The sequence below is a fragment of the Carcharhinus amblyrhynchos genome, chromosome 20 (genome assembly GCF_965287045.1).
Source record: "Carcharhinus amblyrhynchos chromosome 20, sCarAmb.v2.hapA, whole genome shotgun sequence".
Taxonomy (NCBI): Eukaryota; Metazoa; Chordata; class Chondrichthyes; order Carcharhiniformes; family Carcharhinidae; genus Carcharhinus; species Carcharhinus amblyrhynchos.
The window spans coordinates 49,502,121-49,563,068 of NC_137343.1; the positions used below are offsets into that span (position 1 = coordinate 49,502,121).

Consider the following 60,948-nt stretch of genomic DNA (forward strand, 5'->3'; position numbering starts at 1 on the left):
AGTTTGCCTCCACCACCACCGACGGCAGCCATTCACTCACCGCCCTCTGAGTGAAAAACTTACCCCTAACATCTCCTCTGTACCTGCTCCCCAGCACCTTAAATCTGTGTCCTCTCGTAGCGACCATTTCAGCCCTGGGAAATAGCCTCTGAGAATCCACCCTATCTATACCTCTCAACATCTTATCAGGTCGCCTCTCAACGTTCGTCTCTCCAGGGAGAAGAGTCCCAGCTCCCTCAACCTATCCTCATAAGGCATGCCTCCCAATCCAGGCAACATCCTTGTAAATCTCCTCTGCACCCTCTCAATAGCTTCCACATCCTTCCTGTAGTGAGGCGACCAGAACTTCACACAGTACTCCAAGTGGGGTCTGACAAGGGTCATATAAAGACTTCCAGGGATTAATGTTAAGGGGCTTGGCCAGGGGTTAATGTAAGGGTTAATGGAGCTGGGTGATGTATTAGTGACTGTGAACCTCTTCCTCATTCCTAATAAACACACAGATATAATTGGAAAAGACTTGTCTACATTGGATTTCTGCGCTCACACCAATTTCACAGCAAAAAGGGGCAGCGACATTATCAGAATGTTTGGGGTTCCCTGATGCTCACTAGAGGGTTCCGCAGCTCAAAATGTTTGGGAAACCCTGATTTACAGGAAGCCAATGTGGGTTAGTGATCAACGGGATCTGGTGCAAGTTAGGGTAGGGGTGGCCCCTCAAACCCTGCTTCACCATTCAACAAAATCACGGCTGATTTGATTCTGTCCTCAACTTTATTTCATGCCTGTCCCCGTTTTAAGAAGCTTTCAGCTCGGCCTTGAATATATTCGATGACTCCCTCTCCATTGCTCTAAGGTAGGGAATTCCCATGATTAATGACCCTCTGAGAGAAGAAATTCCTCCTCACCTCCATCTTAACGGAAGCCTCCTCATTTTAAGACTCAGTGTAACCGAGCGTTGAGTAGCTGCACCAGAGTTCTGGGCTAGTTATCCAAACCGTTTTTGTAAGGCCAGAAACATGGATATGGGGGTAGGGCCTGGGTGGGATTACCGTCAGTGCAGACTCGATGGGCCGAAGGGCCTCTTTCTGCACTGTAGGGTTCTACGATTCCTTCTGGATCCCATCTCCTCTGGGATTGCCTCATCGTTTTCGAACTGGGCCCTTCAGAATGAAATTCGAAAGCTCTTCTTCATACAGAAAGTTGTGAAATCGAGCTTGCTTCCACAAAAGGTTATGCATGGTGGGACAGTTGGAGCGTTCAGGATTGTGATCTATAGGTTGATGCTGGGCATGATTATTCATAGAAACCCTACAGTGCAGAAACTCGGCCCATCGAGTCTGCACCGAACACAATCCCACCCAGGCCCTATCCCCATATCCCTACATATTATACCCACTAATCCCTCTAACCTACACATCCCTGGATACTAAGGGGCAATTTCTTAGCCCATCAACCTAACCCGCACATCTTTGGACTGTGGGAGGAAACCAGAGTACCCGGAGGAAACCCACGCAGACACGGGGAGAATGTGCAAACTCCACACACAGACAGTGACCCGAGCCGGGAATCGAACCCAGGACCCTGGAGCTGTGAAGCAGCAGTGCTAACCCACTGTGCCACCCGTTATTGATGGAGAAGCAACAATGGCAGGAGAATGGAATTTAGGTTCAGATCAAATAACTGACTTTTGTTCTGTTCAGCCTTTCAAATATACAACAGTAGATAAATGATAAAGGTTTACCTGATAAAATCATAGAGCACAGAGTTCAATCATAGAAACAGGAGTGGGCCAATCATGATTTAGATCATGACTTTTGAATTTTAACATCATCTACCTATTTTGGTTTTGTAACATTCAATACCCTTGCAATCTAATAAATATTTGTCAGTCGCAGTTTGAAATTTTCAATTGACCCAGTCTTAACTGGTCTTTAGGAGAAAGAATTTCATCATCTCCCTGAACACCAAACCCTTGCGACAGACCACCCGACCTCCCACCCAGCCCCCTATGCCAGCCACTTACCTTCTCCCTGGACCTTTCAACCTATCTACACTACGGCAGAAAAAGATGTGGCTTCCCTACCTATGACTCAGCTGTCCTTGAAACAAGGCCTGAGGAACCCACTGCGCTGTTCTTACCTGGCTTGAGTTGGAAGATTGGATATGAAGGGACTGGCCCAAGCAGAAGAGGAGTCATTATTATTGAAATATTATTTTAATTATTATTAAAATGAGGATGGGCAGAATTGTTTGGAATTTTGGTTTAAAGTGTAAGTGGTTACAAGATATAATGTGAAATTAATACAGCATATTTGTTTAGTGGAATGTTATGGTGAGGTTGTATAAGACATTGGTGAGGCCGAATTTAGAGTATTGTGTGCAGTTTTGGTCACCTAATCGCAGGAAGGATATTAATAAGGTTGAAAGAGTGCAGAGAAGGTTTACAAGGATGTTGCCGGGACTTGAGAAACTGAGTTACAGAGAAAGGTTGAATAGATTGGGTGGCACGGTAGCACTGTGGGTTAGCACTGCTGCATCACAGTTCTAGGGTCCTGGGTTCGATTCCTGGCTCAGGTCACTGTCTGTGTGGAGTTTGCACATTCTTCTCATGTCTGTGTGGGTTTCCTCCCACAGTCCAAAGATGTGCGGGTTAGGTTGATTGGCCTTGCTAAGAAATTGCCCCTTAGTGTCCAGGGATGTGTAGGTTAGAGCGATTGGTAGGTATGATATGGAGTTGGGGCCTGGATGGGATTGTGTTTGGTGCAGACTCGATGGGCCTCTTTCAGCACTGTAGGGCTCGATGAGGTTAGGACTTTATTCTCTGGAGCGTAGAAGAATGAGGAGAGATTTGATAGAGGTGTATAAAATTATGATGGGTATAGATAGAATGAATGCAAGCAGACTTTTCCCACTGAGGCTCGGGGAGAAAAAAAACTAGAGGGCATGGGTTAAGGGTGAAAGGAGAAAAGCTTAAAGGGAATATTGGTGGTGGTAGTGGTGGTGCTTCTTCACACAGAGAGTGGTGGGAGTGTGGAATGAGAGGTCACTTTTAACATTTAAGAAAAACTTACATGGATGAGAGGGGTGTGGAGGGATATGGTCCAGGTGCCATAGGCAGAAAAATGGTTTGGCACAGCCAAGAAGGGCCAAAAGGCCTGTTTCTGTGCTGTAATGTTCTATGGTTCTAAGATATCTACTTACAATTGGAAATCGTGCTGCATGGGCTTCTCAGTTAACAACTGGGAATTCAACTTTTGTTTTTAAGGTTACAAGCCTCAACTGTTTGAAACAGAGTCTTGAACCATTGTTCAGTTTTTAAAGTTTGTTTATTAGTGTCACAAGTAAGCTTACATTAACACTGCAATAAAGTCACTGTGAAAAAACACCCAATCTTCATTTTATTCCTTTCTTCATGTTTTTAAACATCCATGTCTTGGGGAAAAAAAAGTCACAACCAACCAAATATTTGTGTTGTCCTTCCTAACATTTGAATGGCCTCATCCTGGTTAAATTCAGGATTGTGTTTAACTTTGAGCTGCTAACCTTGATTTAACCTTTCAGTTTGTTTTTCTGGCACACACAAGTTTTAGTGCTACCTCTTTTTGTTAAGGTTATGTTCCGGTTTCCTCCCACAGTCTGAAAGACACAGCTGGTTAGGTGCATTGATCTGAACAGGCGCCAGAGTGGGCAACTAGGGGAATTTCACAGTAACTTCATTGCAGCGTTAATGTAAGCCTTACCTGTGACTAATAAACAAACTTTAATGTTGCTATTCAACTAAGAATGCTCAGTTCATGCATTTTCTCGATTTTCCTTCCTCCCACAGCAGTCATACTCCATTTAGTTCCAGTCCAGTAAAATTGGGTGGAACAGTGATTAGCACTGCTGCCTCACACTGACAGGGACAAAGAACAAAGAACAACACGGCACGGAAAACAGGCCCTTCGGCCCAACGAGCCCGTGCTGCCATCTTAACAATGTGTTTTCCCTCCTCCACCCTTGACCCATGTCTATGCTTATGGTACCCCCATTGGAAACCACATTAAGGGGAGAATAATTTAGGGACAATTTGTTACACCAATCAGCCTAGGAGCACATCTTTGGGGTGTGGGAGGAAACCAGAGCACCCGGAGGAAACCCACGCAACCACAGGGAGAATGCGCAAACTCCCACAGACATCGGCCCAAACCCATGTATCTGCACAGCTAGCAGTGATAGTCACTGAGCTGTCGTGCTGCCCATCTGCTGGTCCAGTTTTAAGCGTACACAAATGACGCGAAGTACTAGGCCACTCTCGAAACATCTAAGAGCAGCCCACGCACGACCCACCGTGTGCATGCCCCTCGTTAGACAACAAGGTGGACTGACGCACCTGCGGAGTAAAAGATTCATTTCCGACCTCGGGTCACTGCTTATGTGGAGTTTGCACATTCTCCTCGTGTCTGTGTGGGTTTTTGTCTGGGTGTTCCCACTTTCCTCCCACACTCCAAAGACTTGCAGTTTAGGTTGACTGGCCATGCTAAATTGCCCCTTAGGGGGACTAGCAGGGAAAATAGATGGGGTTAAGGGGATAGGGCCTGGGTGGAATTGTAGTCAGTGCAGACTTGATGGGCCAAATGGCCTCCTTCTGTACTGTAGGGATTCTATGATAATTGATCTCTGTTTCGAAGTTTTAATTTACTCTCAATAACACCTATCCTCCCTCACAGCTCTATGGGTCAGTACTGGTCTCCACTTTGGTACTCTCCTTCAAAGCATGTTTTCCATCATTTGCTTTGAATATAACTATTAGCTGCTTTGTCTCATCTTATTCATACTTTTTCTGCATTTTTAATTCAGACGGTTTTACAATTGTCTCCAACTGCCAGTAACTCTTCCTTTTCCTCCAGATGTTCCAATCTCATTTTTAAATTAAAAGGCAGAGTTTCTGACTCTGTAAGCACACCTTTCATTAATTTTAGTAGCAGGCTTACAAAATGTAGTTGCCTCGTTCATGTCACCCGTCTATACAATTTCAGTTTCAACATCCTCAAAAGACTTTGCAGAAACCACCGGAGACAGGGATAGCTTATAAACAAAGAACAAAAACAGCCCGAGAAACAGGCCCCTCGGCCCAACGAGCCCATGCCGTCATTTTAACATTATCAGTCCCCTCCCCTCCACCCATGACCCTTGTCTATTGTTTTATGGCCATCCACATTGAGGGAAACTAATTTAGGGACAATTTATTACCTCCAATCAGCCTAACAGCACATCTTTGGGGTGTGGGAGGAAACCGGAGCACCCGGAGAAAACCCACACAAGCACAGGGAGAATGTGCAAACTCCCACAGACACTGGCCCAAATCCATGTGTTTGCACAGCAAACAGTGATAGTCACTGAGCTGTCGTGTTGCCCAGCATCTGGTCCAGTTTAGGCACACACTAATGACACGAAGTACTAGGCTGTTCTCGAACATTCAAGAGCAGCCCAAGTACAACCCATCGCGTGTGTGCCCCTTGTTGGACAACAAGGCGGACCGACTTAAAACCTGTGAATTAAAAGAGAAAAACAACAAATTTATTTCCTAATCCTCGTTTTTGGTTTGCATTAGTTAAAATGTATTATTTTAAGGTTTTTCTGCCCATGTAACTAATCATGCTGTGTTTTAAAGCTAATTTAAGCTAATTTGGCACACTTTAAAACTCAGCTTGGAATTCTGGGTTTAGAAATCGGCTACGTTTTTTGAAAGTATAATGTAAGGTGAACAGGCTTTCTCATAGCAGGCAGTGTTTCATGGCCACAGCTGCCAGTAGGTTATGCTGCTAGACACAGTTTCACAACACAGGTAAGTGTTTAGTTATATTGTAAAACACAGACTGATGTTTAGTTAGCTCGACCCAGATTATGTTGAGTTTTTTGGCCACCACAAAACTGGCTTTTGTTGCTTTCTCTCTCTTGTTTCACTTTCTGTAAATGCTCATTTCAAATGCTCAATAAAAGGTACCAATTGCCCATGGTCTATCTGGGGCAATGAATGGATCCTAACAAGAAATCTACACCTTCAATGCATGAAGTAGGAATGACACCAACAGTAACTGGAGCAATGACTGAGCCTCAGGTTAAAATAACCTGAGACAAAGGAATGGGTAAACAATTTCCATTGATATCCCCAATCAATAATTATTTATTCAGCAAACACAAGTAAGAGCAGGAGTAGGCCATCTAGCCCTTCGAACCTGCCCCGCCATTCAATAAGATCATGGCTGATCTGAAGTGGATCAGTTCCACTTTCCCGCTTTCTCCCCATAACCCTTAATCCCCTTGCCTACCAAAAACCTATCTACCTGCGTCTTAAAAATATTTAGCGAGGTAGCCTCCGCCTCTTCAACGGGCAGAGAATTCCAGGGATTCACCACCCTTTGAGTGAAGAAGTTCCTCCTCAACTCTGTTCTAAACTACCCCCCCCCCATCTTGAGGTGGTGCCCTCTACTCCTGCTGTCCTTTCTGAGCAGGAAACCTTTTGTGGGTGTCCTAATGTCCCCTGCCAACATCAATGAATGTGCTGATCCTGTACCTCTAAGAACACTAATTGATTTGCCTACTCACTAGATGAATGTGTGGATACTTTACCCTCCAGCAAAAATCTGTACAACTTTCCATCACCTGATTCACCTTCTTAGTGAATGGGGGGAGGGGGGAGATTCCCTATTTATCATAAACTTTACTGGTCAGGACACCATCAGCTGGGAAAACACTCCTTGACTAGACAAACAGTAGGCTTGGCTTTAATTAACTTCAGCCTGCATGTGCTCTTGTGACTAAAGCAGCATGTCAGTCCCCTTGGACTAAACCTGTTTTCCAAACCATCACCAGGCTGATACCGGAGATGAGGGGGTTGGCCTATGAGGAGAGATTGAATAGACTGGGTCTGTACTCGTTAAGAGTTTAGAAGGCTGAGAGGGGATCTTATAGAGATGTATAAGATAATGAAGGGGATGGATAGGGTAGAGGTAGTGAGATTCTTCCCGCTTAGAAAGGATAGCAGAATTAGAGGGCACAGCCTCAAGATAAGGGGGTGGGGTGGGGGGGGGGGGCGCAGTTTAGATCGGAGTTGAGAAGGAACTTCTTCACTCAAAGGGTGGTGAATCTCTGGAATTCTCTGCCTGTTGAAGTGGTGGAGGCTACCTCGCTAAATATATTTAAGACACAGGTAGATAGGTTCCTGATAGACAAGGGAATTAAGGGTTATGGGGAGAAAGCGGGAAAGTAGAACCGATCCACTTCAGATCAGCCATGATCTTATTGAGTGGCGGGGCAGGCTTGAAGGGCTAGGTGGCCTACTCCTGCTCCTATTTCTTATGTTCTTAAACCTTCACTGTTGCAAACCTGAGAACAGTTTGGGTCTTTACCGTTTCCACATTTCTCAGCAGGTGCTGTCTTCTGCTCATGGTCAACCTTCCTCCCATAAAAATAAGCGAAAGACTGAGCTGCTGGAATCTGAAACAAGGAACGGGAGCGCTAGAAAAATTCAGCAGCATGAGTAAAGAGGAAAAAGCAAAGTTAACAATTCGAGTCCTTTGGCTCTTTGTCAGAACTGAAGGTTGGGGTGGGGGGGAGTGTTCAATATTGAAGTGTAACTGTCAGAGATTGCAAAACGTAGCAACTTTTAAGAACAGAAGACAGATGGTCTGGTGTTGGGGTTGCATTAAGGCAATATATGTACAAGATATTTTTAAAAAAAGTATTTTTTCCCAAAAATATACTTTATTCATAAAAATTTCAAATAAACCATTGCGAATCTACATGTCTTTGCATTGCCTACTGTGCAGAATTAAACTTTTTTCCAGTTCTATACAAATTACAGTCATAACATTTCAAACCTGAAAACTATATAGGAAACAGGTCATAACCTAAAGCTGTCACATCTCGAGGGCTGCAACATGCCCAAGATGCTGCTGCTCCATCTTAGGCTGGGCTTCACTGGACATGTGGACACTACAGCGAGTTAAAATGCAAGGTTGGGGTCATGCTTGCGTGTGAACTGAGCAAAGGTGTTCTGCAAAGCAGTCACTCAGCCTGCATTTAGTCTGTGCAACGTAGAGGAGAACCGTGTTGGGAGCAGCGAATAGACCAGTTCTCCCCTACACTGGAGAGACTAAACGCAGACTGAGTGAAACGCTGCTGAACCGGAAAGGAGTGTCTGGGGCCCTGAATGGTGAGAGGGAGGACGCAAAGGGCAGGTATGGCACCTTATCCGATTGCAAGGAAAAGTGCCAGGGGTGAGGGATGGGGAGTTGGGTGCGATAAAGGAGTGGACTTGGATGCCACAGAGGGAGTGATCCCTGCGGAATGCTGGCAGAGGAGGTGAGGGGAAGATGTGTTTCGTGGTAGCATCATAAGAACTAAGAGCAGGCACAGGCTATTCAGCCTCTCGAGCCTGCTCTGCCATTCAATACGATCATTGTTGATCACATCTCATCCTCAAATCCACCTTCCTTCCCACTCCCCATAACCTTTAATCCTGCTAGAAATTAAAAACCTATCTATCTCCTCAAATTTGTTTAGTGTTCAAACATCCACTGCACTATGGGGTAGGGAGTGCCGCAGATTGAAAACCTTTTGAGTGAAGTAATTCCTCATTTCTGTTTTAAATCTGCTACCCCTTAGTTTAAAAGTATGACAGCTCATTCTAAAATGGCCAAAAAGGTAAAACATCCACTCTATATCTTCCCTGTCAATCCCCTTTAGTATCCTATACACCTCAATTAGATCTCCTCTCATTCTTCTCAACTCAAGTGAGTTGGCCTTTATGTCCTTCCTCAATTAAGGGTAGCAAAACTGTGTGAAGTATTCCAAATGCAGTCTCACCAATGCCCTATACAGTTGCAACAGCACTTCCCTACTTTTATACTCTGTTCCATTAGCAATGAATGCCAAAATTCAACTTCCCTTCCTTATTACCTGCTGCACCTGCATACTAACTTTCTGCAATTCATGCACAAGGACACTCAGGTCCCTCTGCATCAAAACACTTTGAAGTTTCACTCCGTTTAAATATTAAGTTGCCTTTTTATTATTCCAACCAAAATGGATAACTTCACATTTATCAACATTAAATTTCATGTCATAATTTTGGCCCATTCACCTAACCTATCCATATCCACTTGTAAATTTATTTTCTAATGGCAACTTGCTTTTCCAACTATTTCAGTGTCCTCTGCAAATCTGGCTTCAGTATATTCTATCCCTGCATCCAAGTCATTAATATAGATTGTCAATCTGCTTCACAGCTCCAGGGACCGGGGTTCGACTCCCGGCTTGGGTCACTGTCTGGGTGGAGTTTGCACATTCTCATGTCTGTGTGGGTTTCTTCTGGGTGCTCCGGTTTCCTCCCACAGTCCAAAGATGTGCGGGTTAGGTTGATTGGTCATGCTAAATTGCCCCTTAGTGTCCTGAGAGGTGTAGGTTAGAGGGATTAGTGGGTAAATATGTAGGGATATGGGGGTAGGGCCTGGGTGGGATTGTGGATAGTGCAGACTCGATGGGCCAAATGGTCTCCTCTTGCACTGTAGAGTTTCTATGAATAGTCTGTGGCAGTCCACTGGTTGCAGCTTGCCAACTGGAAAAAGATCCATTGCTCCAGCATGCTGGAGTTGGTGGAAATGGTGGGACGCTGGTAGGGTGGAACGTGTGGACAAGGGGGACCCTATCATGGTTCTGGGAGAGAGGGGAAGGGATGAGGATAGAAGTGTGAAAAATGGGTTGAACCTGGTTGAGTGTTCTGTCAACCACAGGTGGAGGAAACCCTTGTTAAAGAAAAAGGCAGACATGTCAGAAGCACCAGTTTTGAAGGTGACATTATTAGAACAGATGCTAGAGGTGGAGAAAGGGGATGGAGTCCTTACAGGGAGCGGGGTGTGAGGAATTGCAGTCGAGATAGCTGTGGAAGTAGGTGGGCTTGAAATGAAGATTGGTGGTCAGTCTATCATCAGAAATAGAGACAGAAGGGCCAAGGAAGTTTCCAAAATGGGACCTGTTACTAATCATCTGATGTGTTAAGGATTTTATAGTCTTCCAGATGAGTCCTTAACCTCAAAAGGGACACTAAAAGTCCCTGAATATTTCAAACATTGGCTCTATTCTCTCTCCACAGATGCTGTCAGACCTGCTGAGATTTTCCAGCATTTTTTGGTTTTGTGGCATTTCTCATCACCTCAAGTTTCAGAATCAGAATTCATGCTCCATTGGGTTTTTCATCATCTCTCCCCCATTAATTCCACTTTCATAGATCAATTTGGTTGGCCAGTTGTACTTGATCACTAATGAAACTGGTCCTTTCTTCCCAGAGCCCCAGTTTCTTAGCCAATTCTTTAAGGATCCCATCCATCTTAACTCCTGATCTTCTTTAATCCTACATGCAGTGTTACAACCATCTTTCCACAACTGCTTCAAGTCTCTGACTCAGATATCTCTTTCACCAAAGGCTTGAAGCTTGAAGATACACATGTTGATTTTCCAAAAAAAAGAAAAATATTAAATCTGGTTTCTTTAAACTTATTTCTTGTCAAGTATTTTTTTGAAAACACAACAAAAACTGGTTAATGGAAAAATGTTTTTTTAATGACTGAGGTATCAGGCCCATGTGTTTTGGTTGTGATTACATTAAAAAGAATATGTAATCCAATATATTAAATTTTCATGTATTGATATGAAGGTGTAGTCATGTTGTATTCTGGGAATTTATTAGGGATGGATGGGTAGCATTATGGTTATATTGCCCTCAGTTTTGGCTGCCATCTAAATTAATCTTTTCTAAGTGCAACACATACCAGCTCAGTTGGGAGCAAGCACTCTAGCCACTCCGTCACAGTTCTAGATTTGTGTCCCACTCCAGTCTCGAGCACAAAAATCTCAGCTGACATGTCCAAGGGGCTTTCTTTTGGATAAGATGTTAAACTGAAGCCTCATCGGCCTACCTGAGTGAATATAAAGGATCCTCTCTCTGACAGTGCTTTAACAAAGAGCAGGGTAATGGTATCCAGAGATCTGGCCAATATTTATCCCTCAGTTGAACATCATTTCTTCTCCCCTATGTACTCTATGAATGGTATACTTTGCATCTATAGTGCAGAAGAAACAGAACATTTCACTGTATCCCAATACATGTGGCAATGGTAAATCAAAAACAGATTATCTGGTCATTGTAACATTGCCTCTTATGGTGTACTCAAAACTGGCTGGTGCATTCACGTATTGCAATTTTTCTTCAGTTAAAGGCAATTCGGGGTGGATGTGTAGCATTGTGGTTAACATTACTGCCTCACAGCACCAGGGACCTGGTTTGATCCCTGGCTTAGGTCCCTGTCCGTGCGGAGTCTGCACGTACTCCCCATGTCTGTGTGGGTTTCCTCCCACAGGCTGAAAGATGTGTTGTTTAGGTGGATTGGCCATGCTAAATTCTCCCTCAGTGTACTTGAACAGATGCTAGAGCGTTTGGGCCCTGGGTCCCCAGCACACCGACAGGTCCCCCCTCCGGCCACTGAAGCACTGACAGGCCCCCCGGTGCACCGACAGGCCCTACCACACTGACAGAGCCTCCCGGCAAGCTGACAGGCCGCGGCCCGCTGACAGAGCCCCCGGCCCGCTGACAGGCCCAGGCCCCAGTACACCACAGGCCCCGGCCCCCTGACAGGCCCCCAGCCCTGGCCCCCTGACAGGCCCAGGCCCCGGCCCCCTGACAGGCCCCTGGCCTGCTGACAGGCCGCGGCCCACTGACAGAGCCCCCAGCCCCCTAACAGGCCCAGGCCCCAGTACACCACAGGCCGCGGCCCCTGCCCCCCAGCACACTGACAGGTGCCTGGCCCCCTGACAGACCCAGACCCCACTGGCCCCCCCCATCCCCTTAACAGGCCCAGGCCCCTGGCCCACAGACAGGCCCCGGGCCCCCGTCACCCTGACGGGCTCCGCCGGCTCACGAGCTTTCGGGACGACCGCCAACTGTCACCCGACGGCGCTGGCGTCACGGCCGCCATTTTGTGAGCAGGAGGGAGAGGGAGCGGGAGGCAAAATGGCGGGCGGCGGGCTCCCTGTCACCCGGCTCCGACCCCAAGGCTGACGTGAGGCGATTCCTAGTTTATTAACCCCGCCACGACAAGTTATCTCTCATAACGCGAAAGGTAGGCCTTACTTACTAAATTCTCACGAATAGCTTCGAAGCAGGTCTTACCTCATTCTTTTTGTGATTTAAAATTTAATTGTTATTTCTGTATTTGTCACCCTCCCCCATCCCAGGGCACTTTACATCATTGTTGAGGCAAAAAAAAATTTGCTCATTCATCGCTGATTTTATTGGTTCACTTTGAGGCAAATCCCAGCTGAGACCTTCCTAAATATTCAAATCTCACCACCTCTCCCCTCCTCTTTTCAAACTCCTCCCAATTCTTTAACCCTTTATAAAACAAAACATCCTCCCATTCCCAAACCCATCCTAACCCTTCCCATTGCCAATGCTCCTCCCATTCCCATTCCCCTTCCAATTCCAATCATCTGCTCAATGCCAGATGCAAGGGGTTTAGCTTCCATATATGCCAATGAGAACCCTCCGCCATCTCCTGTGTTGCCCGGTAGACTGTCTAACATGCAAAAAAAACATACAAAATTGTCAAGTCAGGGGTGGCACAATGGTTAGCATTGCTGCCTCACAGTGTTCGGGACCTGGGTTCGATTGGGCCACTGTCTGTGTGGACTCTACACACACGTTCTCCCTGCGTCTTCTGGTGTGGGTTTCCTCCGGGTGCTCTGGTTTCCTCTCATGGTCTGAAAGACGTGCTGGTTACGCGCATTGCCCATGCTAAATTCTCCCTCAGTGTACCCTAACAGGTGCTGAAGTGTGGCGACTTGGGGATTTTCATAATAAAGTAATTGCAGTATTGATTGGAAGCCTACTTGTAACACTGATCATTTGGGCAGCACGGTAGCACAGTTAGCACTCCTCCAAGGAGTGACAAAGTTAGTCCCTTCGTCACCTGAGGTGACGACGGGACTAACCCCGAAAGCTAGTGAGTGTACTATCAAATAAATCGGTTGGACTTAAACCTGGTGTTGTCAGACTTTTTACTGTGTTTACCCCAGTCCAACGCCGGCATATCCACATCATTCCTCCTACAGTCCAAAGATGTGCGGGTTAGGTTGATTGGCCATGCTTAAATTGCCCCTTAGTGTCCTAAGAGGTGTAGATTAGTGGGTAAAATATGTAGGGATATGGGGGTAGGGCCTGGGTGGGATTGTGGTCAGTGCAGACTCGATGGGCAGAATGGCCTCTTTCTGTACTGCAGGGTTTCTAATAAATAAACTTTAAACTATGCAATCATTCCATACTTTTGTGACACCTTTATACATCAGTCAAGACACTCGCAAGTTTCCTGGAACTGCCGAAAAGCTAGAAAACAATCTAAGAACAGGGTTCTTAGGGTTGAAAATCTGGAACATTTCTTTCCAACATTTGCTTTGCTGATCTGAACTATCCAGGAAGCACGTTGACCATGAATGCTATTTGTTGGCATGTGCCACTATGCTACCATGGGCGGCACGGTAGCACAGTGGTTAGCACTGCTGCTTCACAGCCCCAGGGTCCTGGGTTCGATTCTCGGCTTGGGTCACTATCTGTGTGGAGTTTGCACGTACTCCCCATGTCTGCGTGGATTTCCTCCGGGTGCTCCGGTTTCCTCCCACAGTCCAAAGATGTGTGGGTTAGATTGATTGACCATGCTTACATTGCCCCTTAGTGTCCTAAAATGTGTAGATTAGTGGGATTAGCAGGTAAATATGTAGGGATATGGGGATAGGGCCGATTATTGTCGGTGCAGACACGATAGGCCAAATGGCCTCTTTCTGCACTATAGGGTTTCTATGGTTTCTTGTATAGTATGATTTTCACCACAAACAGGATCAAGCTCCACCTTGAAGTCATGCAGTGAATAAGAACTCTGCATAACTTGTCTCACAGGTCTGCTATTTTCTGGGAAGACCACCTAAAATCAAAACCACCGCTGTAAATGTCATAAACATCACCCCTTAGCACTGACTCCATCCACTACTGGGTGAAGCCTTGGTTAATCATGAATGTCGAGTCCTCAAATTCTCAGGCCTTATCACCGTTACAAGATCAGAAAATAATGATGAGGGAAGCTATTTGTCCCATGTGAATTCATCCATTTAGAAAGATATTAAACCTCCCCCCTCCCCACAGTAGTATCTTGACAGATTCCAATATATCTAAATATTGTTTGGTCAATCTATGCGAAAAATAATTTTCTGACAATTTTGATTTGATAAAGATCTGAGGTTTAAATCCCACATCCCATGTGTTATCAAAACTTATTTCCACCTCTGCTTTTACTTCAGCCTCGAAAATGCTGATGTATCCTTGTTTTTGTCACCCATAGCCTCAACCTCTTCATTATCATCTTCTACTTCTTCACTTTCTAGCGATCTCCATGCTTATCCCCACACTCCAGCTTGTCCAGTAATCAGCTGCCCATATCCTATCCCATACTGAACGTGGATTTTCGTGCTGATGGGCAGCAAAAGTGGGAAAATTCCCAGTTCTGGAAATCCATCTCCGTTACGTAGGCCTCTGTTCACTATAGCTTTATTTTGGGAAGGCAAGGTTGGGCAAGCGTAGAAGGCCCATTTCCCTTTAGCGGGAGCTTGGCCCAGTTGTAATCATGAATGTTAAGCCCTCAAATTCTCAGGTCTCATCAACCCCCAGTGGTCCTTATTTTCCCGTTCCCCATCCATACACCCTATGTATACACCTCAAAATCTTCCATTTCCCTCATGCTTTCTCTGTACCCATGCCCATCCCTGCAGTGGAGCTGGCAAGAGTAGGGGTGCTGTGCTCGGATTGCTTTTGCTCATTGGGATGGGAATTCCAGAATTGGGTCCTACCTGCTATTTTTAAAGGCCTCCCAACTTGACCCCCACTCCACAAAAATCTGTACCCAAGTCTCATTTGCTGAATGCAAAATCATTATTGATGCACTCTGATTTGATAGGGTTGATAAGGAGAAACTATTTCCATTTATGGATGAGGTCAGCACAAAGATTGCATAAATATAAATTTTCCATTAACACACCAAATAAAGGGGTGACACGGTGGCACGGGAGTTAGCGCTGCTGCCTCACAGTGCCAGGACCCGGGTTCAATTCCAGCCTCAGGTCACTGACTGTGTGGAGTTTGCACATTCTTCCTGTGTCTGCGTGGGTTTCTTCCGGGTGCTCTGGTTTCTTCCCATAGTCCAAAGATGTATAGGTTAGGTTGATTGGCTACAGTAAATTACTCCTTAATGACAGAGGGACATCAACTATAAATGTGTGGAGTTACAGGGATGGGAAACAGGTGGGATTGTTGTCGGTGCAGGCTTGATGGGCCAAATGGCCGCCTTCTGCACTGTAGATTATATGAAATTTAGGTTGTAAAAACAGAAAATGCTGAACGTAAAGTTAATTTACTATTATCACAAGGAGACTTACATTAACAATGCAGTGAAGTTACTGTAAAAATCTCCTAGTCGCCACACTCTGGTACCTGAGTACTTTGTTCTTTGTTCTTTGTCATATTCACCAAGTCTGGCAGCATCTACAGAGAAACAGAGTTAACAGCTGGAATTTTCCAGCAGTTCACACCGGCAAGGTTCTCTGGTCCCACTGCGGTGAATGGAGATTTGGCTAAGCACCAAATTCTCCATCCTTGCTTGCAGTGGCAGCACGGCATGAAAATTCCAGCCAACATTTAAGGTCAATGATCTTCCTTCAGAGGATTTTCTTTGCACAAAGTGGTGAAAATGTAGAACTTGTGATCACACGGAGTAATTAAGTTTTGATGTATTAAGGGGAGGCTTGATGCATGAAAGTGCAGTGAAGGGAAGAGAAGAGGTAACCAAAGTGTGAGGAGAAATGTGTGGAGTATAAAAACTGATATAGACAAGTAACACAAATAGCCTGTTTCTGTGTTGTAAACCTGATTGCATTTCTTTACATGGCTCCTGTGTTTTTTTTCCCATAGCTTTGTCATGACTAATAGGCAGCAGTATCTCAACTCTCATTCATCTTCAGAAACCGAGATATACGCATCCTGGATGATGAAAGCAACAGTCTTTGGAAGGTCATATGACTGGTACACATGCATTAATCATGTCTGTATAGCTAAATAATATGGGAAACACTGATGTAAGAATAGACCAGATATGGAATACGTTATCTCAAGGATGCCCTCTTGAATTTTAATGCTTCCTCAAACGTTTGGGAAACAAAGCATTTAAAAACAACCATTCAATAGACACTGTGGTGAGCATTTTATACTTGCTGAAATAATTGATCTGTCTTCAGTGCCACTGAAAATTGTGCTTATACCTTCAAAAAGAAAAGTGTGAGAGGTGAAATAAAAACAGAAGGTGCTGGAAATATGCTGAAGATTTGTTAGCATCTTAATAGGATAAGGGACTTCATGTTTCAGGCAGAGACACTGTCAGATCTTGTGCTTTGGTAGGTATGGTTCTAGTTTGTTTTATGTCAATGTGAAAAGTGATGTGGAACTTTCCAAAAGACTTTTCATTTTAAATTTTGGAAGCGGCTCAGTGGTAGCACTGTTACCCCTGAGTCAGAAAATTGTGGGTTCTTGGTCCACTCCCAGGATCTAAATCCCAGCGCTTGAGCACTGTACTGAGAAAGATGCTGTCTTTTGGATAAGACTATAAAAGGTGCTTTTATACAAGTATATTATAAGGATCCAGATTTTTTAAATAGGTCATTAACTTACGAAGATTCAAGGGGCTTAATAGGCTAGATACAGATTGTTTCTGCCCGTTGGGGGATCTATAACATAGGGGTAGAGTCTCAGGATAAGGGACCAATCATTTAGGACTGAGATGAGGAGAAATTACTACATTCAAAGGGTGTGACTCTTTGGAATTGTCTACGCAGAAAGTTGTGGATGCTTTGTTGTTGAATTTAAAACTGGGATAAACAGATTTTTGGTATCAAGGGACACAGGAAGAGGTGGGAAAGTGGAGTTGAAGCCCAAGTTCAGCAGCGTCATGTTGCAGCTGTACACAACTCTGGTGCGGCCGCACTTGGAGTATTGTGTGCAGTTCTGGTCCCCACATTATAGGAAGGATGTGGAGGCTTTGGAGAGGATGCAGAGGAGGTTTACCAGGATGTTGCCTGGTATGGAGGGGAGGTCCTATGAGGAGAGACTGAGGGATTTGGGGTTGCTTTTGCTAGAAAGAAGGCGGCTAAGAGGGGATCTTATTGAAACATATAAGATGATTTTAGAGGTTTAGATAGGGTGGATAGTGATAGCCTTTTTCCTCGGATGGAGAAAGCTAGCACGAGGGGGCATGGCTTTAAATTAAAGGGGGGTATTTATAGGACAGATGTCAGGGGTAGGTTCTTTACCCAGAGGGTGGTGAGGGATTGGAATGCCCTGTCTGCTGCAGTTGTAAATGCGCCTAGTTTGGGGGCGTTTAAGAGATCCATGGATAGGTTTATGGATGAAAAGGGATTGGTTTAGGTTAGAGGGTCATTGTTTTTTAACTGGTCGGCGCAACATTGTGGGCCGAAGGGCCTGTTCTGCGCTGTAATGTTCTATGTTCTATGATCATATTGAATAGGGGAGTAGGCACGGCAGACCATATGATCTACTGCTCCTACTTGTATTACCTAATGAAAAGTGCATTATTGGCACCTGTGTCCTCAGCTACCCAACCCCATGCTCTAGAATTTCCTCCTTGATCCCCCTTCTCCTTTATGACGCTGCTTAAACCCAACTCCTTAGTCAAGCTTTTAGTCACCCCACTTAATAGCTGCTTACACAGTGCCCTTTTTTGTTAGATTACATCTCTGCAATGTTTTTCTATATTAGGGGCTAAATAAATACAGGCTGTTGTTATTAAAAGCCCTTTGAGCAACAGAGTGCACAGTGACAGTGACCCAATGAAGTCCCGCTCTCTTGCCAACTGGGTTCAAAGTTACAATACCAAAGTTATCACCTTATCATATTTAAGCCTGAAAATTACCCTAGAAAATGAATGCTTATTTCATATCTTCAATATTTCTTTGTGACCTTTGCTGGCTGGTGCTTGGTGAGGGTGAGATGGTGGAGATTCATTCTCTATGTAATGAGTGCTCCCCCCCAGAATTGCTCAGTGTACCGACAATGTCCTGGAGAGAAATGGTCAAATTGAACACTGAACTGCAGGAAAGTACTGCAGGTTCTCAGAACCTGTTTGTACAACTTGGTGCACACTGTCATTTGATAACTTTAGATATCTCTTCCCCTCATGTATTAGACTTCATTTTTCCTGTGCGTAAATATCTCATGGTCAACATTCTTAATAACTTTCATCTTAGTTGTACTTCTGTTGGGTGGTCCCTTTCTGTTTAACCTCCACCTGGATTCTCCTGCTGTAGTGTTCTGCTCACTTGGTTGAAAGGTCTTTTAAAGAGCAGTGACTGTTTATAGAAATGATGGCTTTGAAGGACTTTCACCAATAATGTTTCCCAAGTTAACCGAAAAACATTCTTTTGTTCTGATTGATATTTGAGATCTATCTCTTAAGATTCTATTGGTGATAAGTTGGTATAATATCAGTTCAATATATGCAGAGGTAATGGCGACTCTCCAGGTCTGTTTTTCCATTTTCATTATTTTATGGTCATATATGATGGACTTTTTTTTTAAACAAATGTGTTTCTTTTGATAATTAAAAATCATAGAATCATACGGTATAGAAATGGCCATTGTTGGTTTTTTGAAAAAGTTATCCAGAGAGTTCCATTCAGCATTCTCTTTCCCCATGACTCCAAGTGTTTATCCAATGCCCTTTTGAAATTTGTTGAACATGCTGCCTTTTCGGGCAGTGCATTTCAGACCATGATAATATTAGGAACAGGGGGAGGGCATTCAGCCCCTCAGGCCTGCTCTTCCATTCAGTTCGATCATGGCTGATCCATATCTGAGCTCCATTTGCCCACCTTTGCTCTATAATCCATGAAACCCTTTCTTAATAAAGATTATTGTCATGAAATCTTCAGTTGTTCCAGAATCCATCCTTTGGTGGAGTGGATTCTAAAAAAAAATCAATCTATGTAATTGTATATGCTTTTGGTCTAAATTGTTAAAATAAAACAAGTTGGCTCGAGTTTTCCTGTGTTAGCCATTCGGTAGAGTGCAGCAGAAGTAAGCGTTGTCAGATTGACAACTCCCAGCACCATATTTCCTCTTGAGCTCAAAGAAAATAATGTGCATACGTTTGGTTGCAGGCCCACATTGCTTTGTTAGTGCGCTGGAGACTTGGAGCACGAAGGGAGCCTTGGGACGATTCATCCTAAACCTGTAACGCTGCATGGATGATAATTGTAAAATATAAAGATGAAAATTACAAAGAATGTATTTTTCATTTAAGTGTTATTGATACTGTGTTTCTTAAAAAATCTTTGTTCAAAATATGAATGTCATGTCACTTGCACAAGATATAAATGCACCATGTAAGACTTTCCTGGATGCTGCTGGACAGGCCATGCTGATGTGTTCTTCAGGTGCTGAAGTAGCAAAACTGCTTTGGCAGCTGGAGAGGTAGGAGCGCTGGATATTAATGGGCATTCAGCTTATGGTTTGCATCCGGTATTTGAAGATGAACTTGAAGTTCAGGTCAGCTGCCAATTGGCATGTAATTTTCAACCTTATGCCCTCTTCCAGTAAAGATATCAGGGAAGTTTGGGCATAGCCCTGCTCAGTGCAGGAAAGGCACAAAGGATTTACTTCTCTCCTGCACTTCAGCTTACTGAAGACATTTATGTAGGGCCTTTCTCAAGATGTCCCACAGCACATTACGACCAATAAAGTATCTTTGAAATGTAGTCACAGTTGTAAGAATGTGGCAACCAGTTTGCACACAGCAAGCTCCCTCAAACACAATGTGGTAGACTGGATAATCTGTTTTGGTCACGTTAACGTATAGATATTGGTCAGGATATCAGGGAGAACTCCCAGGGTCTTTTACATAATAGGCTGTGGGTTTTTACATTCACCTGAGATGGTAGGTGGGACCTCAGATTAAAGTCTTATCTGAATCTTTGGTAGTGCAGCATTCCCTCAATATTGCACTGAAGTGTCAACCTATAGTATTTGCTCACATTTCTGGGATGGAACTTGAACCCACAACTTTCTGGTTCTGAGGTGAATTTCAACCATTCACCATGCAAATGTTTTTTAGAGTCAAGGAATTTATGGAGAAAGCAGGAAAGTGGAGTTGAGGCCAGGGATCAATGAATAGTGGAAAAGGATCAACTCATGTCTACCCCTTCTCCTCTTTATTATGTTCTTACGAAATCTACAAAGTCTTGTGACAATCCTGGTTGATTTCTTTCTTTATGCAGAGCACTGATGCCAATTGTAGCTTCTTAATTCCTATTCACCTTTCTAGCTTCCTTTCCAACTTTGAGTTATCCCTTAAACCCATGTCTTTGACAAAGATTTGATCAGCTTCGACCCAATACCTCCTGATGAGGCTTGGTGTTGAATCATGCTTAATTATATTCCTGTGAAATGCCTTGGGACATTTTACTATGTTAAAGTTTCTGTAGTAATTGTGGAGATCAGCTAATCCAACATTAACCAGGGAGAGAGTCTGGGAAATTCCTGTGAGACTCAGGCTGGGATTTTCCTGTTCCACCACCATCTACTGGTTCTGCCAAACGTCGGTGGACTTTTAGCTGGCTTTCTGCATCCCCTGTGGCAGCAGAAAATCCCAGTCTCACGATGCTCATGAAGTAACCTCACTACCCAATGTGGAGAGATACTTATGTATATATTGTGTTTGAATTGTTGGTGGATAACCTCTTTTAAGTGTGATACTTAGAGACTGATTACTCTTGAAATCTTAAACCATTATTTGTCCAAGTGGCTTAAATTTGTTTACTGTTTGAGAGAGTAAAAGTGAAACTGTCACTGGGGTGATTATCATACTTAGACCAGTTAGGTGACTTTATGCAAATAAAGATCCTTCTGCATTGTTCTTCCTGTTCTCTGAAGGTCACAGTAGTGTTGCGCTGTATTGCAAAGTGAGATTTGCAACCGTGGTACATTTCTAGAATCACTGCACAAAGCCGGATAGCTTGAGTAAGTTATGTGACTGCTACAATCTATGACTTTGTCTTGATTGCTGAAATAAATACTTGTCTGTCAGAGTTGAGTCTTCATGTTTTAGTATCCTTTACAGTTTATCCATTTTCAATTTTATCATCAATTGTTACAGCACCGAAGGAAACGAATCAACCCATTGTGCCTTTGCTGGCTCTTTGAAAGAGCTGTCCAATTACTCCCATTCCTAGCTCTTTCCCTATAACCTTTTGATTTTCACCTCTTAAGCTCAGATCAAATTTCCTTTTGAAATTTGCTGTCGAACCTGCTTTCACTATCCTTGTTCCTGTGCATTACAGATCGCAGCAACTCGCTGAGTAGCTCGTATATTGTGAGTTTTGGTTTCTCGGAGCAGTCACTGTGAGTAGTGACCTTGGGTTCGGACTGAACTTTTGGTCACCTGTCCTAATATTTCCTTGTGTGGTTTTGTGTCACTTTTTTCTGTTAACAGTATTAGGAAAATGTTCCAAGATGTTTCAGTGCTATATAAGTGCAAGTTGTTAAAATCACAAAGAAACCACGATTATGAAACGGGTAAAACCCAGCATAAGCGTGCAGTCTGCTGGTTACTCTAAAACTGGATCAGCAGGAAAACACTGTTAGCAACCTGCATGCAGGGGGAGGATTATTTTTGGATCAATAATAGTCAATAGCCTTCTCACTTCATGAGTGACAGGAAGATGAAAAAGAGATAAACCAAAGAGAGGTTTTAGAAGCATGTTTAAGCAAGTTGCACATGAAAGGTTATTCTTTCAACGCAGTTATAAAAAGCTTGCGGCACAGCAGGTGACTATTTGGCCCATCATGTATGTGCAGGCTAAAAGAATGAGCCACCCAGCCTAATCCCTTTCTAGCATTTGGCCATCGCCCTGCAGATTATGGTACTTCAGATGCACGTAGAATCCCTGCAGTGTAGAAAGAGGCCATTTGGCCCATTGAGTCTGCACCAACAACAATCAGTCCCACCCAGGGCATAGCCTTGTAACCCTACATATTTACCCTGCTAACCTCCCCCCCCCCCGACTAAGAGGCAATTCAGCATGGCCAATCAACCTAACCCACACACCTAGACACCTTTTAAATGAGATGAGGTTTTATGCCTCTATGGTTTATTCAGGCAGTGAGTTCTGGACACTTGCCACAATCTCAATGAAAACAAATTTCTATCCCCCCTCTAATCCATCCACCAATCACTTTAAACCTATACTCCCTAGTCACGGCCATCTGCTAAAGTAAATAGGCCCTTCTGTTATTTAGGTCTTTCACAGTTTTGAACATCTGAATCAAATCTCTTCTCAGCCTCCTCTGTTCCAAGGAGAACAACTTCAGCCTATATAATCATACCTTATATCTGCAAATGGCAATATCTTTGTACATCTCCTTTGTAGCCTTAGTACAATTACATCCTTATATAACGAGGTGACTAGAACTGCATATAGTATTTGTTGTGGCCATCTTGTGGCCTAACTAATGTTTTATGCATAGAATAGAAGAATCCCTACTCTTCTATTCCATGCCTTGGCTAATAAAGAAAAGAATTCCAGATGCCTTTGCTAATCAAGGAAAGGATTCTACTATTGACCTGTCTTGCTACCAGAAACAGATCCCACAACACCAGCTTAAAGTCCAACAAGTTTATTTGTAGCAAATGCCGCAAGCTTTCGGAACAGGCTGTCCCTTCGTCAGGTGGCTGGGAGTTCCGATACAAACAGGTCACAAAGACACAAACCCAATCCACATGCATACTGATTGGAATGTGAGTGCTTACAGCTAATCAATTCTTAAAGGTACAGACAGTGTGAGTGGAGAGAGCTTTAAGCACAGGTTAAAGAGATGTGTATTGTTTCCTGACAGGAAAGTTAGTGAGATTTTGCAAGTCCAGGTAAGTTGTGGGGGTTACGGATAGAGTGACATGAACTTAAGACCTCGGCCGAGGCCGTTCTCCCGTGTGCACCCCCAACCCCACCCCCAAGCGATCTCAGGTAGAGTGGCAGTGGATCCCCCTTCACTCTTCACTGATTTTAGCGGAATAGCAATGGACCCCTCCTTTCCCCCCTGCTGACCTCAGTCAGAGTGGCATGAGAAGGTCAAGTTTGTCTCCCCTGTAGTTGGGCCATCCACATACTGAATGAGAAATTCCTTTTGAATACACTCGACAAATTTCTTTCCATCCAAGCCTCTAATACTGTGGCTTTCCCAGTCAATGTTGGGAAAGTTAAAATTCCCTATTATTACCACCCTATTTTTGTTAGAGCTATCTGTAATCTCCTTACATATTTGCTCCTCAATTTCCCACTGACTATTTGGGGGCCTATTAAACAACCCTATCAAAGTGATTTCCCTTTTCTTATTTCTCAGTTCTACCCATATAGACTCAGTGGCCGAACCCTCGGAAATATCCTCTCTCAATACTGCCATGATATTTTCCCTAATCAAAAGACCAACTCTTGGAACATTGAGTTGCCATTCCTGTCCCTCCCTTAGTCATGTTTCAGTAATTGTTATAATATCCCAGTCCCATCCATGCCCTAAGTTCATCTGCCTTGCCAGTCAGGCCTCTTGCATTGAAATAAATGCAGTTTAATCTGGATTTCACTTGCTCTCTGCTCTGCTTTTGCCTGATCTGTCTGGTACTAGGATTACTCCACATCTCCATATTATGACAAGGATTTTGACACTGCATTTACTATTTAATGTGCTCTCTTTAACTTCTGTGCTGTCGTCAACCTTCTCTTCTGTCTCCCTATTGCTTTGGGTCCCGGCCAAACTAGTTTAAACTTTCCTGAGTGCTTCTAGCAAATCTCCCCACCAGGATATTAGTCCCGTCAAGTTCAGGTGTAAATCGTCCTTCTTGAACAGGTCACCCTTCCCCAGAAGAGATCCAAAAATCTAAATCCCTATCCCCTGCATCAGCTCTCAAGCCACACATTCATCTGCCTGCTCCTCCTATTCCTACTCTCTCTGCCAGTGACCATAATTCTATTAGTTTTAAGATAGCTTATGGAGAACGACAGGTTTGGCCCAAAAGTTAAAATTCTAAATTGGGGCAAGGCCAATTATGATGGTATCAGGTAGGAACTTTCAAAAATTAATTGGGGGAGTCTATGGGGAGGCAAAGGGACGTCTGGTAAGTGGGAGGCTTTCAAAAGTATGTTAACCAGGGTTTAGGGTAAGCACATTCCTCTTAGAGTGAAGGGCAAGGCTGGTAGAAGTAGGGAACCCTGGATGACTCGGGATATTGAGGCCCTGGTCAAGAAGAAGAAGGAGGCAAATGACATGCACAGGCAGCTGGGATAAGGTGAATCCCTTGAAGAGTATAGGGAGTGTAGTAGAGTTAAGAGAGAAATCAGGAGGGCAAAAAGGGGACTCGAGATTGTTCTGGCAGATAAGACAAAGGAGAATCCAAAGAGCTTCTACAAATACATAAAGGGCAAAAGAATAACTAGGGAGAGAGTAGGGCCTGTTAAGGATCTGCAGGGTCATCTATATGCAGATCCACAAGAGATGGGTGACATCCTAAATGAATATTTCTCGTCAATATTTTCGGTTGAGAAATAGGGAACGTGGGGAAATAATTAGTGATGTCGTGAAGAGTGTATCTTTAGGAGTGTACATATTATGAGAAGAAGTTGCTGGAACTCTTAAATTGCATCAAGGTAGATAAATCCCCAGGATCTGATGAAATGAATCCCAGGACATTGTGGGAGGCCAGGGAGGAAATTGTGGGTCCTCTAGCAGAGATATTTGAATCATCAGATATCTCATAACAGGTGAGGTGCCTGAAGATTGAGGGTGGCAAATGTTGTGCCTTTGTTTAAAAAGGGTTGCAGGGAAAAGCCTGAGAACTACAGGCCGGTGAGCCTCACATCTGTGGTGGGTAAGTTATTGGAAGATATTTTGGGAGACAGGATCTATAGACATTTAGAGACGCAAGGATTAATTAGGGACAGTCACCTTAGCTTTGTGAGTGGAAAATCATGTCTCACAAATTTGATTGAATTTTTTGAAGGAGTAACAAAGAAGGTAGATGAGGACAGTGCGGTTGATGTTGGCTACAAGGACTTTAGCAAGGCCTTTGACAAGGTACCGCATGGTGGGTTGTTGCATAAGGTTAAATCTCACAGGATCCGGGGTGCAGTAGTTAAATGGATACGAAACTGGCTTGATGACAGAACCCAGAGTGTGGTTGTAGAGGGTTGTTTTTCAAACTGGAGACCTGTGACCAATGGTGTGCCTCAGGGATCAGTGCTGGGTTCACTGTTATTTGTCATTTATATTAATGATTTGGATGAGAATATAGAAGGCATGGTTCGTAAGTTTGCAGATGACACCAAGATTGGTGGCATAGTGGACAGTGAAGAAGGTTATCTCTGGCCTGTGACTGTATCACACTATGAGATGAAAAGGATTTATTAAGAGCCATGCTCACATCTTCTGCCTCCAGACATATGGGCCGCATTCTTTACTTGTTATCCTCCAAATGTATTGATAAAACACCTTTGGGTTCACATGGATTTTGTTTGCAAATATTCTTTAGTGTCCTCTTTGCTTTAATTTCACCCCTCTGTTTTCTATATTCCTTTTGGCTTTCTGTAGTATTGAGTTCTCAGTGACTAACGCAAACTTTTCTTTTTTTGTCTTATCTTACCTGCAGATTCGTTGACATCCAGGGGGTTTCTATACTTGGCCATCCTGCTGAGAACTTGTTTATTCTGAATCCCTTGAATCTCCTCTTTGAATCCCTCCGACTGCTCTGACTCTGAGTCACTTTCAAGTAGCTGTTTAGTGTCCACTTTTGCTAAATCACTTCCCAACTTAGCAAAATTGGCCTTACGCACAACTTGGCTTTCTGTTGTTTTTGTCCTTTTCCATAATTATATTAAAACTAACTGCATTATGATCACTCCAGAATGCTACACCCAGCTTGTGTACCTAAAACTAAGTCCAGAATCGTGTCTGTCTTGTTCTGCATGCTACAGTTCTCTTGAACGCACCTTAAGAATTCTATTCCCTTCATTCCTTTCGCTAAAATTATCCCAGTTAATATCAGGATATTTAATATTCCCTGCTCTTATTTTACCACAGAGATATGCTCTTTTAACTCCCCCTGACTGTTTTGGGGGTTAATAGTACACTCCTAGTAGTGTGACTGCCCCTTTTTTGTTTGAACGTCAATCCATATGGCCTCAAATTGATGATCCTTCGAACATTTCATCCCTCCTCACAACAGAAACACCGCCAAATTATTTTTATTCTCTAACTTTTATTTCCTCTGCCATCCAGACTCATTTATTAATTTTCTATATTCCATTTCCAATTTTGCCCCAGCTGAGTCCACCCTCCAAGTTCCCATCCTCCTCCCAACTAGTTCAAACCCTGCCCAACAGCAGTAGCAAGTCTCCTGGCAAGGAGGTCACACCCTTTCTCTATTGCAGTTCAAACCATCAGTTCGTATATGTCCAACCTCCCCCAGAACTGGCTCAAATGCCTCAGGAATCGGAAGCCCTTCCTCCTATTCCATCTCTCCAACCATGCATTCATTAGCTGTAAGCTCCTATTTCTGAATTCACTGGCACATGATATTGGGAGTAACTGAGAGATTACTACTGAGATTCTGCTTTTTAGTGTCCCACCAAATCCCAAAATCTTCTGTCAGGACCTAATCCCTCTTTCTACCTTTGTTGTTGGTAACAATGCCCCCATGGCCTCTGGCTGTCCACCCTCTTATTCAAGAATGTCCTGTCTGTGACATCCTTGACACTGACACAAGAGAAGCAACATACCACATCCTGGAGTCGCATCTACAGTTGTAGAAACATCTGTCTATTACTCTAACTATTGAATCCTCTCAGCATTTCTCTTCCACCCTTCTTCCTTCCCATCTGTGCAGTCCACCCAAAAGCCCCAAACCTGGCTCTTGCTTCACACCCCTGAGGAACCGTTACCCTCACCAGCACCCAAAATAGAAAGCCAGTTTGTGAGCAAGATAGATAGGCATTACCTGCCAGGACCTCCTAGTCTTATGGTAGTCACCCAGTCCCCATGCTCCTAACCTGTGATGTGACCAGCTTCCCAAACACACTGTCCATGTATTCCTCAGCCTTGTGGATGTTATAGTGACCAGTTGAATTCTGAAACCTCATGTTTCTGCAGCTGGTGTCACTTACTGTAGATGTGTTTGTCAAGGCCACATCAGATGTCCATGACTTCCCATACACCACAGGAGGCATATTTCACTCAACTTAGCTGCAATGCCGTATCTTACTTTAAAACTAGTTACTAGTGGAATGTAGAATTACAGATCTGCACTCACCAATCAGCTCCTTCTGTATTTAAGTTTTCTGTTTTTAAGGACTATTTAAAATGTTGTTGTTTTCTTCTATGCAGCACATCCTATTATCCCTTATAGTGGATGCTGATCAATCAGCTTATGAATTCAGTTGCACCCTCTTAGCTTGGAGACAAAACAAAAAAAAATCACCAACTAGCAGAGGATGAAAAACACTCGCTCATGACCTTTATTTATACTATATGAAACTCAAGAGATGAGTCAATCTTTTTGACTAACTGAATAAACTAAATCAAATTAACTGAGGGACAAATTAGGAGGGGCAGCCCCCAGAAAGAAGGGAATCACAAAACAGAGAACGAAGTGGAAAGAAAGCCTAAAAGATCAAACTAAAATGCGATTGAAGGGTTTGATAATACACCCCAGCCCGGGGGGGTGCCCAATGAGAAGAGATAAGTCAATGCTAATACAAAAAAAGATTAAATTATCTACTTAATTAACTAATTACAGCTGCTGTCCAGTAAAGAGTTTTTTTTATCCCTGTTTAAGTGAGACCTTTGAGATCCTCTCACTCAACAAACCCCAACTTCACAATCTGTGCCCAAGTCACATTCCTGAAAATTGGAATAAGCATGTAGGCTATCTTTACAATACTTCAGATAGATTTCCTAATGGTAAAAGCCAGGGCCGTTCTGTGCTTTAACTGATTTAAGTGCTGATACCAGTGCTGTCCCTGGGTTTGGGTTGGGAAGTTCAGAGGGTTTCTAGCTCCTGATTGCTGTGTGGTTGTCCTTGGTGAAAAGTAACTATGTGTGAATATTAAGTGAGGATATTCCCAGTTGCAGTGCCTCCAGTGGTTGAGCAGGCTCACACCTTTATAGTAAGGTAGTGGAGGACAGGTGACAGATGCTTGTGGTCATAAAACTCATTAGGAGTTGAAATCTTCAAGAAAGGAGAGGACAGTAATAAAAATGGTGAGCTTACTGGGGTGATGGAGTTTCCTGTATGTAGCCTAGTTGATCTTATGAAGCCCAAACGGGCTACTGTGAAGTGAAACCTCATACCTGTACTGTTAGTGGACTATAGCAATATTGCACTTGAAAGAAGATCTTCCCAGTGTGCAGTTTAAGGATTAAAATGCTACAGTTTATGATGTTGGAGTGGAAGGGTTCATGATGACTCATTACATTGCAAGGTGCTGTGCTGAACATAAAGCACGGGAGAGTCCCAGATACTTTGTTTTTATTGATCCAATACAATCGTTACAGCAGAGGAAATAACACATTTACCCAGAATATTCACTGAGTATAGACACTCAAGATCAGCTGGACTCTTGCTCTTTCATGGACAAGGAATGTTAGAGTTTTGGGTAAGGACAAGATTGGGCTCATATGGTGGGGTGAAAGAATAGGGGCAAGTTGTCATCAACCAGGTTACTTTGTGATGGAGAGAATCAGGGTAGGAAGTTCAGCTCAGGGTGAGATGTGACATTGATGTTTCAGCCTGAGGTAGTCGCCAGAGAAGAGAATGGAATCAGTGGCAAGGGAATTGAATTTCCACTTGACTTTCACTAACCTCAGCTTTATACCCTTCTCTCTCCCTTGCTTTCCCATTTTATTCTAGAATACCTCTGTCACACAGCTATATTTCGTGTGAGTCTAAAATATTTGGTCATTGAAGGACTGTTTGAGGATACTTGATACAGTCTTCATTAGATGACTATAAGCAGCTATTTTCAGCATGAGTCAAACAATAATGGCTAATTATAGGATCCCTGGTTGCTGCTTATTTTCCCTCCTCACTAAGCCAAGGCCCTAATCCTCCTGGCTACGAGGTAACTAGCGTAGAAAGGACAAATGCAGAGACAATTCTGATCTTTATTTGTGACACTCCAACAATGCGCATCCAGTTTCTTGCCCGCTGAATGATTTTGGGGCATTTTCAATATTTTTCAGAAGAGTCAATGTGGAAAGCTGTCTGTTGGCAAAGCATTTTCCTGAAGGCTGGTTGTCATTGATAGCATTTGCATGACCATGGCAGAAGAGCACGAGGACAAACAGCAAAGTCAGAAAAAAGTGAGCCAGACCTATCAGAGCTCCGCACATTCCCAGTCTCTGCTTGATGGACTAGTTGCACTCCGAAACAGTGCAAGCCTATTTGATGTTACACTGATTGTAGAGGGGAAGCCCATCGAAGCTCACCGCATACTTCTGGCAGCATCATGTGACTATTTTAGGTACTGCCCCTGTCTTGTGTGTGCGCATGTGTTTGTAGTTTTTTTGTGTTTGGGGGTGGATTGTGTGTGTGTGATTGTACGCTTGTGTTTGGGATGTGTGTGTGGATTATGTATGTTTGGGTTTATGTGTGTTTCACCGTGTTTGGAGTTGTGCGTGTATGTGCTTGTAGTCAGGGTTTTATATAAATTCGTGTTTGGGATTATGTGTGGGTTCAGGGGTGTGTATTTGTGGTTGTGAAATATTATACTTATTGTGGGAAAAAGCACGGATACCCATTTATTTATAATCCCTGTGTATTGACAGTTAACAATGTGTTATGCTTGATTCATTTTTTTAATCTCAAATCATATGAACACCATCTAATTATCCCCAACCCCTGACTATCTACAGGGATAGTCTACAGATTAGAAGGCAATTCTTTATTTATGTCACTACCAGCACTGCTTCTGGTCCTGCCACGTTCAGAGGCTTTCAGCTTGTGATGCCCCCATTACCTGAGCTATGAGGAGAGGCTGAATAAACTACGCTTGTACTCGTTAGAGTTTAGAAGAATGAGGGGAGATCTCATTGAGACATATAAGATGATGAATGGGATGGATAGGATAGAGGTGGAGAGACTCTTCCTGCTCAGAAAGGACAGTAGGACTAGGGGGCATAGCCTCAAGATAAAGGGGGGGCGGTTTAGAACGGAGTTGAGGAGGAACTTCTTCACTCAAAGGGTGGTGAATCTCTGGAATTCTCTGCCCATTGAAGTGGTGGAGGCTGCCTCGCTCAATATTTTTAAGACGCGGGTTGATGGGTTTCTGATAGACAAGGGAATTAAGGGTTATGGGGAGAGAGCGGGAAAGTGGAACTGATCCACTTCAGATCAGCCATGATCTTATTGAATGGTGGGGCAGGCTCGAAGGGCTAGATGGCCTACTCCTGCTCCTATTTCTTATGTTCTTATGTTCTTATATTCACTGTGATTCTTACATTGAAAGTTTTGCCGGATCACAACAGTTTTAACCTATTTCATGTGATTCGTTTAGAATGTCATTTTCAACCAGCTGTGTTCTTACTTCAGTGGTACGTTTTGTGGTTTTAGTGTTCAGACTGAAGGTGCTTCTAACATTTTCCCCCACAAGCTAACAAGATCTACCTACCCAGTCAAGACATTTTGCCCTTGAAGATAGGTTGGTTGACTTCATATTTACCTCCCCTTTGCATCAGAATTGGGCCTGAAGTTCAAGTTTCGGTAACAAGCCCAGTCTCTTCAGATCATACAGATCTAGCACGGGACTGAGGAAGTGCTGCACAGTTGAGATAACCTCGTTTGGATGGGCTGGTAAACTGAGGCACTGTCTGCCCTTCAGGGGGAGGCAAAGAATTCCCTGGCATTATTTCAAGGAAGAGCAGTGGAGTAATCCCTGGTAGTCTGGCCAATATTTATCCCATCACAAAAAACAGATTGTCTGGCTGTCATCACATTTGTGGGATCTTGTTCTGCACACATTGACTGTTGTGTTTCTTACTTTACAGTAAGAAGTCTCACAACACCAGGCTAAAGTCCAACAGGTTTATGTGGTAGCAAAATCCACTAGCTTTCGGAGCGCTGCCCCTTTGTCAGGTCAGTTCTATTCACAGGGCATAAAGACACAAACTCTATTTACAAAATAATGGTTGGAATGCGAGTCTTTACTGGTAATCAAGTCTTAAAGTCACAGATAGTGTGAGTGGAGAAAGCGCTAAGCACAGGTTAAAGAGATGTGTACTGTCAGGAGAACAGTGACCACGACACCACACAACCCTGCCACAGCAACCTCTGCAAGACATGCCACATCATCAACACAGATGCCATCATCTCAAGTGAGTACACCATCCACCAGGTACACGGTACATACTCTTGCGACTTGGCCAACGTCGTCTACCTGATACGCTGCAGAAAAGGATGTCCCGAGGCATGGTACATTGGGGAGACCATGCAGACGCTACAACAACAGATGAATGAACACTGCTCAACAATCACCAGGCAAGAGTGTTCTCTTCCTGTTGGGGAACACTTCAGTGGTCACGGGCATTCAGCCTCTGATCTTCAGGTAAGCATTCTCCAAGGCGGTCTTCACGATACACGACAACGCAGTCACTGAGCAGAAACTGATAGCCAAGTTCCGTGCATGAGGACGGCCTCAACTGGGATCTTGGGTTCATGTCACACTATCTGTAACCCCCATAACGACTTGCCTGGACTTAAAAAATCTCACTAACTGTCCTGTGTGGAGACAGTACACATCTCTGTAACCTGTGCTTAACTCTCTCTCTACTCATGTTGCCTGCACCTGTAAAGACTTGCATTCCAATCATTATTTTGTAAATTGAGTTTCTGTCTTTATATGCCGTGTTTGTGAACAGAACTCCCACTCTCTGACAAAGGGGCAGCGCTCCAAAAGCTAAAGGATTTTGCTACCAAGTAAACCTGTTGGATTTTAACCTGGGGTTGTGAGATTTCTTACTGTGTTTACCCTCATCCAACGCTGGCATCTCCACAACATTTCTTACTTTACAACAGTGACTACAGCTCAAATTACTTAATTGGTTGTAAAGCAGTTTGGCCTGAGGTCATGAAAGCTGCAATAGAATGCAGGTCTTTTTTTGGAACCTAAGGCATTATATGGGCTCAGAGATATTTCTCAAAACACAAATGTCATTTGCTCAGAATACCATTTTCAACCAGTTGTGTTCTTATTTCAGTGGTAGGTTTTGTGGTTTTACTGTGAGCTATGTACTATCTTGGTTGGTTAAGAGGAAATTATTAGGAGGTTCTGCTAGAAGATTTAGCTTATACTCTAATACTCCTACAGGACTGTACAAAACTGGGCCATTTCCTGAGTTCTTCAGGGAAAGTGTGCAGGCAAAATTCTGCACTTCCGCCAAAAGTTCTTTCAGTTAGCAATCTGGTTGGGAACAAAAAGTATTGACAGAAATCTTTGACCTGTGGCTAGGGAGGCCTGAACTGTCATTTGTGATTATATATCAGTTTGCAAACTGCTCTGAAGGTGGTGACCCTGGTTCTGGATGCTGTGACTGTGATTCCAGATGTTGTTACTATAGTTCAGGACATTATAAGAGTGGGTCCGAGTGTTGTGATTGTGGTTCCAAGTGATGTGATTGTGGTTCCGGGCATAATGTCTGTGGTTCCGGGCGTTGTGTCCGTGGTTCCGGGTGACGTGTCCGTGGTTCTGTACTTTGTGTCTGTGGGTCTGGGTGTTATGTCTGTGGTTCCGTGCGTTGTGTCCGTGGTTAGAACATAAGAACATAAGAAATAGGAGCAGGAGTAGGCCATCCAGCCCTTCGAGCCTGACCCGTCATTCAATAAGATCATGGCTGATCTGTTGTGGCTCAGTTCCACATTCCCGCCCTCTCCCCATAACCCTTAATCCCCTCGCTTATCAAAAACCCATCAACCCGCGTCTTAAAAATATTTAGCGAGGCAGCCTCCACCACTTCAATGGGCAGAGAATTCCAGAGATTCACCACCCTTTGAGTGAAGAAGTTCCTCCTCAACTCCGTTCTAAACCACCCCACCCCTTTATATTGAGGCTGTGCCCCCTAGTCCTACTGTCCTTTCTGAGTGGGAAGAGTCTCTCCACCTCTATCCTATCCAACCCATTCATCACCTTATACGTCTCAATGAGATCTCCCCTCATTCTTCTAAACTCTAACGAGTACAAGCGTAGTTTATTCAGCCTCTCCTCATAGCTCAACCCCCTCAACTCCGGCATCAGCCTAGTAAACCTCCTCTACACTCCCTCCAAGGCCAAAATATCCTTGCGTAAGTACGGCGCCCAAAACTGCACACAGTACTCCAGCTGCGGCCTCACCAATGCCCTATACAGCCGCAGCAAGACCTCCCTACTCTTATATTCAATCCCCCTCGCTATGAAGGCCAGCATCCCATTTGCCTTCCTGACCACCTGCTGCACCTGCAAGCTGGGTTTTTGCGACTCATGCACAAGGACCCCGAGGTCCCTCTGCACCGTCGCCTGCTGCAGTTTTTCGCCATGTAAGTAATAATCCTTCCTGCCATTATTCCTACCAAAGTGGACCACCTCACACTTGCCAACATTAAATTCCATTTGCCAGTTCCTGGCCCATTCGCCCAGCCTATCTAGATCCTTCTGCAGACTCTCCACACCCTCCGCACAATTTGCCGTTCCACCAATCTTGGTGTCATCAGCAAATTTCGACACCATACACTCGGTTCCCTCCTCCAGATCATCTATATAAATGGTAAATAGCTGAGGCCCCAGCACCGACCCCTGGGGCACTCCACTAGTCACCAACCGCCAATCCGAACAGCACCCATTGACCCCCACTCTCTGCCTCCTATTTGACAACCAATCCTCTATCCATGCTAACACCCTACCCCCAACTCCATGTCCCTTGACCTTCTGCAATAACCTCTTGTGAGGCACCTTGTCAAACGCCTTCTGAAAATCAAGAAAGACCACATCCTCCTCTATCCACCGCCCTAGACACATCCTCATAGAACTCCAGTAAATTTGTCAGACACGACTTCCCCTTAACGAAACCGTGCTGCGTCTGCTCTATCAAGCAATTCCCCTCAAGATGCCTCGCTATTTCCTCCTTGATGACGGATTCTAACATTTTACCTACAACAGACGTTAAACTAACCGGCCTATAATTCCCTGCCTTTTGCCTGGCACCCTTCTTAAACAGTGGCGTAACATTAGCCGCTTTCCAATCTTCCGGCACTTCCCCGGAATCCAGCGACGTCTGGAAAATAACCACCAAGGCATCCACTATCACCTCCGCCATTTCTTTCAGAACCCTCGGATGCATTCCATCCGGTCCTGGCGACTTGTCCACAATCAGCCCCTCCAGTCTGTCGAGCACCGCCTCTCTAGTAACAGTAATGTCATTGAGACCCTCCAGTCCTACCACCTTTCCATCTCTAACACCCGGCAAATTATTCACGCCTTCCTCCGTGATTCCGTGCGTTGTCACCGTGGTTCCGTGTGTCGTCACCGTGGTTCCGTGTGGTGTGACTGCGGCTCCGGGCGTTGTGACCGCGGTTCTGGACGTTGTGATCACGGTTCCGGGCGTTGTGACCGTGAGTCTGGGCGTTGTGTCTGTGGTTCAGTGCGTTGTGACCGTGGTTTGGTGCGTTGTGACCATGGATCTGAGCGTTGTGACTGCGGTTCCGGGCGTTGTGACCCGCGGTTCCGGGCGTTGTGACCGCAGTTCTGGGCGTTGTGACCGCGGCTCTAAGCATTGTGACCACGGTTCCGGGCGTTGTGACCGTGGTTCTGGGCGTTGTGACCCGCGGTTCTAAGCATTGTGACCGCGGTTCCGGGTGTTGTGACCGCATACTGGGTGTTATGACCATGGTTCTGGGTGTTGTCACCGTACTTCCGAATGTTGTGACTGAATTCTGTGTGTTGTGACCGTGATCCTGGGTGTTGTGACTGCAGTCCCGGGTGTCGTGACTGTGGTGGTGGGTATTGTGACCATGGTTCCGTGTGTTGTGACCATGGTTCCAGTGGCACGATGGCCCAACACTCAACTGTTGCCCCACAGTGCCAGCGATCTGGGTTCGGTTCCCAGCTTGGGTCATTTTCTGTGCAGACTTTGCACGCTGTCCCTGTGTCTGCGTGGGTTTCTTCCATATGCTCTGGTTTCCTCCCACAGTCCAAAGATGTGCAGGTTGGTGGATTGGCCATGCTAAATTGCCCCTTTGTGTCAGGAGTAATTATGTGGGGTGACAGGAATAAGGCCTGGGTGGGATTGTAGCCTCTGCAAACTTGATGGGCCAAATGGCCTCCTTCTGCACGGTAAGAATTCTATGATTCTATGAATTCACAGAGTTTATTGTGACCGCAATTCTGAGTGTTGTGACTGCAGTTCTGGTTGTTGAGACTGTGGTTCCTGGTGTTGATACTGCGGTTCTGGATGTTGTGATCGTGTTTCTGGGTGTTGTGACTGAGGCTTTGGGTGCTGCGACTGTCTTCTGGGTGTTGTGACCATGATTCCATATGTTGTGACCACAGTTCCAGGTATTGTGACTGCTGTTCTGTGTGTTGCGAATCGGTCTTAGGTGTTGTGACCGTGGTTCCGGGTGTTGTGACTGGGACTTTGGGTGTAGTGACCATGGTTCCAGATGTTGTGACCACAGTTCCTGGCGATTTGACTGCGGTTCTGGGTGTTGTCACTGCATTTTCAGTGTTGTGACCCTAGTTCAATGTGTTGTGACCATGATTCTGGGTGTTGTGACCACAGTTCCTGGCATTGTAACCGCTGTTCTGGATGTTGTGACTGTGGTTCATGGTGTTGCGAATGTGGTTCCGTGAGTTGTGACCATGGTTCTGAGTGTTGTGACCGTGGTTCCGGGTGTTGTGACCGTAGTTCTGAGTTTTGTGACTTTGGTTCTGGGTGTCGTTACTGTGAATCCGGGTGTTGTGATTGGGTCTCCGGGTGTTGTGACAGTGGTTCTGGATGTTTGGCCAAACTTTCGGGTGTTGTCATCAAGATTCCGTGTGATGTGACTGAGATTCTGGATGTTGTTACTGAGACTTTGGGCGTAGAGACCATATTCTGGGTGTTGTGACTGTGGTTCCAGGTGTTGTAACCGAGATTCCATGTGTGAGACTGAGATTCCGTGTGTTGTGACTGAGATTCTGTGCACTGTGACTGAGATTCTGGGTGTTGTTACCGAGATTTCAGGTCTAGTGACCATGGTTCTGTGTTGTTACTGTGCTTCTGGGTGTTGTCACTGTTATTCTGGGTGTTGTGACTGTGGTTCTGAGTGTTGTGACTGTGCTTCTGGGTGTTGTGGCTGAGCTTTCAAGTGTTGTCACTGAGATTCCTTGTGATGTGACTGAGATTCAGTGCATTGTGGCTGAGATTCCGCGTGTTGTTACCGAGATTCTGGGTGTAGTGACCATAGCTCCAGATGTTGTGACCGCAGTTCCTGACGATTTGACCACGGTTCCGGGTATTGTGACCGTGCTTCTGAGTGTTGTGACCGTGCTACTGCTTGAACAAAGAACCACACAGCACGAGAAACAGGCCCTTCGGCCCAACGAGCCCGTGCCGCCATCTTAACAAAGCATTTTCCTACACCTACCTTGCCCTGTGTGTATGTGAATGGTACCCCCATTGGAAACCAGATTCAGGGAGAATAATTTAGGGACAATTTGTTACACCAGTCAGCCTAAGAGCACATCTTTGGGGTGTGGGAGGAAACCGGAGCACTCGGAGGAAACCCACGCAACCACAGGGAGAATGTGCAAACTCCCACAGACACTGGCCCAAATCCATGTATCTGCACAGCTAGCAGTGATAGTCACTGAGCTGTTGTGGTGCCCATCTGCTGGTCCAGTTTTAAGCACACACAACAACGCAAAGTACTAGGCCACACTCGAAACATCCAAGAGCAGCCCACGCACGACCCACCGTGTGCATGCCTCTCATTAGACAACAAGGTGGACCGATACACCTGCAGAGTAAAAGAGACAAAACATCAACACATGTAGCATTAGATTTCCAGTAATGTCCCGAGGCTCTGGCCCTTATTTAAAACCGTCTCCTATAACCCTCCATTCCTGTTTCACTCTTGTGCCTATCTAAGTAAACCTTAAACAAGTCCAGCGTGCCTGCCTCCACCACCTTACTTGGTAGCGCATTCCATACCCCCACGACCCTGTGTGTGAAAAACCTCCCTCTAGTATCCAAATTATACTTCTCCCCCCTCACCCTTAGCTCGTGACCCCTCGTGATATTTGTCTCCAATCTAGGAAAAAGCCTGCCTCTGTTTACTCTATCTATACCCTTCATTATTTTGTACACCTCTCTATCAGATCCCCCCTTAATCTCCGTCTTTCTAAGGAAAAGAGCCCCAGTTTACCCAATCTTTCCTCATAACCCAGTCCTTCTCTACCAGGCAGCATCCTGGTAAACCTCCTCTGCACTCTCTCCAGGGTCTCCATGTCCTTCCGCTAGTAAGGTGACCAGAACTGGACGCAGTACTCCAAATGCGTTCTATCCAACGTTCTGTACGACTGTAGCATTAGACGCCAGCTCTTATACTCTATACCCCTTCCTATGAAGGCTAGCATTCCGTAAGCTTTCTTTGCAACCTTCTCCACCTGGGTTGCCACCTTCAGAGACTTGTGCACTTGCACTCCCAGATCCCTCTGCATTTCTATACTCTTAATTGGTCTACCCTTTATCATGTAACTCCTCCCTGCATTATTCCTTCCAAAATGCATCACCTTGCATTTATAAGGATTAAATTCCATCTGCCATCTATCTGCCCAATATACCAGTCTATCTATATCCTGCTGTGTCACCTTACAATCCTCCTCGCTATCCGCCAATCCTGCCATCTTGGTGTCATCTGCAAACTTGCTGACCACACCACGTATGCCCTCTTCCAAGTCATTTATATATATTACGAAGAGAAGAGGTCCCAGTACTGAGCCCTGCGACACACCACTGGTGACAGACCTCCAGCTAGAAAAGGACCCTTCCACTACTACTCTGTGTCTCCTGTTGCCTAGCCAGTTTTCAATCCATCTAGATACCTGTCCCTGTATCCCATGAGCCTTAACCTTTTCTACCAGCCTACCGTGACGGACTTTGTCAGACGCTTACTGAAATCCATATAGATGACATCAATGGCTCGTCCATCGTCAACCGTTTTTGTCACCTCCTCAAAAAATTCTAACAGATTCGTAAGGCAAGATCTCCCCTGAATAAAGCCATGCTGCGTATCCCTAATCAGATCGCAATGCTCCAAATGCTTATACACCCTATCCCTAAGAATTTTTTCCAACAACTTTCCTACCACTGATGTCAAACTCACTGGCCTATAATTACCAGGGTTATCCCTACTGCTCTTTTTAAACAGCGGTACCACATTAGCTATCCTCCAGTCCTCTGGGAACTCACCTGTGTGCAAAGAAGAGACGAAGATTTGCGTCAGAGGCCCAGCAGTTTCACCTTTCACCTCCCTAAGCAGCCATCAGGCCCCGGAGCTTTACCAGTTTTTATGCTACCTAAAAACCCTAACACTTCCTCCCTCGTGATGGATATTTCCTTCAACTGGACTACAGCTCCCGCCAAGACATTACAAGACACCAAGCCCCTCTGCTTCGTGCATACCGACGCAAAGTATTCATTCAGGATCTCCCTCATTCCCTCAGACTCAATGCATAGTTCCCCTCCTTTGTCCCTAAGAGGACCTATTTTCCCTCTAACCACCCTCTTGTTCCTAATATAAGAGTAAAATGCCTTTGGATTTTCCTTAATCCTATCAGCCAAAGCAATTTCATGCCCCCTTTTCGCCCTTCTAACTCCCCTTTTGAGCTTCCTCCTGCTCTCTCTATATTCCTCCAGTGCTCTCTCCGTTCCCAGTTGCTTAGACCTAACATATGCCTCTCCTTCCCGACCAAGTCCTCAATATCCCCTGTAATCCACGGCTCTCTAATCCTGCCTTTCCCATCCTTCCTCTTTACCGGCACGTGTCTTCCCTGCAACCTTTTCAGTTTGCCCTTGAAAGCCTCCTACTTGCCAACCGTGGACTTACCCGCTAACAACCTCTCCCAATCAGTGTCCTTCAGCTCCTTCCTAATCCAGCATGGCTTCCCCCAGTTCAGCACCCTCCCCTTTGGACAGCACTCATCCTTTTCCATTTTTATCCTAAAGTAGACAGACTTGTGGTCACTGTTAGCCACATGTTCGCCTACTGCAACCTCAACCACCTGACCCGGCTCATTACCCAAAACTAAATCCAGTATAGCCCCCTCCCTAGTTGGGCTAGTTACGTACTGCTCCAAGGACCCTTCCAGCACAAATTTTACAAATTCCTCCCCATCCGTACCCCCAGCTCTAGGCACCTTCCAATCCACTCCAGGAAGATTAAAGTCACCTACTACAACAACCCTATTCTTTCTGCACCTATCTAAAATGCCTTCTTCCACTGCCCTTGGGCTGTTGGGTGGCCTATAGTACACCCCTAGCATAGTAATCGCTCCCTTTCTATTCCTCCACTCCACCCACAGCGACTCAATCCCTAACTCCTCCATATTATCCTCACCCTGCACTGCTGTGATGTGCTACTTAACTAACAGTGCCACCCCACCACCTCTCTTCAACCCTCCTCTGTCACATCTAAAACACTTATACCCAGGAATATTCAGCTGCCAGTCCTACCCTTCCTTTAACCACGTCTCCGTCACTGCCACCACATCTAAATTCCTCACGATCATCAAGGCCCTAAGCTCATCCGTTTTACCCGTTACACTTCTTGCATTAAAACAGACGCAATCCAACCCTCCAGGCCCACTCGGATCCTCCTTTCCCCTGATAATTTTCCTTTCAACCAAACCTACCCTGTCACCCAACTCGCTCCCAATCCCAGTGCCTAATAAGCTATCAGTCTCATCCCCACCACCCCCCCCCCCAATTAGTTTAAACCCTGCTGAAACACTCCAGCTAACCTCCCAGCTAAGATATTTGTCCCCCTCCCATTCAAATGTTTCCCATCCCTCCTGTACAGGTGCTGTTCTCTCACAAATACTTCCCAGTGATCGACAAAAGTAAAGCTTGTTGTGACCCTGGTTCCATATGTTGTGACCGTGGATCCGGGCATTGTGACCCCGATTCCGGGCATTGTGACCACGGTTCCGGGCATTGTGACCGCTGTTCTGGGTGTTGTGAATGTGGTTTGTGGTGTTGCAAACGTGGTTCCGTGTGTTGCGAATTGGTCTTGGATGTTGTGCCCATGGTTCCGGGTGTTGTGACTTTGGTTCTGGGTGTTGTCACTGTGGTTCCGGGTGTTGTGACAGTGGTTCTGGGTGTTGTGCCTGAGCTCTCGCATGTTGTCACCGAGATTCATTGCGTTGTGACTGAGATTCAGTGCATTGTGATTGAGATTCTGGATGTTACCGAGATTCCGGGTGTAGTGATCATAGTTTGAGATGTTGTGACCGCAGTTCCTGGCAATTTGACTGCGGTTCCGGGTGTTGCCGCTGCATTTTCAATGTTGTGATCCTGGTTCTGTGTGTTGTGACCGTGGTTCCATGTGTTGTGACCGTGACTCCGGGCGTTGTGACCACGGTTCCAGGCATTGTGACCGCAGTTCTGGGCGTTGTGACCGCAGTTCTGGGCGTTGTGACCGCTGTTCTGGGTGTTGTGACCGCTGTTCTGGGTGTTGTGACCGCTGTTCTGGGTGTTGTGACTTAGGTTCGTGGTGTTGTGAATGTGGTTCCGTGTGTTGCAAATGTGGTTCCGGGTGTTGCGACCATGGTTCCGAGTGTTGCGACCATGGTTCCGGGTGTCGTGACTGTAGTTCCGTGTTTTGTGACCATGGTTCCGGGCGTTGTCACTGTGATTTTGGGTTTTGTGACAGTGGTTCTGGATGTTGTGGCCGAGCTCTCGGGTGTTGTCTTCAAGATTCCGTGTGATGTGACTGAGACCCTGTGCATTGTGGCTGAGATTCTGGATGTTGTTACCGAGATTTTGGGTGTCGTGACCATGTTCTGGGTGTTGCGACTGTGGTTGCAGGTGTTGTGGCTGGGGTCTCGGGTGTTGTAATCGAGGTTCTGTGTGTTGTGACTGAGATTCTGGGTGTTGCTACCAAGATTTCGGGTGTAGTGACCATGGTTCTGGGTGTTGTCACTGTGCTTCTGGGTGTTGGGGCTGAGCTTTCAGGTGTTGTAACCGAGATTCAGTGCATTTTGACTGAGATTCCAGGTGTTGTTACCGAGATTCCAGGTGTAGTGACCATAGTTCCAGATGTTGTGACCACAGTTCCTGGTGATTTGACTGTGGTTCCGGGTGTTGCCACTGCATTTTCGACGTTGTGACCCTGGTTCCATGTGTTGTGACTGTGGTTCTGTGTGTTGTGACCATGATTCCGGGCGTTGTGACCACGGTTCCGGGCGTTGTGACTGCTGTTCCGGGTGTTGTGACCGTGGTTCCGGGTGTTGTGACCGTGGTTCCGGGTATTGTGACTGTGGTTCCAGGTGTTGTGACCGTGGTTCCGGGTATTGTGACCGTGGTTCCAGGTGTTGTGACCGTGGTTCTGGGTGTTGTGACTGTGGTTCCGGGTGTTGTAACCGTGGTTCCGGGTGTTGTGACCGTGGTTCCAGGTGTTGTGACCGTGGTTCTGGGTGTTGTGACCGTGGTTCCGGGTATTGTGACCGTGGTTCCGGGTATTGTGACCGTGGTTCCAGGTGTTGTGACCGTGGTTCTGGGTGTTGTGACTGTGGTTCCGGGTGTTGTAACCGTGGTTCCGGGTGTTGTGACCGTGGTTCCGGGTGTTGTGGCCGTGGTTCTGGTTTTTGTGACCTTGGTTCTGGGTGTTGTGACCTTGGTTCTGGGTGTTGTGACCTTGGTTCTGAGTGTTGTGACCTTGGTTCTGAGTGTTGTGACCTTGGTTCTGGGTGTTGTCACTATGGTTCCGGATGTTGTGACTGGGACTCCAGGTGTTGTGACTGTGGTTCCACGTGTTGTGGCTGGGGTCTCGAATGTTGTAACCAAGATTCCATGTGACTGAGATTCCAGTGTAGTGACCATGGTTCCAGATGTCGTGACCACAGTTCCTGGTGTTTTGTCCACAGTTCCAGGTGTTGTCACTGCATTTTCGATGTTGTGACCCTGGTTCCGTGTGTTGTGACCACAGTTCCAGGCATTGTGACCATGGTTCTGGGTGTTGTGACCACTGTTCTGGGCATTGTAACCGCTGTTCTGGGCGTTGTGACTGTGGCTCTCTGTGTTAGAACATAGAACATAGAACATTACAGCGCAGAACAGGCCCTTCGGCCCACGATGTTGCGCCGACCAGTTACAAAAACAATGACCCACTAGCCTATACCAATCCCTTTTCGTCCATAAACCTATCCATAGATCTCTTAAACGCCCCCAAACTAGGCGCATTTACAACTGCAATTGCAGTGTTGCGAATGTGTTTTGGGTATTATGACTGTGGTTCCGGGTGTTGTGACCGTGGTTCTGGGTGTTGTGACCGTGGTTCCAGGTGTTGTGGCTGAGATCCCAGGTGTTGTAATTGAGATTCGATGTATCGTGACTGAGATTCGATGAGTTGTGACTGAGATTCTAGGTGTTGTTACCAAGATTTTGTGTGTAGTGACACAATTCCGGGTGTTGTGACCGCAGTTCCCTTCGTTGTGACCATGGTTCCGGGTATTGTGAGTGTGGTCCCAGGTGTTATGACTGAGGTTCAGGGCATGGTTACTATGGTGCTGGATGTTGTGACCGTGTTTCCGGGTATTGTGACCGTGTTTCCGGGTATTGTGACTGTGGCTCCGGATGTTGTGACTGTGGCTCTGGATGTTGTGATCAAGGTTCTGAGCATTGTTACCGTGTTTCCGGGTGTTGCGACTGTGGCTCCAGGTGTTGTGATTGCGTTTCCAGGTGTTGTGACTGTGTTTCTGGGTGTTGTGACTGTGTTTCTGGGTGTTGTGTCTGTGTTTCTAGGTGTTGTGACCATGGGTCCGAGCATTGTGACTGTGGTTCCGCGTGTTGTGACCACGATTCCGTGTGTTGTGACTGTGGTGCACATATTGTGACCGTGGTTCCGGGCATTGTGACTGTGGTTCCGAGTGTTGTGACCAAGGTTCTGGGTGTTGTGACCGAGGTTCCGGGTGTTGTGACCAAGGTTCTGGGTGTTGTGACCAAGGTTCCGGGTGTTCTTACCGTGGTGCTCGCTGTTGTCACTGTGGTTCCAGATGTTGTCACCATGGTTCCTGATGTTGGCACCATGGTTCTGGGGTTTTGACTGTGGTTCCGTGTGTTGTGACCCCGGTGCCGTGCATTGTGTCCCCGGTTCCGTGCGTTGTGTCCCCGGTTCCGTGCGTTGTGTCCCCGGTTCCGTGCGTTGTGTCCCCGGTTCCGTGCGTTGTGTCCCCGGTTCCGTGCGTTGTGTCCCCGGTTCCGTGCGTTGTGTCCCCGGTTCCGTGCGTTGTGACCCCGGTTCCGTGCGTTGTGACTGCGGTTCCAGGTGTTGTGACTGCAATTCTGGATGATGTGACTGTGATTTTGGGTGTTGTGACTATGGTTTCAGATGTTGTGACTGTGGTTCCGGGGGTTGTGACTGAATTCGGTGTGTTGTGACTGCGGTTCTGGGTGTTGTTACCGCAGTGTCCAGTATGTGACCGAGGTTCCTGGTGTTGTGGCAGAAGTTCCTGGTGTTGTGACCAAGGTTTTGGGTGTTGTGACCAAGATTCAGGATGTTGTGACTAGTTCCGGGTGTTGCGAATGTGGGCCTGTGAATTGTGACTGAGATTCTGGCTGTTGTGACCAAGATTCCGAGTGTTGTGACTGAGGTTCTGGGTATTGTGACTGAGGATCAGGGTGTTGTGACTGTGGTTCCAGATGTTGTGACCGCAGTTCCAGGTTGTGATTGTGTTTCCGGCTGTTGTGACCACGTTCTCGGGTGCTGTGGCTGAGATTCCGGATGCTGCGGCTGAGATTCCAGGTGCTGCAGCTGAGATTCTGGGTGATGCGGCTGTGATTCCGGGTGTTGCTGCTGAGGCTTCGGATGTCTAATGTTTCAGATGTGGTGATCCTGTCTCTGGAAGCCATGTTTTTGATCATGTGGCTAATGTCCTGTGGTTCTGGATTCTGTGACTAAGGTTCTTTAAGGTGTGACTGAGGTTCTGGAAGGCATGTCAAGAAATTTTGGATGGTGTAATGGGTGCTTCTGTATGTGTGATGGACTGATTCTAAGTGGATAAATGAGATAAGATGCTGCAGTGCGCTCAGTTTTATTTATCCACTTGCATTGCTTCTGTCAGGCAGCCCTGATTTAATTTTCAGTCGTCTAATTAAATCCAGGGCACCAGTTGGTACTTCTCAATTGATGTTGCTTATGTTCTACCTAGGAAAGATGCCATGCAGTGTTTCTCTGGTAGGAATGTGACTGATCCCTGTTTTTGGAAAATAGTTGGTAACATGTCAGTTGACGCAATTATTTTTCTCTAAATAGTGGGGAGTATTCTAAAGACTTTGCCCATGTGAAGACTGATTAGTATCTGTCCTGTTTGCAGGGGAATGTTTGCTGGTGGGCTACGGGAGATGCAGGAGAAGGAGATATTTTTACATGACATATCTTATATGGCTGTGTGCAAAATCTTGGACTTCATCTACACATCTGAGATGGAGCTGAACCTGAATAATGTGCAGGACGTGCTGGTGGCTGCTTGTCAGCTGCAGGTAATTGAGCCATGATATTTAACCATAGACTTGAGCATAAATATTAATACTCCTACACTGAGGACATCACTCAAGAACTGAATGTGATTCTATCCATCAGACAGTTCATCAGGGTGGTCTCATGTGGTGGGTGAATCTTTAAACAGCAGTTGACATGATTCAGAAGCTCCTGTCACCAGATCCGTAGGGAATGCCTGAAAGATTTAATTTCCTGGATTTCAGAGGGTGCTGGCAATTATACCATTTTGTTCTTTGATTGTTTATTCTTTATATTTGACTGTCAGCATCTCTCAAATTCCTCGACTCTAGAAATTAGCATCTGAACATCTTCACTGATCTATCAGTCATCCAGGTAAGCTGATCCCTATTAATAGGGCAATTTATACCTTTTCTGTCAATATCTCTGCTAATCTCATTACTAGGAAAATCATATCTTTTTGAAAGCCTTTTACAGTTGGCTACTTCTGTCGCTGGACAGATTTCTTCCTATTGCTGGGCAGGTCGCATCCTGCCATGCCTTGTTAAATTCTTGTTAGAGTCATAGAATTCCTACGGTGCAGAAGGAGGCCATTTGGCCCACCAAGCCTGCATCGACAACAGTCCCACTGGGCGCTATTCCCATAACCCCACATATTTACCCTGCTAATCCCTCTGACACTAAGGAACAATTTAGCATGGCCAATCAACCTAACCTGCACATCTTTGGACTGTGGGAGAAAACTGGAGCACCTGGAGGAAACCCATGCGGACATGAATAGAATGTTCAAACTCCACACGGTCACCCGAGGCTGGAATTGAACATGGGTCCCTGGTACTGTGAGGCAGCAGTGCTAACTACTGTGTCATTGTGCTGTTACTCGGCAGATTCATGACACATGCCTTTCCTCAGTCTGCAGGTTTTCACAAATGGTTCCCTTTCTTTTCAAATGGCCTAGCAAGCTGCTTAGCTACATCAGCTGCAACAATATAATAGTAATAATAAAAGTGTATGGTGACCTAGGTGCCAGACAGACCCACCCAGTTGATTCTGCAGCGTCCACCTCACTGACACATGGGAGTTTGTACAAAGATTGGGAGAGCCATCCCATAAACTAGTCAAACAACAGCCTGACATAGTCACACTCATGATTCATACTTTTAAGCCAATGTCCCAGATATGTCCTGGCCCACTGGCATGACAGACCCACCAGAAAAGGGGATACAGTGAAATACAGTCAAGTTTCTTTTCATTATTCATTTAAGGGGTGTGGGTGTTGCTGGCTAGACAAGCATTTATTGCCCATCCCTAGTTCGCCTTGAGAAGGTGCTGGTGAGCTGCTGCCTTGAACCACTGCAGTCCCTGAGATGTAGGTACACTCATGATGCTGTTAGGAAGCGAGTTCCAGGTTTTGATCCAGTGACAGTGAAGAAATGGCGATATATTTTCAAGTCAGGATGGTGAGTGATTTTGAGGGGAATGTGCAGGCGGTGGTGTTCCCATGTGTCTGCTGTTCTTGTCCTTTGAGATGATTTTGGAAGATGCTGCCTAAGAACCCAGATGTGTTCCTGCAGTGCATCTTGTAGATGTTGTGACTGAGACTCTGGATGTTACTCAAGTTCCAGATGTTGTGACTGAGGCTAGGAGTCCGACAGTGTGCAACTCATCTCCAGAATCATCTACAGGGCATTTGCTAGGAGTGTGATGGAATACTCCCCACTCGCCTGGACGAGTGCAGCTCCAACAATATTCAGCCTCTTCACCACAGATGAACAGTGGCAGCACTGTGTACTGACTACGAGATATATTGCAGGAACTCACCAAGGATCCTTCAACAGCATCTTCCCAACCCATGACCTGCACCATCTAGAAGGACCAGGGTAGCAGATGCAGGGAACACCATCTGGAGGTTCCTCTCCAAATTACACAGCATTGTGTCTTGTAACTGTATCACCATTCCTTCATTGTCGCTGGGCCAAAACCCTGGAATTCCCTCCCTATGCCTGTGAACTACAGGGACTCAAGAAGGAAGCTCATCAATATTTTCTCAAGTGATATTAGAGGTGGAAATAAATGCTCATTTGCCAGTGACATCCACATCCCATGAATAAATAAATAAAAAGAAATAGAGTGCAAAAATGACGAGCTTGATTAAAGAGTTAGGGATTTGAATGGATAGATTTGGATGGGATATGTAGGACACTTGAGGCTTCAATGTGACAATTGGCCTTGTCTAGTCTAAAGCTTTTCATCTTTTTTTCAAGATTTTTACGGTCAACTGTCAGAATGTGCATCCAGATGTTGTATTTCTGCAATATATAGTCTCTGACACTAGGTGGCATAAGGCCACTTCGTATGAAGCTGCAGATCTTAATTTGAATTACTGGATAAATTGAACCTTTTAGTGAAAGAATGATCAGGAACAGACTGGAGATGATGTGCACCTCAGGTCTGTATAATTGAAATAGTGAGCTGGTTTCCTCTGTTGTTGCTTATGTATAAAATTCAAGAGCTGTCTCCTGACAGAACCAGAACTGTTCAGGAGCTGGTGTTGTTTAGCCCCGGATTTCCATTTCAGGTTGATCATGAACTTGCTGCTCCCTTTGTAACACTCAAAATAATTACTTCAACTGTATGCCAGTTTTTGATGTGATCAGATTGATTGTTCTCGTTGCATGGATCTATCAGATGGCAGTGAGGAACATTGCCTCTTCGAACCATACGTTCACTGGAAACAAACAGGGCTCACAAAGAGGCAATGGATGTACAAGTCAGATCAAGGAAAGGGGACCAGTTTTACTGTTTGTTTAGCCATGATCCATCCCCATATCCACTTCATCACTTACGTTCACCTCTGCAACATTGCCTGTCTACCGCTCTGCCTCAGCCCATCTACTGCTGAAATCCTCATCCATGACTTTGTTACTTACTAATATGGCATGGTCAGCACCACTGCTTCACAGTATCAGGGACCCATGTTCAATTCCACCCTTAAGTAACTGTGGAGCTGGCATGTTCTCCTGTGTCTGCATGGTTTTCCTCTTGGTGCTCTGATTTCCTCCCACAGTTCAGTGATGTGCAGGTTAGATGGATTGGCTGTGCTAAATTGACCCTTAGTGCCCTAAGGTGTGAAGATTAGGGAGATCAGTAGGGTAAATGTGTGGGGTTAGGGGATTGGGTGGGGGATGAGTCTGGGTGAGATCTCTGTTAGAGAGTCGATACAGATTCAGTGGGCTGAATGGTCTCCTTCTGCATTCTATGGATTCTATGATTCAACTATTCCAATATTCTCCTGGCAAGGTTCCCATCTACCTTTTAAAAAAAATGAAGTAAAAACAAGGAAATGTTTACAAAAAATAGTTGGAGAATTAGCTGAGTGAGATTTTCTTTTTTTCTTCTCCTGCATTTTGTTCCCTCTTTCCCCTCTCTTGGAGGCATAATTCCTGCAGGCTATACAGCTCTATAGATACCTGAGTATAGTCCTGAGTATTTCCTGCATGCTTTTCATCAGCCAATGTAGTACCCAGCATTGGCCTGGAATAGTGAGCAGGAATGGACACCTGGTTGATTTTGCTTCCCACTCCTACCTTGCCCAAAGGCTAGGCCCAAAAACTAACTGATCTCAGATGAGATTTGTTCATTCATTAAAGAATTCTGTCATCATTTTATTTTTAATGATAAGAAAATCTGTCATTCCTGTGGTATCATTTAATTTTAAAAATGGAAAAATTGAACCTGTTTTGGTGACCACCTTTGAGTGGTCTTTTGATGTTGATGGATTTGTGTCTTTATTCAATTCAGTTAGGTTTTTTAAAATTTTTTATTTGCCAGGGGATGTGTGCGTCGCTGGCTGGGTCAAACTTTATTGCTCACATCCCCTAATTGCTCTTGAACTGAGTGATTTGCTAAGCTATTTCAGGGGTCAACCACATTGCTGTGGATCTGGAGTCACATGTAGGTCAGATGAGGTAAGGATGACAGATTTCCTTCCCTAAAGGACATTCGTGAAACAGATGAATTTTTACAACAATCAACAATGGTCACCATCATACTTTTAATTCCAGCTTTTTATTGAATTCAATCTCACCGTTTATTGTGGTGGAACTAGAGAGGCTCCCCAGAGCATCAACAGGGTCTCTGGATTACTAGTCCAGTGACAATACTATTACGTCACTGCCTCCCTATATATATTCAATGTCAAAAATAAGCATTGTAGCATTATACCAAGGTGGGACAGTTTTCATTTCCTTGTTCTTTGTCAGTTTGACTCTGGTGCTAAAAGAAAGACTTGTATTTAAATAGCAACTTTCATGGCACAAGATGTCCCAAAATGATTTATAAACAATTAAGTTATTTGAAATATAAGGCGGATTGTCACAAGAAAAGTTCTAAGTGTCCAACTAGTGTGAAAATGTGAGAGTGCAGATCCATTTTTCTGGGCACGTTTTACGCCCAATCTCGTGCACATGGTGCATGAAGAAATTCTATAGACTGTTTCCAGTTAGAACAGGCAGTGGGTGGGACTTAATCCATCAACCAGCAGAAGAGGGAACTATTGCACATGTGTAGAACTTTGAGGAAGCAAGCTGAAGCAACACACGGCTGACCACGAACCCCACATCGCCTGAAAATGTAGCCCTCGTTGCAATCCCCATTGCCCAGACCGATAACGCTTCCCCTTCCTACCCCCCCCCCCAACCACACACACACACACACACACACACACAATTGATTGCCTGCAGAGCAGCAGCGGCCCTCCGCCCTGCCTCCGCCATACCGATTGCAGCTGCAGTGTGTATGCAACGGGTCCCTCCTCACCACCTCTCCCCACTCATACCGATCACAACTGCAGAGTGCACAGTGTCGCCTCCCCCCTCACACCTAATTGGCCTGCCCTGGCCTAGTCCCACCATCTCCAGGGCCCCCCATATTCCCTGCCCCTTCAGGTCATGAGCCGCCAGGCCCTGGCACCCCCCTGACCTCCTCCAGGGACCTAAGTGACCTCTGGTTCCACTGGCGAGGCCAACAGGACTGTTCCTCATTTGTGGGGAGCAGGTATTTTCCTTGCCGGAAAGAATCCCTCTTGAAGGATCTATTCAATCAGCCTGTCTCCTTTGCCTTTCAAATGTTTCCTTTTCAAATATATATCTAATTTCCATGGGTAGAATTGGACAAGAGCACACACATTCAGCAGTTACATGGGCAATAGTGCTGGTGATTAGAAAATGTGCTGCTATTTAGAGACCTTGACAATCATAAAGAACATCCCAATGCTCAAAGTTGGTGGGTGGGTGCTGATGATCTGATCCTAGCCTAATGCCCATGTGTTGATGAACCAACCACCAGGAAACACACCCACTGCTCATTCATTATTTGTCCTCACTCCTGCAAAGACATGAGATCGGGAATGTTCACTGTGAGTGTACATAATCACAAGCTCAAATCCCAATACTTCGCAACCTATGGTGATTCTTATTGCAGATTGACCTTGCTGGCTCAATTATATGGGGGTCTCAGAAGACTGCGGACTGATTGAGAAAAGTCTCTTGGGGCAGGTTTCATGTTGGACTCTGAGTGCTCATAGTTTCTCTTTGTTTGATTCAGATTCCAGAGGTAATCGATTTCTGCTGTGACTTCCTAATTTCCTGGATTGATGAGGATAACATTATTGAGCTGTACAGGCTAGCTGAGCATTACAATCTGACCCAGCTGAGCAACAAGATTGACGTGTACATCCTCCAAAACTTCCTGACCATCAGCAAGACTGAGATGTACCGCCAGCTGCCTCTATCCAAAGTGCAGAGCCTGCTGAGCAGTGACAAACTCCACGCCAGCTCCGAGAATGAAGTCTACGAGGCAGCCTTACTTTACCACTATACCCAGGAGGAGATTGACAGGGACCAGGTCTCACTGCATGATCCTCCAAAGCTGCTGGAGATGGTCCGTTTTGCGCTGATTGAACAGCAGACTTTCCAGAAACTGTACAACCGGCTGAGCCCATGTCCCCTCAAAGAGGTCTTGGCAGATGCCCTGGCCTACCACCAGAATGAAATTCTCCAGCCTGTCCTGCAGACCCCTCAGACACAGCTGAGGTCAGAGTTCCGTTGCGTGGTGGGATTTGGAGGCATGTACTCCTCCCAAGACGAAGATTTGAGTGATGAGGTCAAGTTTCTGAACCCATTGACCCGGGAATGGCGAACACTGACTCAGGCACAAATGCCAAAGATGTCAAACCAGGGCATCGCAGTTTTAAATAATTTTGCTTATCTCGTTGGGGGGGACAACAACACTTCAGGGTACAGAGCAGAGGTGAGCTGCTGGAGGTATGCCATTTTTTCCTTTCCCAATTTATACTTCAGGGAAAACTGTGGTGAAGAATAATTTGAAGCAAGGTACAGCACTTGATTAGGAAGGCAAATTGAATTGTTGTTTATTGCAAGAGGAATGTAATACAAAAGTGGGGAAGATTTGCTACAGTCACACAGGCCATTGATGAGACCATATCTATAGTTATGTGCACAGTTTTGGTCTCCTTATTTAAGAAAGAAATAATTGCATTCGAAGCAGTTCAGAGAAGATTCATTTATTTCTGACATAAAGGATAAGGAAGGATTGGACAGGCTGAGCCTGTATCCACAGGAGTTTAGGAGGATAAGAGGTGATCTTGTAAAATCCTGAGGGGACTTCACAGGAGGAATGCTGAAAGGATGTTTCTTCTTGTGGGAGAGACCAGTGCTAGGGGACACTGTTAGAAAGTAAGAAGTTTCCCATTTAACATGGAGTTGAAGGAAATATTTTCCCTCAGAGGGTGCTAAGACTGTCCCAGAGTGTGGTGGAAGCAGAGTCATCAAATATTTTTAAGGCTGGATTAAGTAGATTGTTGACTGGTAAGGGAGTCAGGTAGGAAAAAAAGTGGAGTTGAGGCCACAGTCACATCAGCCACAATCTTACTGAATGGCAGAGGAGGCTGAAGGGATTGAGTGGCCTCCTCCTGCTCCTAATTCATATGTTCATCTTTCTGCTGGACAAACAATGCTACGTAGGATGTTAGTACACTTTCCCTTTCTTGCCCCCCATTCCTCACCTCCACTCACTTTCCGCAGTGGAGAAGCAGATTGTGCTTAGCGGTCACTCCAGTTACCCTCGGTGCCCTTGCCCAAGTATTTCATGAATAAAGCTCCATTGCGTTAACACCCGATTTCTACACTCACAATCCATATAGAGTGAACCTTGGAATAGAGTCATAGAGGTTTACAGCATGGAAACAGGCCCTTCGGCCCAACTTGTCTATGCCATCCTTTTTTTAAACCCCTTAGCTAATCCCAGTTGCCTGCATTTGGCCCATATCCCTCTATACCCATCTTACCCATGTAACTATCTAAATGCTTTCTAAAAGACAGTATTGCACCCGCCTCTACCACTACCACTGGCAGCTTGTTCCAGACACTCACCACCGTCTGTGTTAAAAATTGCCCCTCTGGACACTTTTGTATCTCTCCCCTCTCATTTTAAACTTATGCCCTCTTGTTTTAGACTCCCCTACTTTTGGGAAAAGATATTGACTATCTAGCTGATCTCTGCCCCTCATTATTTTATAGACCTCTTATTTTATAGATCACTCCTCAGCCTCCTATGCTCCAGAGAAAAAAGTGCCAGTCTATCCAGCCTCTCCTTATAACCCAAACCATGAAGTCCCGGTAACATCCTAGTAAACCTTTGCTGCGCTCTTTCTAGTTTAATAATATCCTTTCTATAATAGAGTGACCAGAATTTCACACAGTATTCCAAGTGTGGCCTTACCAATGTCTTGTAAAACTTCAACAAGACGTCCCAATTCATGTATTCAGTGGTGACTGATGCAACCAAGCATGCCGAATGTCTTCTTCACCACTCTGTCTACCTGTGACTCCACTTTCAAGGAGCTATGAACATATACCCCAGATCTCTTCGTTCTGTAACTCTCCCAATGTCCTACCATTAATTAAGTAAGTCCTATCCTGGTTCAATCTACCAGGGTATCCACTTCACATTTGTCTAAATTAAACTCCATCTGCCTTTCGTCAGCCCACTGGCCCAATTGATCAAAATCCCGCTGCAATTGAAGATAACTTTCTTCACTGTCCACTGTGCCACCAATCTTGGTATCATCTGCAAAATTACTAACCATGCCTCCTATATTCTCATCCAAATCATTAATGTAAATGACAAATAACAGTGGACCCAGCACTGATCCCTGAGGCACACAGCTGATCACAGGCCTCAAGTTTGAAAAACAACCCTCGACAACCACAGAAGCCAATTTTGTATCCATTTGGCTACATCACGCTAGATCCCATGAGATTTAACCTCATTGAACAGCCTACCATGCAGTACCTTGTCAAAGGCCTTGCTAAAGTCCATATAGACAACATCAACTTCACTGCACCAATAATGGTGAAATCCTGGGATTATCTTGACCAATTTCTATACCACGCCCCATGGTGATGATTCAATATTCAACTGACGATTGTTATTTTTGTTAACAAGTTGCCTTAGTTGCTTGTGTTATTTTTTGGTCTGTCCTTAGGTCATTAAAGACTCTCAACCAGAGAAAAGCTCCAAGGTACACACTCCAGCTCTCCCTGTGCTGCTGTATACAAGAAGCAGAGTCTGTGTACACTAAACCTGCTCCAGCTCTCCCTGTGCTGCAGTATACAGGGAGCAGAGTCTGTATATTGAATCTGCTCCAGTTCTCCCTGTGTTGCTGTATACAGGGAGCAGAGTCTGTGTATATTGAATCTGCTCCAGTTCTCCCTGTGTTGCTGTATACAGGGAGCAGAGTCTGTGTACACTGAACCTGCTCCAGCTCTCCCTGTGCTGCTGTATACAGGGAGCAGAGTCTGTGTACACTGAACCCGCTCCAGCTCTCCCTGTGCTGCAGTATACAGGGAGCAGAGTCTGTGTACACTGAACCTGCTCCAGCTCTCCCTGTGCTGCTGTATACAGGGAGCAGAGTCTGTGTACACTGAACCTGCTCCAGCTCTCCCTGTGCTGCTGTATACAGGAAGATGAGAGTTTGGTTACTGTAATGTAGAATTATTTCTTACTTGCAATGTTAGAAACCATTTGCTTTGTATCGTTCCCAACAGTCTGTACAAAACTAAGGATTATTAGGTCAGGAATAATAGGACTGGATTTAACTTCCATCATTGTTTGGTGCAGGATAGTTGCAGGATACCTTAAGTATTTTATGGTTTTTTCATGTTATTGCTATTGTCACCAGGTTTGAGTTTGTTTTTCTGCATTGAAGTAATGCTTTATCTGTCTTCCAAAGAATAAGGAAAATTACAGCACAGGAACAGGCCCTTTGGCCCTCCAAGCGTGCACCAACCATGCTGCCCGACTGAACTAAAACCCCCTACCCTTCCCGGGACCACATCCCTCTATTCCCATCCTATTCAGGTATTTGTCCAGATGCCCCTTAAAAATCACTAAAGTATCTGTTTCACTATCTCCCCTGGCAGCAAGTTCCAGGCACCCACTACAGTCTGTGTTAAAAACTTGCCTTGTATATCTCCTTTAGACTTTGCCCCTTGCATCTTAAGCCCATGCCCCCTAGTAATTGACTCCTCCACCTTGGTATCTACGTTGACTATCTACGTTGTCCATGCCCCTCATAATCTTGTAGACTTCTAGCAAGTCTCCTCTCAGCCTCCATCATTCCAGTGAGAGCAAACTGTGTTTCTCCAACCTCTCCACGTAACTAATCCCTCCATGCCAGGCAATATCCTAGTAAGTAATTTTTGTACCTTCTCCAAAGCCTCCATATCCTTCTGGTAGTGTGGCGATCAGAATTGAATACTATATTCCAAATGCGGCCTAACTAAGGCTCTGTAAAGCTGCAACGTGACTTGCCAATTATTAAACTCAGTGCCCCGGCCGAAGAAAGCAAGCATGCCGTATGCCTTCTTGACTACCTTCTCCAGCTGCACTGCCACTTTCAGTGACCTGTGTGCTTGTCCACCCAGATCCCCCTGCCTATCAATGCTCTTAAGGGGGGGATGTTTGTTTGAAATATTCCTTTCTATTATACGCTGTTGGTTTGTATCTGAATTTGAATAAGTGTGACATTTATCTTGAGTTGTGTGAGCTGCTATAATGCGGCTTTCCTGTTTTTAAACTGAAGTGTGGGGAGCTGTATTTTGGCTTGGTTTCAGGGCAGTTTGAATTTTGTTACTTCATCTTCTGTATCAAGATATGATCCGCGGCACAACAGATGGACACGAATCCAGTCGCTGCAGCAGCCACATGCTGACCATTGTGTATGCACAGTGGGCGAGTATCTGTATGCCATAGGAGGCCGAGATTACCACCAGGAGTTAAACGTGGTGGAACGCTATGACCCTCGGTTAAATACTTGGGAATATGTGGCACCACTAAAAAAAGAGGTACGTGCAAAATAATTCTTGACAAATATCGGTCTGTTTAAGGTGCGATCAGCTACTTCATCTTTCTTTTCACCTTTCTTCACTCTGCTGCAGTCTTTGGATTGCAGGGCAGACTGTTCTACTCCTGGGCATTCAGCAGTGAATTGCAAACCAGCATGGGAGGGTATGTGCAGGAACAACCCAGGTTTAAGTGTACAGGGAAAGACTATTAGATTTAGGGTACTGTCAATGGAAGGCTCTCACTCTGGGTGACTACCAGGGCTGTAGTATCTTGAAAAATGTCATTCTTCAAATACTTCAGTTTCCGTCACAGAAAAGTGTGAGCTGATACATTTCGGTAGAAAGAATAAAAGTCAATGCAAACTGAATTATACAACTGCATTTATATAGCAGCTTTGACTAACAATTTTGATGAGGGTTCAAGAAGATAGAATTTGGCAGGGTGTTTATGTACAGTCTTTTGAAGGTGGCAGAATAGGTTAACTCAGTAATTAATGAACTGTGTAGGAAACGGAGCTTCATACATAGAGTACAAGAGGCAGGAAGTTATGTTAAACCTATATAAAACCACTTGTAGGCTGTAGTTGGAGTATTATGCCTAATTTTGGGCTTTAGGATAGAAATGAAATCTTTGGGAAGAGTACCGATGTGATGTACTGAAATGGTTCCAGGGATGAGGGTTCACAGTTGTTTGGGGCTGTTATGATGGTTTTCTTGCTGTATTTAAAACTATCATTCCCCTCAAGTAGCTAGATATAGTCACAGAGTGGTTCAGGATGAGTTATTAAAGAAAACTATCGCTAAAGGACTCTGAAAGAAATCAATCAGAGTGAAAAATTCAAATATACATAGGCAATTAAAGTCTCAGCTTCGATTACAAGTGATTAGCATCTACTGATAGACGTATAGGAGCTTTCTCTATCTAACTATATTAAGGTTACATCATATAAAGTACAGTTTTTTTACAACCAGTAACAATCACCTTACATATAATTGTAATATCCAATTGATGTAAGGTTTTACTTGCTCATTTGAGTACTGTTTTCTCTTATCTTTTAGGCATTCCAACTGTGTCTGGCTACAAAACATGGATTATTCCCTTGTCCAATGCATAATTTAAAGGCCTTTTTTCAAATAGTACCTTTCTCTCTTCCTTATCTGGAGGCCAGGTGTCTGGAACTAACTGCTTACTATCCTGCAGTTGAACATTGTGTAGGCTTTTGTCTCTGTTAATCCTTTCACTGGACACCATTATTAATATGACTTATTTTCCTCCATAATTATTAGTATGGGTATTAATCCCACTCAACAGTTATGTAGAGGAACTGGGGAAGCTGACATTGTTCTCTTTGCAGCAGATTAAGCTAACAGGAGATTGGATGGAAATGTTTAAAGTCATAAGAAAAACAGAAAGTGCTGGAAAATCTCAGCAGGTCTGACAGCATCTGTGGAGAGAGAATAGAGCCAATATTTTGAGTCAGGATGACCCTTCATTAGAGCAGCAAGGGATTCATCCTGCATGAAGCTCCTCTTGACACCTTGTTTGCTTGAAGCAGTGTGAAGGGTAGAACTTGAGATCAAGGCAGCTCATCAGACAGATGTCTGGTTTTATTTTAATGTTAAACAGACTCATTTGATCAAACTCATTCTGCTTAATGCTCAGGCCATTGAGGCATTAATTATTCCTAAACATATAAGCAACTAAAGTGTGAATCGTTATTTCTTGGCCTTTTTGTGGCCTCTTGTCGTCGACACTTGATTGTCCTTAGAAAAAAATGTCAAATGTTGTTCAGGCTAAAAACAGTAGATTCATTTACAAACATAATAATTATTCAGAAATATGAACTAATGGTGTAATATGTGACTTAAACAACTCATAAACTGTTTCACTAGTTAAGCAAATGAATTTTGTTTCCTTCATTTGGTTTGTAGATTTATACAGAAAAGGACAAAGAACAAAGAAAATTACAGCACAGGAGTAGGCCCTTTGACTCTCCAAGTCTGCACTGACCATGCTGCCCGACTTAACTAAAACCCCCTACTCTCCGGGGACCATATCCCTCTATTCCTATCCTATTCCTGTACTTAACAAATTGTCACGGAAAGAATATATTTGTTCTCTTATTGCTATAATCAGTATGTTTTCTATTGAAAGAGCTGCGTCTTTTCTTACCATTGGAATGTGTATGCCACGTAATTCAGCAGCAAGCTTTTGTGAGCTTAAACATAATTAAGGTTACCTATTCTCACGTATTTATCCTGAATTAATATGTCACACATTAAGTTTCATGCACATACATGAACACACACGAGTGAATATGGAAAAAAAAAGTACATGTATACATATTACTGATAATTCAGTCCGATTTAATTTTCGCAATCAGACATGGCAGACCTGTGGTTTCTTGAATGAATTTGATGTGAAGTTGAAGTGAGGGTCATGTAAAGTGAAGGGTTCACAGAAGGTTTCAAGGGCTGGAATTATATCGCTTTGGCCATCACGGGAATCAGAGCAGGTGAGGGTTGGACATTGGAAAGGTCCGTTGACCTCGGGCGGGATTTTACGGTTTAGGTTTCAGTTTCAAAATTCTACTGAGAATCAATCTCCAAATATTTGATTGTAAGAAATCTTGGGCAGGATCTTACGGCAGTAAAATTACCTTGCAATATTTCATCTATAGTGGAGCTTTAGAGAACAGCAAATCAATTGCCAACTGGTTACAGAGGAGCTCAATCAGAGATCTGGGAATGTGCTGCTAGTCCTCTGGGGAAGTGGTGCTGAGGAGATAGAAAGGATAAGGAAAGACTGGGAAGCTATGTCGAGTAATGAGTAGTGATATACTCTTGCTTTTACTAGTGAGATTGTTTTGTGAGTGAGTTTGTGTAAGGCTGTTGAAGGATTAGTGATCCAGCATAAATACAGCAAAATTACATTCTTGAGCAATTAATTATTTTTATGTTGTAAGTAATCCTGGTGTCCCTGTTCCATCTGATTAGGTGTATGCCCATGCTGGAGCAGTGCACGCAGGGAAGATATACATAGCCTGTGGGAGAAGCGGCAGAAATTACTTAAAGGAGCTGCACTGTTATGATCCAGAAGCAAACCAGTGGGAAATGAAGGCCAGTGCCCCTGTGGAACGGGCCTGGCACGGAATGGCTGCAGTACAAGGCCAGCTTTACCTACTTGGTGGTAGCAACAATACCAATGGATACAGGCAGGACGTCATGGAGGTGAGCTTTGAATAAAGGCAGAGATTTCCCCTTTGGGAGTTCTTTTTCCTCACCACCTGATCAATTTAGGTGAACGCCAGGGATTTACAATGTGAATCTGAGTACCAGTGGCAGGGATATGTTCAAAACTGTGATAATTCAGCATTCTGGTTTACTTGATGAGGGTGCTTCTTCCCTAATTTTAGTTGCTTCACCATTGATAATTCTGCCTTTAACTGCCTAGGTCCTAGGTACTAGAATTCCCTTTCTAAACCTCTTTGTTACTCTACACCTCTGTCTTGCTTTAAGGTATTCCATAAAGCCTAGCTTTTTGACCAGCTGTCCTAATGTTCCTTTATGTGACTTGCTGTGAAATTATGTTTGATAATGTTCCTCTGAGACATCTTGGGCATTTTACTACATTAAAAGCATCATGTAAATACAAGTTATTGTTGCTGAGTTGTTCTCCTGGTTGACTCACTGCCATATCAGGCCTGGATGTGGTCACCAAATAGTCTGGCTCATTGCTTGGTTCAGATTACCATCCATTCTCTGAGCATCTTGGTTATTTCAAAATTACATTTGTGACTTCAGGAGAATTAGCCTGTAAAGTGTTACCCTGCTTACTCACATCTAGAGGGATCACACGTACCAATCTTTCAATGCTTTTCTTCTGTTACATTTGTGAAGGTTTCCTGTTACAACCCTGAGCGGGACCAGTGGTCAACAGTATCTGAAATGCCCTTTGGCCATGGGGAGCCAGGAATTGCTGTTTTGGATGACAAAATCTACATCCTGGGTGGGAGATCACATGATCGCTACACACGCACAGACTATGTCCACATATACAACGTGGTGGAAAGCTGCTGGGAGGAGGCACCTGATATTGAATGTGCCAATTCAGGGATGTCCTGCTGTGTTCTGACCCTCCCAAGACAGCTGGTCGAGGACTGGGGGAATCAGACACCCCGAAAACTTGCCCAGCGTGCTTGCCGTCGCCGCCGTGCCTACGTGCTTCCTGAAGTGGTTGGACTTTCCGACTTTGAGGAGTTCAGCTCCAGTGAAGACTGAACTTTGGGTTAAACAGACTGGACTGTCAACCATTCTGTCCTTCCCATGGCACATCCTGTGGATATTCACTTTTTCCCTTTGGTTTCTTTTGTGTGTTCTCAACCTTGTTCCTGAAGGTTCTGCTTCATGCTGGGTCACTGGAGGGAGGCTGAGGGGACTTCAGGGGTGTCACAGGAACAGACAAATTCACCCGCCTCCCCTCCGTTACCTCGTCCAAATGGTCATTCCTCAGCAGACAAGCCTGAACAGCATGTGTTGACAGATTGTGGGAGGCCATTGCATCGAAACCTGATCTATTCACCATGCTTAAGTTAATACTGTCCACTGGGGATCCCAACAGTCTTATTATTCCTCCCATTCTGAGGCCACTGAGGTGAGATATAAACATCCAAACTGAGAATTGCTCGTTCAGGTACTGGAATCAAAGCTAACACTGTATGATTTGCATGACTTAGAACAGCATCAGAATGTTGTTGGGGAACTTCATTTCATTGATTGAAAGTACTATTTTTTTGTTCACTGTCTAATCATGGCAAATTCAGCTGTAAGCTAGGCAGGCAATAAGTCCATCATTCTGTCTCTGCATCCCTCCCATCACAACCTCTGCCCCTTTTCAATCCCATTTAACAATATTACGATATTGCTTTGGTCGGTACTCCTATCAACAATAACTCGAAATCCTTTCCCTGTGCTCTCACTTTTTTGAAATTAGTACTCATTCCATTTTCTCTCATTCTTTTCCAGTATCTTAGAATTGTGCCTCAGCTCCTCCTCTGCCCCCCCCCCCAACCCCCCTCCCTCCCAATTCTCCTATACTTCATGTAAGAAAAGAAAACTGAGCTGGGGGGGCGTGGTTGTCACAGTAGCACTCTCGCTTCTGAATTAGACTGCAACCTTGTGTTGTATAGAGGAAATGCTGCATTGACAGAGATGCTGTCTTTCAGATGAAACTAAACCAAGGCCCTGTCTGCCTTCTGAGAAGATAACTTGTCCACCAAAGAGTTGGCTGTAAAAGATCCAGTGTACTATCCAGTGAAAAGTAAGATAGAAATCCTACAGTGCAGAAGAAGGCCATTTAGCCCATCGTGCCTGCACTAACAACAATCCCACCCAAGTCCTATTTTTATAACTCCGCACGTTTACCCTGATAATCCCCTGACATTAAGGGGAAATTTAGCATGGCCAAACGACCTTACCTGCACATCTTTGCACTGTGGGAGAAAACCGGAGTACCCAGAGGAAACCCACACAGACACAGGGAGAGTGCGCAAACTCCACCCGGTCAATGACATGAGTCCGAAATTAAACCC

General features: G+C 44.9%; 1 protein-coding gene and 1 long non-coding RNA gene across 11 annotated transcripts; one reads left to right on the plus strand and one right to left on the minus strand.

Moving 5' to 3' along the window:
• Window positions 1-7,392: 7,392 nt before the first annotated feature.
• On the minus strand, window positions 7,393-12,328 carry LOC145356017 (uncharacterized). The gene is made up of 3 exons (XR_013889057.1): window positions 12,212-12,328; window positions 10,815-11,105; window positions 7,393-7,482 (listed from the first exon to the last, which is right to left on the minus strand). It is a non-coding gene; the product is annotated as an uncharacterized LOC145356017 (long non-coding RNA).
• klhl22 (kelch-like family member 22) lies at window positions 12,048-60,427 on the plus strand. Of its 10 annotated transcripts, XM_080208575.1 has the most exons (8): window positions 16,056-16,332; window positions 25,842-25,961; window positions 29,432-29,712; window positions 44,788-44,953; window positions 50,535-51,253; window positions 55,165-55,357; window positions 58,355-58,588; window positions 59,258-60,427. In XM_080208575.1, the coding sequence occupies exons 3-8, from the start codon at window positions 29,504-29,506 to the stop codon at window positions 59,636-59,638; spliced, it is 1,902 nt and encodes a 633-aa protein (XP_080064701.1). In that variant the 5' UTR covers window positions 16,056-16,332; window positions 25,842-25,961; window positions 29,432-29,503; the 3' UTR covers window positions 59,639-60,427. The 10 variants fall into 10 exon arrangements, with proteins under 10 accessions (XP_080064707.1, XP_080064701.1, XP_080064700.1 ...); XM_080208581.1 differs by lacking the exons at window positions 25,842-25,961; window positions 29,432-29,712 and adding an exon at window positions 12,048-12,161 and having other exon boundaries at window positions 16,052-16,162; XM_080208574.1 differs by lacking the exon at window positions 25,842-25,961.
• Window positions 60,428-60,948: the final 521 nt, after the last annotated feature.

Coding starts and splice junctions, on each gene's coding strand:
- klhl22 (XM_080208575.1), top strand. CDS start 29,504: ATGACCATGGCAGAAGAGCACGAGGACAAACAGCAAAGTCAGAAAAAA. Junction 29,713..44,787: donor GCATCATGTGACTATTTTAG/GTACTGCCCCTG, acceptor TCCTGTTTGCAG/GGGAATGTTTGCTGGTGGGC. Junction 58,589..59,257: donor ACAGGCAGGACGTCATGGAG/GTGAGCTTTGAA, acceptor ACATTTGTGAAG/GTTTCCTGTTACAACCCTGA.